Source organism: Lactuca virosa, chromosome 9 (genome assembly GCF_052849685.1).
Source record: "Lactuca virosa cultivar CGN04683 chromosome 9, Lactuca_virosa_CGN04683_v6, whole genome shotgun sequence".
Taxonomy (NCBI): Eukaryota; Viridiplantae; Streptophyta; class Magnoliopsida; order Asterales; family Asteraceae; genus Lactuca; species Lactuca virosa.
Genome location: NC_136434.1, coordinates 18,324,856 through 18,396,944, shown reverse-complemented (window position 1 = coordinate 18,396,944; position 72,089 = coordinate 18,324,856). Strand labels below are relative to the sequence as shown.

The window sequence follows — 72,089 nt, the reverse complement described above, 5'->3', positions numbered from 1 at the left end:
AGATCTGCCTCCTAGTCTTCCATGAAAGTATCACAAAGACAACTAGCATACATACTACTCTACTTAGCTAATGAGCATACAGTGTGCCAGGAGCCACCTCCTGGTCTTTCATGCATATTGCCTAGGGCTAACCCCCGGGTCTTCCTGTCATACATAATAGCATATTGGGTGCCAGGAGCCACCCCCTGGTCTTTCATACATGGTGCCTAGAGCTAACCCCTGAGTCTTCCTACCATACATAAACTAAATGGGTCGGTATTGTGGTCGTAGACCCATACAAACAGTGAGGAGACTCACCTCACAAGGTGACTGTAGAATCCTACGAATAAACCTCTCGTTGTTAGTTGGCAATTCCCCGAACTGCTACTCCTTCGGCTCCCCGAGCTATCAGTACCAGAATAACACTTAGTCCAAATCAATAATCCTCCTTAGGGTAAAATAACCATTTTACCCCTAGTCTACCTTGGTCCATATCTAAGGCCCAAAGCCTAAAACCTTACGAAGAATAACACTTAGTCCAAATCAATAATCCTCCTTTGATCCCCCACCTTGCTATGCTCTTCACTTGCTTGGAAAATGGCTTCACTATTCCAAAATGCTCTCTAATGGCCTCCAAAGGTCCAAGGACACTCAAAGAAGGTTTAGGGTTTCGTGGTGGCTGGCTAAGGATGAGAGGGATGCTGATATCTAGGGCATAATGTTCTTTATATAGTGACATACCCTAAAAATTAGGGTTTAGGGACTCTGAGCGTACGTTGGGCGTACTGCTCAACCTTCCGCGTTCCACTTATCCTACACTACGCCGGGCGTACCCCAACTTACGTTGGGCGTACTCACCTAGTTGCCACCTTGCATGCAGGGGCTGAAATGCAAGCTTTTCCATTCAGGGACCGATTTTGCCAACCACTTCAGAGTACTATAACTTCTTCGTTCTTAGTCCGTTTCCGACGAACTTTATATCCACGAAAAGGTGGCGGGAAACCCTACGCTCTTAGTCACGCCCCCAAGCCTAAAACCTTATGAAGAAACCCGTGACCCATAAAAGACCGAATCTCCCCTACCATTTGGCCTCCGAGACCACAACCGAGTACTTTCAAAACTGGGTGTTACATATCTGTTATGTGTTGGTACTTTGGGGGAACTCACTAAGATTTGTGCTTACAGTTTTTGGTGTATGGTTTCAGGTATTTAAGAGAATAGAGGTGTGGATGTCCCTTCGACGCTTCCAACTAGGATTAACTTGGTGTATAGAGGTGTGGATGTCCCTTCGACTTTATGCTCGATTTGTCTATTGCATGAAGAAAATTTGGAGCATTTTTTTCAGGAGGGTTGTGAAGTGATAGCTAGAATATGAGATGCTATTTTTGTAACTTAACATGGCTATTCCAATGTGTAATTCAAATTTTTATATGTGGTAGTGGATCGACAACCTCAATATGGCTAACAGGAAAAGGATGGCGTCAACAGCTATTATAATGACTACTTTATGAATGATCTGACGTTTCCGAAACTTGATAGTGTTTGGAAATAAAATACAAAAGAAAGATATTTTTGTTGTGTCGATTGTAGATTATTCGTTTAATTGGTTTGTTAATAGAAATAATATTGTAAATATAACTTGGATTTAGTGGTTACAATATCCGTTTGTACTTGCCTATGTAAGTGGCTTTTTACTTTAATCTAGTTACTTGTTAGCGTGGGTGTTAATAGAATTTCAATTGTTAAAAAAACACATCTAATTTAAAAACACTCATTATCTTCGTAAAACAATAAAGTCAATAAATACATAAATATAATAAATATAAATGTAAAAAATTATTACAATGTTGAAATGCTTAATTTTTAATATTCAAATGAAAAATGTTGAGTAAAAAACAAAACACAAGAAATGATTAGCCAACCCAATTGAAATTGTTTTCCTATTTCTAAATCTATTTGCTTTATTTTTAAGCGTATTTTGTTTTTAGCACATTGTTTTCTTTCTAAAAGTAACAAAATCTATCTACTTCAAACTTTAGTGAAATGGATTTTAATTTATTGTTTATAGTATGTCCAACATGGACTGGTTATATCCGTTCGATCAACACGAATAATAAAAATAATTGAGATCAACTATTTTCATATAAAATCAAAATTGTTAGATCTAATCTAACTATCTAATAGAAATATTTATTTTTCATGCTTTTTAAAATATTTATATAAAAGAACTCATGCATTGTCGCTAGATTGAATATTGTTTTTTTTTTCGTAAATTGCATATGGTAAATTAACCCGGTGAATAATGATATTTATATAGATGAAGTGTTCTACAATAATCCATGTTTCTCTTTTAACTTTTAAGTTGAATAAAACCGAAACTAAATAACTTTTTGGTTTAATCCAATAAATCAGTCGGTCTAATCTATAAAATAGAATAAAATAAAATAAAAACATTAAGTATGCTCGTTGGGTAAAGAGAAATGCTCTTATCCCTTTAGTTCTCAATTTCAAATTACTAACACTATGTCATGTAAGTTATTTACTATTTATGTCCCTCCTATCTACAAATGAAAACTCATTACAAAGACAAACAACTATTAAGATTATATAACATTTTTCTACAACGATGAATTTAATCTATATGTTTTTTAGAGAAAAGTTATTGGAGCGTCCTTTTGCTTAAATAAATCTCTTAATTTAATGAGTTAATATTTTTTTTAAAGAAATTGTTGGAAAAAAACTTATTTATTGTTATACTTTTGTAGAAATCATGTACACTTCTACTCTTTTTAAAATTACTTGGTTTTTAAATGTTCTAATATTTTCTAAAATATTTCATAGTTTTCAAATGTTCTAGCTTTTAATAAACCATAACAAAGATTATATACTAAAATTATCAAAATGAACAAGAGTTTTTTTAACATTTTATAAATGCTGAATAAAAATGATAGACCAATATCGTGTTTAGTAATACTATTACTACTACTAATAATAATAATAATAATAATAATAATAATAATAATAACTAGAAAGGTTACCCCCGCTACGCGGGGGCCAGAAGCTTTCAATGTTGTTTCCGAATTGATAAATATGACAGACATAGAAAGTGCAAGGATGAAAAGTCCGGGCTTTGCCCCGGACAAAAAATGTAAAAGTTTTGACTGCAAGGACCAGAAGTGCGAAAATGGCTAAAGAATTAAAGGGGTAGGAATTAGCAACTTTTTAGAAAAGGGATCAAAGTTGTCAAACCGTTAAAGTTTTGTGGCCAAACTTTAAATATTAAAAGGTTCCAAAAAAGTGTAAAAATATTGATTGCCAGGACCAAAAGTGTCAAAATGGATAAAGAATAATGACCAAAGTTGCCAAAAAACATCCAAATTTAATATTCCTAACTTCCAACAATAATACAGGGACCAATTCTGCCAAAAAAATGAGAAGTTGAATGGAACACAAACAAAACAAAAGGACATGAATAAATTAATTAAAGAAGTACAGCGACCGGATATGTAAATTAAGGGACCAAACTTGGACAAAGTATCCCAAATTTACTATTCATTTCTTCCACAACTTTAATATATATATATAATAATAATAATAATAATAATAATAATAATTGTTAAGAAAACAGAAGGTGATCGAGTACAACAACATGTTGACAAACAGCCACATATCTTTATGGGCCATTACCATGGAAATCTTTAAAATTGCACAAACACAATGAAAATGACTCGGTTATTTCATGATTTTTGGGTGTTAATATTTAGAGTAAATTAAATAAACTAGGTTTTGGACCGTCCGCGGATGCTGCGGAAGTCCGGTATATTGAAAAACGCAACACGACATGGATAAGGTTTGTGAGAGAAATTTTGAGACAACTTTCAACATAGTTATTTTTAACCATAGCTCAAAACAATTATGTAATGAAACAAAACGTAAACTTTAATGCGCAAGGTAACTCATTTGTATTTCGTATACATAATATAATTTACAAATATTAACAGTGTCGTAAAAATTTATAACGTTTAAATAAAAACTAATAATAATAAAAATGAAAACTATAAAAAAATTATATAAGAGACTAAAAACGTAATTTCAAAATATAGTAAGAGACCAAAATCACGACTTGTAAAATACCAATAATTTAATTTTAAAATTATGAGGGGTGAAAACTGTTAAATAAATTTTTTTAGGGGAGAAAGTATAAATATGAAAATTTGCTATGACCATATACTAAGATCTCTATTTTCAAAAGACTTTTGTTTTTTTATTGTCTTAAATGTATTAAAATATGTAACTTAAATTTGATTTTAGATATTTTGACTCTAGAAATGAATAGTAAAAAGCTCTTGCATCACCTATTTGGTAATATATATATATATATATATATATATATATATATATATATATATATATATATATATATATATATATATATATATAGATAGATAGAGAGAGAGAGAGAGAGATTTAGGTTCTATGGAAAACAAAAAACCCTAAAAATCATTAAAATGCATAAAAAAAATACTTAGAGATCACAAAACCTTTTTTTGAATTTTTTTATCAAAAAATCGTAACTTTTAGGTCAAAATCGCTGAAAAAAAAAAGTTTGAAATTTTTTTTTTTTACAAAAAAAAAAAAAAAATTGATTTTTTATTTTTTTTACAGCGAAATTGTAAAAAATGCTGCGATTTTTTGATAAAAAAAATTCAAAAAAAAGTTTTGTGATGTCTTGGTATTTTTTTTATGCATTTTTATAATTTTTAGGGTTTTTTTGTTTTCCAAATAACCCTTCCCTATATATATATATATATATATATATATATATATATATATATATATATATATATATATATATATATATATATATTAAAATTTTGTTTTAATGATCTATTTATTATTTATGATTATTATTAAACCAAATACGACTCACCTTTTACTATACACCCTAACCCCACAACATCTAACATCTTCTCACTTCTTTGGTATGTTGCGTCTTCCCAATAGGACAACCACCAACCTCCTGTGTTTTCTCCGTGTAACGCCCTGTTCTGGGCCATTATGTGATTCAGGGTTGTGGGTCGGACTTCGATTTTATAAAAGCTTTGAGGCCTTAAGGAGGCGATGTTTAGATCTTTTGGAAGAAGGCAATGAAGGTTATGAGACCTAAATCCTCTGGATTGTGCTTTGGGCCAAAGGGTAGCGTGAGAAAATGTTGGATTAGTGTCTAAGTCCATAACTATTTTGGTATGTACTTGACCCGATTATGAGCATGGTCCTTTTGGGTTGCCTTCACCATAGCAATATGTAGGATGAATTAAGGAGAGAAAGGTTTAATTATGATTTATTAATTTATTATGAGAATAATATATTAAAGGAGAAATCATATTGTTTAATTAATATTAGTCAAGAATTAATAAAGAATTAATTCTGTGGCTAAAAGAGATTAATTAAACTTAGGGGACTGGAATTGTAATTATAGGATAATTGCAATTGGGCTATGGATCACCTTGGAATAATAGGTTGGACGAATTCTATGGGGAAGCTCATTAGAAATCGTCCAAGGCATGTTCCAGAAGGGGTCCATGGGCTGCTTAGGGCTTAAGCAGTCAAATTAGGGTTTCCTTGTTGGATAACCCTAATAGCCTAAGTATATAAGGAACCCTTGGGCACCAAAAACGTGGCTAAGAATTGGATTAGGGTTTCCAGCCGTTTTTGGTGCCTCCTCTCTCCTCTCTCCTTCATCCAATTGCTTAGTGGTGTTTGTGACTCCATTAGAGGTGCAACACTCGAGGCACTAAGCTTTCTGAAGCCAAGGATTGATTGTTATTGCTATATAACAATCAAAGGTAAGATCTAAACCCTAATTTCAGTTATAGTTTATTAGATCTAGGGTTTATGGCTTTGGATTATCAATTGCATGTTCATTAGACAAACTAGATCCAAAGCTATTAGGGTTTGCATGTACACCATAAAATTGATGTATTGCTCAAAACCCATCAGAAAAGTCATAGGTCAGTTTCTTGCATGAGAAATGGATTTTTGTTTGAGGAGTTCCCAGTCCAAGATATCTAGATATTATTGTAGGACTTTTCGATACATTTCCGTGGATATAAAGAACGTCGAAATCGGAGTTAGAACAAAGAAGTTTTGGCCATTCAAAGTTGGAGGGTTTTTAGGGTGAGCCTAGTACGTTGGGCGTACTAGGCAAGAGATGATCGCGAAGTTGAACCTAGTATGTTGGGCGTACTAGGAGTACGCGGGGTGTACGTAGGCTGATGCCAAACCCTAACTTTTAGGGTATTACCCCTATTTAAAGACATTAACTCACCCTTGGGTCTCCCATAATCAGCCTCCACTCCTTCCAAACCCTAGTATCGATTGTATCCTTTGTGAGTGAAGATATGGAAGCTTGGTGGTAATTTTGGTGGCCTTTTGTTGAAGAAGAAGACTAGTGAAGAAGGAGGGGTTACTTGCAAGCTTTTAGATCCAGAAACTACTCGATTTGGTGCATCTCCTAAAGGTATAAAGTTCATACCTTGATGAGTTTCATTCTAGATCCCCAAAGATGGGGTTTTTCATGAACTTTTGTCTCAAAGCTTGGACCTTTGTGAGTATGGAGTACTCCAGAGCTTATTAGCTGTCCTTTCAAGCATTTTAGGTTTTGTGGATTCATAAAAATGGTTAATTGATGGTCATTTTTGTTGGATTAGTGTAATTCCATAACTATATTTGGTATGTACTTGACCCGGTTGTGCATGGTCCTTTTGGGTTGCCTTCACCAAAGCAACTTGACTGGAGGAATAATATAGAAAAAGGTGATTATGGTTTATTAATATATAATAAGACTAATATATTAAAAGAGAAATCATGTTTGTTTAATTAACATTGGTCAATAATTAATTAAGAATTAGTTTTGTGATCAAAAGAAGTTAATTGAACTTAAAGGGATGAACTGTAATTATGTGATAGTTAAAAAGTTGGGCAAGAAAACCCTAATAGATAGGGTGGACGAATTCTAGGGATAAAGCCTTAAGAATTCGTCCATGATAGGGATTCTAGAATTATCCTTGGGATGCTTGGTGGCTAAGTAATCAGATCAGGATAACCATTGAAACCCTAATTCCTACACCTATATAAAGGACCCCTAGGCATGGGAATTTCGGCCACCTGAACCCTAGAAGTCCTAGAACCGAAATTCTTCTCTCCCATCTCTCTCTTGTTTCCTCCAATTGCTATTGGTGTTTGTGATTCATTAGAGGCACAACACTTGAGGTGCAAAAGTTCTCAAGGATTCAAGATCTTCAATCAACAACAAGGTAAACATCTAGATCTGATTTGTGATGTTAATTTCGATTATATACACTAAATCTAGGGTTATAAAGTCTTGGATGAATTGCATGTATAATAGAGAAACCTAGATCCAAGCATTAGGGTTTGCATGAGCACATATGATGTTCTATTGGCTCAAACCCATCACCTTTCTAGCCATGCAAGATCTTGGTAGTGTTGAGTGTGGATTAAGTTAGAGTTTCAAGGTTTAAACTCTTTCCAGCCATGCAAAGGCTTAAAGTCTTTGACTTTATGGGTTAAGACGTTACTTGGGATCAGATCTGAGAAGTGGACTTAGTGGCTTAACCATTTAAGTCCTTAATGATGAGTTTGGGCTGATGTGGAGTACATTGGGCGTACCCAACTCGTACACATCACGTACTGCCCAAAGGTGGCGTACGCTGGGCATAGATCGAGTATACATGGCGTACTCAGATTGTTGACCATCGTTGACTTTTGTTGACTTTTGGGTTTTGGGCCATTTTGGACTTTTAAGGTGTTTGGTCATATTGGGTCGCTAGTCCTTTTTGACTTTAGGTCATTGTTAGGCTTTGGGCCCATAGTGGGCTTTAGGCACCATTTAGGATTTCAGGCCATCGTAGGCTTTTGGGTGTCTTTGGGCAGGGCCTGATTTGTGGTTTATGACCTGATTATTAATTAGGATATTGTGTGATGATATTTAGTGCAGAGGTTACCCGAATCAGCAGTCTGAGCATTTATCTGGTTGTTTCAGCAGCTTGAGGCGAGTCTTCTCCCGGTGCTCGTGAGTCGAAGGCACCAATGCCGACTCACTAATGTAACATCCCAAAATTCAAGACCAAAAATTTTATTTTTAAATCATTAGTGAAAGCCATAATTATCCACCATTTCATTCATAAACAAAACTGTTATATCAAATCAGAGTATAATCTCAAAACATATTCTTTTTATCAGAGTAAAACATCCCAGGCTAAACAAACTATGGTGTGTGCCATGCGATCACCCCGAGCTCTTCCCTCCGTTACCGGAAGTACCTGAAACCAAAACTGAAAACTGTAAGCACGAAGCTTAGTGAGTTCCCCAACCTACCACATACCACATACACAACCACATACTGGGCCCCAGCCCGCTGCATCGGGACTTGCCCGGCATCGGACTAACTCCGGCATCGGGCCACGCCCGGCATCAGGCCCCGCCTGGCATTGAGCCCCGCTCGGTATACAGATCTGTTCTCTTAGGCCCCGCCTGCCTCTGGGCCCCGCCCGCTAAGCATATAACATAACACATAACAAATAAGCTAAACATACTCTACTATACTCCTGATCTAAGGCCTTGCCTAACTTGGGCCTCGCCCCTGTCCTGCTACTGGTGAGTCATGGAACCCCGTCCACACTCCTGCTAATAGTGAGATACGGGCCCCCACCCACACTCACATCCCTCCTAAATCGGGCCTCGCGCCCTGCTCTGCTACTAATGAGATACGGAATACCGTCCATACTCGGCTAGTGAAGAGGTACGAGACCTCGCCCGAACTCACCTCCCTACCAGGCACATACAAGTATCACAAAGACAACAAGTATAATCTAACAAGAGACATATAAACCTTCCCCGGGCTTGCCCCGGCATCGTACCTTGGTCCGGAACCATACTTTTATAAACATTCCTCGGGCTTACCCCGACATCGGACCTTGGTCCGGAACCTATAAACACTGACACATGCAAAAATCACAACTACCACTGGCATACTAACATTCCTCGGGCCTCGCCCGACACATATCATAAAATGCCTAGGGCTAACCCCCGGGTCTTCCTACTATACACAAACATAATGGGCCGACATTGTGGCCGTAGACCCGTGCACACAATGAGGAGGCTCAACTTGCACTATTGAAACCTCGACTGGAACTCTGATGACGACGAACCTGATCCTGATGGGCCCACTGGTCTTTCACGCAACGTCACCATGCTGAAAACATGCCATAACAACCGTCAGAATACACATCACTACTGAGGGATCACACACGCCCTACAAGTTCCCTGATTTTATCTCAGCCCTTCTTGAATCGAGTACAGATCCTCTGCTTTCAGTAGTATGGGCCCCTACTACCTTCCACATCTATCCGTACTTTCCTCAAGAGTTGCCTCGACTACACCGAGTCCCTTTCACTGCTACTAACACTGCTCCCAGCACTACTCTCATCCTAGGATTGCCCTAGGGTATCCTCTATCTCATTCCGTCCTCAGCTACTGAAGGACTTCTCAATAATGTCAACTAGCTACCTCATGAATATAGCCACATACAACAGAGATCAGATAATCCTTCGAGTAAAAGACTTATCCCTAGAACGGTTAGACTCAAACAAGAGCTGCGCAATAGGTTCAAATATTGTCACTCTGAGATTATCTAGCCTGTGCCACATGTGACTTAGCATATTCACTTAATAGCTAGCTCGCATTACTAAAAGTCCCACAGGCACAAAGCAAGCAACATTCAGACAATGGGAAAAACTAACCACATAATCCAATCAAACTGTTCTATCCCCTACTCAGGAATCTGTACTAGCATGCAATTCATAAAGCTCATATAATCAGGCATAACCTAAACATGCTATCCTACCACTGACTAATCAATACTAGCATGCAGCTCAATAAACACATATAACAGGCACACAAGGCATCCTTCCTAGATCCTTAGCCCTAGTACTAGCATGCTGATCACATAACATAAACATGTATGGGTAATTTGGGAGAACTTACTTGAGCTCGGCTGATTGCATGCACCACACCCTTTTCTCTTTTTCTCAAAATTCTTATCTTTTCTCAAAGTTCCTTTTTATAAAAACGATTTTCTTTGAAATTTTTCATACCAAGTCCTCAGTTTGAGTTCAGACACACCCGAGAGTGTATCCGAATCCCTCAAACCAAGCCTCTGATACCAACTTGTAACATCCCAAAATTCAAGACCAAAAATTTCACTTTTAAATCATTAGTGAAAGCCATAATTATCCACCATTTCATTCATAAACAAAACTGTTATATCAAATCAGAGTATAATCTCAAAACATATTCTTTTTATCAGAGTAAAACATCCCAGGCTAAACAAACTATGGTGTGTGCCATGCGATCACCCCGAGCTCTTCCCTCCGCTACCGGAAGTACCTGAAACCAAAACTGAAAACTGTAAGCACGAAGCTTAGTGAGTTCCCCAACCTACCACATACCACATACATAACCACATACTGGGCCCCCGCCCGCTGCATCGGGACTTGCCCGGCATCAGACTAACTCCGACATCAGGCCCCGCCCGACATCAGGCCCTGCCTGGCATCGAGCCTCGCTCGGTATACAGATCTGTTCTCTTAGGCCCCGCCTGACTCTGGGCCCCGCCCGCTAAGCATATAACATAACACATAACAAATAAGCTAAAAATACTCTAGTATACTCCTGATCTAAGGCCTCGCCTAACTTAGGCCTCGTCCCTGTCCTGCTACTGGTGAGTCATGGAACCCCGTCCACACTCCTGCTGATAGTGAGATATGGGCCGTCGCCCATACTCACCTCCGTCCTAACTCGGGCCTCGCCCCTACTCTTCTACTAATGAGATACGGAACCCCGTCCATACTCGGTTAGTGAAGAGGTATGGGACCTCGCCCGAACTCACCTCCCTACCAGGCACATACAAGTATCACAAAGACAACAAGTATAATCTAACAAGCAACATATAAACCTTCCTCGGGCTTGACCCGGCATCGGACCTTGGTCCGGAACCATACTTTCATAAACATTCCTCAGGCTTACCCCGGCATCGGACCTTGGTCCGGAACCTATAAACACCGACACATGCAAAAATCACAACTACCACTGGCATACTAACATTCCTCGGGCCTCGCCCGACACATATCATAAAATGCCTAGGGCTAACCCCCGGGTCTTCCTACTATACACAAACATAACGGTCCGGCATTGTAGCCGTAGACCCATGCACACAATGAGGAGACTCACCTTGCACTGCTGAAACCTCGACTGGAACTCTGATGACGACGAACCGGCGATTCCCGAACTGCTGATCCTTCGGCTCCTCGAGCTACCGATATCAAAATAACATTTAGATCAATATGCCCTCCAGAATTCAAACTAAATCAACTCTGGTCAACTCCAAAGTCAACGGTCAATGGTCAAAGTCAACACGTCCAAGTTGACCCTACTCGCCGAGTTCTAGAACTCATAAACCTTACAATTCGCGACTCGACTTGCCGAGTCACGCTATGACTCATCGAGTTCTTCAACTTTCGAGTCCTAGTCCTGTCCAACTCACCGAGTCACCTCCTCAACTCAGTGGTTCCACTTACAACCAGAAAATGAGTTAGGGTTCACGGTCCGACTCGCTGAGTCCATGAACAACTCGTCGAGTCCTCCTTGTGACATATCCATTCAGTCGATTCTAATCCATTCCAATGCTTCTAACTCATAGATCTGGATTCCTTAGACTACCATTACACATAAAGTTGCTAACTTTACGTTCATGCATGATGTTATGAAGCTAAAACACCCATTCCAAGCCAAAAATGAAGGCTTAAATCATGTCATCGAGTCATGGCTGAATAAAGGTGGCAACTCCGAGATTCTAAAGCTCAGAAATGTCCAAATCTGAAGTCCTTCCGTCCCCAAGGTTCAAATCTCGGAATGACCTTGGAAAGGACCCAAAAAGTGCAAATAACAAGTCCATAAGAAGATCTAAGTGGATAGAAGCCAAGGTATAAGCTTTATACCTTTAACAAGTTCGAGATGTCCCAAGAACTCTAAATCTTCTGCCCTCCTTTGATGTCTTCACTCTTTGCCTTCCTTCTCCTAGCTTCAAAACACACAATTGCAAGGAAAATGGCTCAAGATTGCACAATGTTAGTTAGGGTTTCGAGAGTAAGGTTGAGAGGTGATAAAACCGCAAGGGAGGCTGAATATGATGCTTAAATAGGGCACCAAGTCCTGATTTTAGGGTTTCCCAAACCCAGACCAGACTCGCCGAGTCGGCCACTTAACCCACTGACATGGAACTCGCTCCGACTCGTCGAGTTCTTCCTTGGACTCGACGAGTTGACTCATTGACTTAGGGCTTTTCCTTTCCCAACTTGGCCTCCTGGATTCTAGGTGTTACAACTAAATTATGTATGTAGGGTGCTAGCTGTCTTTGTGACTCTTGCATGTTTGTATGAGCCTGTGTGGTAGGATAGTTGTATCTGTGATGACCAACTGGGTCTAGCTATTATTATTGTGTTATGTTGTTTATATGTGTCTAAGACTGCTGATAGTCTCCAGGGTTGTTGATAACCCACCAGGCGTGCTGTTAGCCTACTGGGACTACTGATAATCCCCAAGGTTGCTGATAACCCATAGTTTTTTATTTGTGTTGTGTTGTATGTGGTATTTTGGGGAACTCACTAAGCTTTGTGCTTACGATTTATGGTTTGCATGTTTCGGGTTTTCTTATATTAAAGGAGGGGCACGGATTGATTGCATCACATCAATGGGGGACTTATGTAATTGATAACTTTTAATGACACTCTGATAAATGTTTTAAGATGTTACAATTGTGATTTCAATAAATACGTAAAGTTTTAATCAAAAAATTTGGGTTGAATTTTGGGGCGTTACACTCCGACAAGACCACAATAACATCATATGTATTTTATGGTGACACCACCACTAATGTTCCCTTTCTTCCGCTTCATTTTCTTCTTCATTCTAGTTTCTCCCATTTTCCTTCCCCGTTGTCTTCTTCCCTACCAAACCAAACCCATCGACAATCATCATTACCGGTACATTGTGACTTCTTGCTAAACAAACGATTATAAGGACCAACATTACTCAATCTATACAATCATTATCAAGGTTTTATAGGAGAATAATCATCAACATTTTATATTTGTTAAGGAAGAAAAGATGGATGAATATGAACCGGTAGTTTAGATACCAACCATACCTTAGGTTTAGACATAAACAACACTCATTTCTCATGGCGCTCAATCAACAATGCGGTTCTAATGATGGTGGTTGTGTTTATGGTATTAAATGGAGAAATGAGAGATATAAAGAGATTATTAGGGTGCGCGTGGCCTAATTAATTATATTAGAAATACAATAAATATGTAAAAACTACCATAGAAAAGATATTATAAGAGCAAAATAGTGTTTTAACTCATCCTGGGGCAACAATCTAAATAAATTTAAACCACATGACTTGTTCATATGAGAAAAAAAAAGAACAAGACGTGCAATTACCTCAAACCACGTGGACGATTTATGTAATTTACTAAATGTATAATCAACAAGTATATCCTAAAGATAAAAGTAAGAAATTATCCTTTACCAAAGTAGGCGTTAACTCTAAGTTTTGCTAACATTCTTACATTGGTCCCATACTAGATAATCATTAAGAAGTACAAACTAGATTACTCTCATGTATACTATAAAGTATTTTTGAATTGTGACAAGATTAAGGGATTGATAATGATTGCTTCATTTGAAAGAAAATACTATAATTATGGTTTCGATCCTTCAAATTCCTACTCCCTCCTTAGCCTTCGGCCTCAAACCGCCTTTTGAACTCTCAAAACAACCTTATGATACGAATCTCCAATGCATCTTCTATGATTTTTGGGATATATAATTAGGTCAAAGGATAATGCTTTATTTAAGACCTATTTACATTGCGTGTAGCTCAGGAAACCGCGTTGTAATCGAAGTCTTCATCTCGAAGCGTCACGTTCTTAAAATTATTTCTTTACTCATTTTTTTGGTCTTGATCAGCTCCTTTTGCTTCCTTTTTCCCAACAACTCTATAAATCTGCAAAAAAAATCAAATCCAAGCATTATAAGTATATCATATTTTTGCAAATGCATCAAAATACCAAGATATTCCGAGATATATATATATATATATATATATATATATATATATATATATATATATATATATATATATATTACCTCTGGTCGACCAAGTTTAAATTTATATTTTTTGCCTACTCATTTTGTTACGAATTTGATCCGAACATTAACTTTTATTAAGAGTTCTTTGCAAATTTAACTTAATTTACAATTTATTTTACTACAACTTTTTTTTAAAAAAAAATTACAACTTTTGTAAGACTATTTTAGAACTTTCTGCAACCTTTTAAAGTTTTTTTTTCTTAATATTTTAATACAATATTGTAAAAAATCTTAAGAAAAGGTTGTAAAAATTCTAAAAGTGTATTTAAAAAGTTGTATAAAACAAAATTACAAATTAAACTAAATTTGTAACTGTAACATCCATAAAAATCATGCAAATTTTAAACTTTTTAAAACATTTCAAAACCAATGATTATTAGAAAACTTGTTTCCAAAATAGTATAATGTTTGATTATCCTAGAATCAAATCGTGAAAACATAAAGAGGTGTACGATCATGCATTTGCCTTCCCACGATCATCAGAAGTACCTGAAACAAAATCAACAACTGTAAGCCCGAAGCTTAGTATAAACAAAGAGCATGCATAATGAGCCTTCAGCCTAACTGGACCGCCTCGCAGGGCCTTCAGCCTATCTGGACCGCTCCCGAGCCTTCGGCACATCTGGAACGCCTCGCAGGGCCTACATCCTATCAGGACCGCTCGCCGGGACTTCGGCCTGACTGGACCGCCTCGCAGGACCTGCAGTCTATCCGGACCGCCCTGGGTATGTTGGCCTTCAGCACAAAGCAGGACCGCCTCAACCCAACCCCCAATCAAACAATCATGTGCACATAAATATCATACGCTAGCATATATAACAGTCAAACCGATCTAACAGATCACTAATCATAACAACATCCTATAACCAAGATACAGACCTAACCGGTCACTAACATAGCATCATCCTAAATACCAGGATACCGACCTAACCAGCTCACTAAGCATATCACCATCCTAACTACCAGGATGTAAATCAATAAGCATATCATGCAATAACCTGGATACAAATCCGAAAAGAGCCGGCATTGGTGCCTTAGACCCTGTTGATATAATGAGAAGTACTCACCTCACAAGTAGTGCAGAACTGGACTGAAAGTCTCCGACCGCTGTCTTACCGAAAATCCCGAACTATCCAAAATAACGAATACTAAGTCAATAATTGGGATCTCAATATTGCCCAAGGGTCCCGCATAGAGTAATTGTCCATTGTTTCCTTTTCTCTATTTTGGGCCAAGGCCCAATGCCAAATCCATGATCTTAAAAGTCCATATATCCAAAGCCCATTAATGGCCCAATTTTCCCAATTGGGCCCAACTCCCTAATTGGGCCTTATTCTAGGATCCATTACCAAAAATGGCCCAAAACCCAATTAATCAGAATGTCTAGCAATGCCCAAGTCCAACTAGTCCAAAGGCGGCCCAATTCATCAAAAGCCCAACAGGGGGTGTACGTGGGGCGTACTCCTTCTGGTACGCTGGGCGTACTCCGCCTTACGTTGACCACCATCGGGGTGGCTGACTCAGTACGCTGGGCGTACAGAACTTACGCGGGGCGTACGCGAGTTTTACCAAAACTCTAATAAGTGCTTAATGGCTTAAGCACTTAAGCCCAAATTCCAGATCCATCGACCAAATGTGTCTTTGAACCATAAAGTCTCGAACTTTAAGAATTTGGACGTCCAGAAAGTTCTTAATACATGGTCTTAACCCATTAAGACCTTCCTACTATATGCATGGGACATTTTAAGCCATTGGGACATCACTTTTATCACTTAGGACCCTTTCTAGGGTCTGAAAGGACAGATTATTACGTTCAAACCATAACATGCACCAACTTGGGACAAGAAATGGTTTCATAAAGCTACTAAGGCTAGATCTACATCATACACACATAAAGGTTGGAGCTTTTTACCTTCTGGAGCTTCTAGATCACAAAGAAACTTCAGATCTACAAGCTTGTCCTCCTTCTCCAACTTCTTGATGCAACACCTTCTTCTCCAACTACTCAAAGCACACTCTTTTAGCTCACACACTCAAGAAAGAGGTTAGGTTTTGGGGAAACCATCTCAAATCTATGGAGGTTGAGGTGATGGAGGGTTTTGAGCTCATAAAGACGTTTATATAACACTCAAACCCTAAATATTAGGGTTTCCACTTGACGTGAGTACGCTCCGCGTACACAAGTGTACGCCCAGCGTACTAGGGCACGCCTAGTACGCTCAGCGTACCTTATGTACGCTTAGCTTACTCTCTTGATCCCAAAGTTGCAACTTTAGCCCTCACGCTTCTAATGGCTTCATTATTCCAACCCCATGGACAACAAATGACAAAATAATAATAAAAGAGAGGATTCATAATACTTTCAAATCTCGGGATGTTACAGTAACGTCCTAAAAACCATGATAATTTTTTTTATTTTTATAAAACATTTTCACAAAAACCATAAGATGGTCAAGTATTGTTTTCACACAAAACCACAATGATACATAACATAATCTCGTGGGTTGACATTGGTGTCTTCGATCAACGAGTATAGTGAGAAACTCACTTCAACCCTAAAGGCAAGATAAACCACCCACTCGAGCCGACGATATCAAGTCTCCTCTTACTAAACATATACATAATAAAACCCTAATTAACAGCTAAGGTAATAACTAACTCACGAAAGGTCTAGGCTCACAATTAAACCTCCTTTAGGAAAAAGACCATTTTGCCCTTCCAATAATAAGTCCCAACATGGTAGACCAAAAGTCAAATTGGTCAAAAAGTCAACGGTCAACCCTTAGTTGACTTACGCTCAACGTAGCATAACCTACGCCCAGCGTAAAGCTACACCCAATGTATAGAGGCTACACCCAACATAGAGCCCCTGTTTCCAAAAATTTCTATTAAGCTCTTAATACATCAAGCCAAACTCTCAAACTCCCAGATCTGATCTAAATGAATGTCTTAATGGATAAAGTCTATGAATTTACCCTTTTGCATGGCCAAGAAGAGCACAAAACCAAACTCTAAGTCCATATTGACACTTTTTGCTCAAGAACTCATGAATGGATGGATGAGAGTGACCAATCTCTCATTTTTATGACTTAACAACCCTAAAAACGCTTGGAAATGATACTTAAATGGTCTGGAGTAGCTCATACTCATATACTCAAGAATGATTATATCTAACATGAAACATCATCAAGGTAGAAACTTTATACCTTCTGGAGATGGATGAGTGGATGCAAATCACAGATCTACACACCTTAAATGTAACATCCCAAAAATTTCATTTTCAAAGTTACTAAATCCATATCCCAAAACATCATCAGTTTCAAAAGCAAAGTGGACATACGGCGATCATAGTATTTTAACAAAACAAGACATAAAAAAGTATTATCAGAGCATAAGTTCCAAAATCTCTACTGCGGAAAATCATAGTATGATGTGATGCGATCATGTCAGCCCTTTTCCCTTCGCGCTAGAAGTACCTGAAACATAAACGGAAACTGTAAGCGCAAAGCTTAGCGAGTTCCCCCACCATACCACATACAAAAATAAACATACTGCCAAGCATATTCGGGTGCTGGCCTACCCCCTTTGGGCTATTTCAACTGTATACTGTCGGGCATATCTGGGTGCTCGACTTGCCCCTTCGGTCTATTCCAACCGAATACCGGGTCTGTTTCACCCCCTATCACTACTATATAATATCACATATAATTCACAGAATCATCAAGTAATACATGCACAACCGATAATGATCACAAAGACAATCATCAAGCCATATCATAACTAGTGGGCCGACCTTGGTGCCTTCGACCCACAGATTCTACGAAAGGAGACTCATCTCAAACTATGGGTGTCAAATCGTACTCAGCGAATGACTCGTGAACTCCTCCCCCTATTGCACAACATTATGACTCCAAGCTCCAAACCCTAATTCATGTCTTAAGGCAAAAGATTCCCTAATCCTATCCTTATTGGGCCTCTTCCTCCCAAGGCTCAATTTTAAAACAACCCAAGGTGTCCAAGCATAATCAAATAAATTCTAAGGCCCAAATACCATTTATCATAACCCTAGGCCCATAGGCCTTCAACCATTGGTGGGCTTGAGGCCCAACAAGTCAAGGCCCAACAAATCAAGTGTAACATCCTGTTTCGGATCGTCCGTGATTTAGGGTTCGAAGGATGCAACCTGGGCATGAGGAAGCCTCGGGGCTGCGACGAGTTGCTAGAAGCATAAGGCTTCTCGTCACCTTTCCGTGGATATGAGGTTCATTGGAAACAAAGTTATATCAAGGAAACTATGGAAGTTTGAATTTTTGACAAGATAGACCCTTATTTGAGAAAGGTGGCAGCTGAGTACGCTGGGTGTACGTGTGTCTACGCGTAGCGTACTCATGTGCGTGACTTTTAAGCGGAGCCACTTAGTACGTTGGGCGTACCAGAGGGTACGCTGGGCGTACTAGGCACATAATAAAACCCTAAATGAAGGGGTGTCCCTATATAAAGAATAAGATGGCCTCATTTCTGGCCACCATCCTCAGACAATAAACTCTCTCAAAACCCTAATTCCCGTTCTTTGAGCTTGAGTGACCATTGTGAGCTTATAAGTGTTCTTGTGGGATTTTTTTGAGTGAAGAAGGAGCATGGAAGGGAATAGAGTTGGAGTCCAGGCTTTGGATCTGAGTTTTTCTGTGGTTGGAGCATCATTTGAAGGTATAAAGCTCAAAGCTTTCCCATCCTTTTTATTTGTGCATGATATGGTCCATTTTAGGGTTTTTGGTCCCAAAGCTTGAAGCTTTGTGAGTTGTTGCACTCCAGAGCCTAATATTTGTCCTTTTAAGTGTTCCTAGTGGAGAGGATCCTTAAAAATGAGGCCTTGGACGTGAGAATCAACCCATGCATGAGATATGTGCATTTGAGATGAGAAAATGAGAGTTTTGGGTGTTTGTGACTTTACTAGCCGTGCAAAGGCTTAAAGTCACAAACTTTATGGAGTAAGAGCCTCTAGGGAGTCCAGATCTGTGATATGAGCTAAGGTTTTAACGGGTTAAGACAAAGAAAGTGAAAAAAGCCATAATGGACGTGCATGCTTGCGTACGCTGAGTGTACCAAGGGAGGTACGTCCCGCGTAACCTCACTATGTTCTTTTGGGCTAAGTCTCCTATTGGGCCTTAAGTGTTGGGCCAGGAGTTTGGGCTTGTTGCACTAGAGTTTTGGACCATAGGAATATATATATATATATATATATATATATATATATATATATATATATATATATATATATATATATATATATATATATATATATATATATATATATATATGTGCCTTGGGCCCTTGAGTTGGGCTTGTCACTTGGACTTGAGATTTGGGCCTCAGGAGAGGCCATTCATTATTGGGCCTTGGTGGGCCCAATGAGTTTTAGGTTATCGATGGGCTAGTTAGTGGACTACCTTTAGACCTAAAGAGTGAGGGTTTGGACTTAGATCTTAATTGGGTAATTGTGGATTTTGGTCCAGTGTGAGAGGCCGGTCTACAGCAGCAGCATCTTTAGGAGCTGTTCATCACACGAGGTGAGTCTTCTCGCTATACTTACCTAGAGTGGTAACCTTTGTGGGACCAGAGGGTCTTATGTGCTTATTTGAGTTATGTGATATTATGCATTTTGTATGTGTGATCTATATGCTATATTCTGTGTTTTACTGAGACAGGACCGGAGCGTCCAACCCGAGTTGTGGGACCGGAGGGTTCCCACTGAGATAGGACCCGAGGGTCCAAACCGAGTTGTGAGACCGGAGGGTCTTCACTGAGATACCGGACTGGAGGGTCCACCCGAGTTGTGGGACTGGAGGGTCCCACTGAGACACATTGACCGGAGGGTCTTATTGAGTTATAGCCATGAGAGGCTAGTGAGATATGTGTGGTATTTGGGGGAACTCACTAAGCTTCGTGCTTACCGTGTTATGTGATATGTGTTTCAGGTTCTTCTCAGGATCGCGGGAAGGCGCCGTGTTGATTGTACACACCAGAGAAAGAGTTATGTTTTGAGGATCCTGGATTATTAATCAAACAATTATGGAGTTGCGATTTTTGTGAAATGTGTTGTGAGAATTATGTGATTTTAAAATGAAATAAATTGTTTGAAATTTTACGGTGTTACAAGTTGGTATCAGAGCCTTGGTTTGAGGGATTCGGATGTACCTTCGGGTGTGTCTGGACTCAAACTGAGGATTTGAGAAAAATTTTCAAAAGAAATGATTTTTCTAAAATGAGAAAGAGTTTTAAGAGAAAAAGAGTTGGAGCAGTGTGTACAATTAGCCAGAGCCCGAGCGGTGTTTTCCCTTATTTGTATTATGAGATATTTATGAGATATTAGTGATGCATGCTAGAGAGTAGGCTAGGTATTTCATATTCTAGGGTTAGAGCTTCCTGATTTGTGATGCCTTAGCCTAGGAGATGCTTTTGATCAGTGTTATCTATTATTTACTCTGAGTATGTGTTGAGTTCTGAGTCGAGAGATAATATAGGAGAGATACCTAGATGTGCATTTTAGGAATCTACCGGGAGTGTAGTGAGATACCGCGAGAGGTAGAGTTGCTTGAGTTCGGTGATACCTTTTGATTGTGAGTAGAGCAAGTGGAGTTGTAACCTAGAGTGGTTTTACGTGTTGGTGGAGATTATTCGGTGCCCAAATGCTTCTTGCTTTGTGCTTTGTGGAACTCTTGATGATGGGAGTCAGCTACCGAGTGAATATGACGATATTCAGGAGGTAGATGGATGACATCATGAGGAGTTATTCAACAGTTGATGGAAGAGAAGTGTGAGAACCTAAGAAGAGCCTAGGGAGTGACTTTAGTCAGAAGAGTATGCTGATAGAGGAGAGTATTCACTGGATAGCGACAAGATATATCAGGATTTATGATCGAGAAGGTTGAGCAGCTACTTAGGAAAATCTGGGACGATCTGTGTGGAAAGTATGGGTAGATGAGGCAGGTAGTATGGGCCCGTACTACTAAAAGCATAGGACCCGTACTCAAAACAAGGAGAATTCTAGAGGTTCTAAGTAGCAGATTGAGAGGTGATAACATGGTTCGAGTACCATGATTCGTATCAGATTGAGAGGTGATAACATAGTTCGAGTACCATGATTCGTAGCAGATTGAGAGGTGATAACATGGTTCGAGTACCATGATTCGTAGCAGATTGAGAGGTGATAACATGGTTCGAGTACCATGATTCGTAGCAGATTGAGAGGTGATAACATGGTTCGAGTACCATGATTCGTAGCAGATTGAGAGTTGATAACATGGTTCGAGTACCATGATTCGTAGTAGATTGAGAGGTGATAACATGGTTCGAGTACCATGATTCGTGGCGGTTAGTGCTTCAGAGTTTACTAGTTATCCCGTTATGATTGATTAGACTGAGAACATATATGATAGAGTGTGGGGCCAGAGGGCCATGTCGAATGAGTTTCAATGGAGCACACCTTGAGAGGGAAATCGAGTTAGTTTCCGAGAGATTTTATTGGTGAGATACTAGTTGGGGTCGCAAGACTCAGGGATGAGTAGAGATGATGCTTATTGGAGGATCGCGGTCTGAGTTCAGCAATCGACCGATAGATGAGACGTCACCTTCTGTGACAAGAGTTGCACTGTCCCCGTTTCCTGGGAGAAGCAAAAGAGATAACGAGCTTCCGGTTTCAGAGTTTGGAGGTAAACCCCGTGGGGTAGCATAGGGTTGCAATCTTTTCACCAGAGTATTTGGGCAGTATGTTTGCCGCGAGGTATTTCTTATACCATGAGAGAGTCATTAGCGGGATTAAGATGGAAGAGAACAAGGAGGTGCCTTATTGAGGGAATCATACTTTTAGCAGCAGTTCTAGGTGATTAAGAGGAGTATATCGGGGCGGTGGCCCTCGTTGTCTACGTTGTGTATCGATTGCGAGAGTGAGGTGTCTTGCCTTTATGATGATTCCCGCGATGGGAGGCTGGTCGAGGGATCAGAGACGAGGTGCATGATAGTGCATTGTTTTCAGATTGAGAGTCAGGACTAATTTGGAACGGTTGGGGGTATCCGACGGTATATCGGTCTGAGGCTTCGAAATGACTAGGGGCAGTCACGTAGGGAGGATTCCGAGGTTTTTGTCTGAGTTACGGGATGTTTGGAGTTTCTTGGTCCACAGGGAAGATCATTGAGTGACTACGTGGTACGTTCCAAGAGTCAAGTGTGATGTATCTGGAAACAGCCTATGGAGTAGACTGTTAGTATACCAATTGGTGATAGGTTCAAACCCTGAGTGGGGGAGAGCTGGGTATTTCATTGAGAGGATCAACGATTTGTTCAAGGGCGGTTAGAGCACTGGTTATGGAGATATGCGGTGCGGACACACGAATACTTGGGTTATTGGTGGATGAGGCAAGGTGCAGAGCGGGATGATGCATGTTATACGTGTTCTTGACAGTAACGATTCCTTCGTGCTTCAAGTTGTGAGTTGGAGTATTCCGAGGATTACGATTTGTGCGGGTGGAGGATCAGTGGTCGAGGTAAGACATTATGAGATTTTGAGAGGGTGTGCTGCGGGATCCGATTATGATGCCGTGAGTGTAAGATCCGTGGATGAGACAAGGCATCGTGAGGTTCTGTGATGGTGTACCGGGGTATCTGAGTATGACGCCCTAAACTTTTGGGATTATTTGAGACTTGAGTTTGTGAGATGGCAAGTGGAGTACCGAGTGGCTATTGTTCCAGTGGGAACCCTTCAGCAAATTGTCGTCAGACGAAGCTTCCCAAATGTGAATTTTAATAGGAGAAAGTGTCTTGTTATGGAAAGTGTCGTCAGAAGTAGAGATGCATAATATGGGTGTGTGTGTGTACCTATCCATCGTTGGACCACAGAGCATGAGCAAGCGCACTTAATGGGGTGATGACTTGAGGATGAGAATGTGGGGTGATAAGAGAGTGAACAGATCCGAGTGAGAGTAATCACTTAGGACTGTCAGGGGAGACCGTGGAGAGAGCCCATGGAGAGTCAGAGAGAGAATATCGTATGATTACGGGGAGCCGTAACATACTTGAGTCAGAAAGAGTATCGTATGATTACAGGGAGCCGTAACATACTTGAGTCAGATAGAGAGTATCGTATGATTACGGGGAGCCATAAAATACATGAGTCAGAGAGAGAGAGTATTGTATGATTACGTGGAGCCATAACATACTTGAGTCAAAGAGAGAGTATCGTATGATTACGGGGAGCCGTAACAAACATGAGATAGAGAGAGAGTATCGAAGGACTGCGGGGAGCCGTAGCATTCATGAGGCGATGGGAGAGTGCCATAGGTCTACGGGGAGCCGTAACACTTGTTAGTCACTGAGAGAGAGTGTTGTATAACTGCGGGGAGCCGCAACCTTACTAGTCAGGGTGTGACGCAGAGTGGCTTGTAGGCCTGGGTAGCCTTACCAGAGGAGTCTATGAGAACCTGGTGGCCGAACCAAGGACGAGACTGGGGTCTCGGCAGTGGTCGGAACACATTGTGTTTTGAGTTAGAGAGGGACTGTCGCGAGTTGGAGGAATCGAGGTGTAATGCATACGTATAATCGTGGAACATGGGTCATGAGTTGAGTGTTAGATTGGAACGAGTGGTTCCAATTCTGTGACGGACCGGACTCTGATGGGTGAGTTTGGTTCTATCTGTGTAGAGATCGAGCAGGTTGGGAATTCGGGTGGAACTCATTCTGTGAGGGATGTGCTTCCGTCTGGTGTTTTAGACTTGAGTAGGCCAGTTCGTTGGTTTGAGAAGGACCACAAGATGCTTGGAACTAGCGAGTAGTAGACGATATGGGTCGGAGGTGAGGCGGCTTCTGAAGGGGATTGTAGAGTTTGCTTGAGGTAATGCGAACTTCGTGACTTCGCGGGTCACATGATGGGTTGAGATAGCTATTGAGAAAAGGAATTATAAAGTTGACCGTTGGATGGGCAATAAGTAGCCCTTGGAGGTCCAACTGTTGGTCGAGAGTTGACCTGGTGTCCAGTGTTAGAAGGAAAAATTTGAGAAGAAATGGGGCTTATGATTATGGGTGTCAGAGGATTGTTTCGAGCTGGCACGACCGTTTCCTTGTGTCAGAGGACCGAGTTTTGAGGATCATTCCTTCAGAAGATTTCTGATGGCTGTTCAGACGGAGGGTCCTTAGTGGAATATGACCTTTCCGTTCCTTTTCAGTTACGACCGGGATCGATTAGAGAGTCAGAATTGGTAGATTGTTCTTAGAGTCTGTTATTCGATGAGCGATTAACATGATGATATCTTGCAAGGGTGGTCTGGCAGGGGGATAGACCACTAGAGTTTTCAAGTTCTGGAGAGACAGATCGTGTACCACAGCGGCAGAAGGGTCTGTCCTTCTTCGGGGTCGGGAGTTCCTGTTGGGTTCAGGTGTCTTTGGAAGAGAATGTTGTATGATATGAGGTCCTTTCGATGGTGCTTCTTGGGTTATTGGATTCGATCTATGTGTTGATAAGGAGCGATTTCGAGGGCGAAATCTAATTCAAGTGGGGGAGAATTATAACATCCTGTTTCTGATCGTCCGTAATTTAGGGTTCATAGGATGCAACCCGGGCATGAGGAAGCCTCGGGGCTGCGACGACTTGCTAGAAGCGTAGGGCTTCTTGTCACTTTTCCGTGGATATGAGGTTCATTGGAAACGAAGTTATATCAAGGAAACTATGGAAGTTTGAAGTTTTGACAAGATAGGCACTTATTTGAGAAAGGTGGCAGCTGAGTACGCTGGGTGTACGTGTGTGTACGCTTAGCGTACTCATGTGCGTGACTTTTAAGCGGAGCCACCTAGTACGATGGGCGTATTAGAGGGTACACTGGGCGTACTAGGCACATAATGAAACCCTAAATGAGGGGGTGTCCCTATATAAAGAATAAGATGGCCTCATTCCTGGCCACCATCATCACACAGTAAACTCTCTCAAAACCCTAATTCCCGTTCTTTGAGCTTGAGCGACCATTGTGAGCTTATAAGTGTTCTTGTGGGATTTTTTTTGAGTGAAGAAGGAGCATGGAAGGGAATAGAGATGGAGTCCAGGCTTTGGATCTGAGCTTTTCTGTGGTTGGAGCATCATTTGAAGGTATAAAGCTCAAAGCTTTCCCATCCTTTTTATTTGTGCATGATATGGTCCATTTTAGGGTTTTTGGTCCCAAAGCTTGAAGCTTTATGAGTTGTTGCACCCCAGAGCCTAATATCTGTCCTTTTAAGTGTTCCTAGTGGAGAGGATCCATAAAAATGAGGCCTTGGACGTGAGAATCAACCCATGCATGAGATATGTTCATTTGAGGTGAGAAAATGAGAGTTTTGGGTGTTTGTGACTTTACCAGCCATGCAAAGGCTTAAAGTCACAGACTTTATGGAGTAAGAGCCTCTAGGGAGTCCAGATCTGTGATATGAGCTAAGGTCTTAATGGGTTAAGACCGAGAAAGTGAGAAAATCCATACTGGACGTACGCCGAGCGTAATCCTAGTACGCCCCACATACTGGGTTGGTGCCCCCGATCAGATTTCATGCATGCTTGCGTACATTGAGCGTACCAAGGGACGTATGCCCCGCGTAACGTCACTATGGACTTTTGGGCTAAGTCTCATTTTGGGCCTTAAGTGTTGATCCATGAGTTTGGGCTTGTTGCAATAGAGTTTTGGACCAGACGAATATATATATATATATATATATATATATATATATATATATATATATATATATATATATATATATATATATATATATATATATATATGTGTGTGTGTGTGTGTGCCTTGGGCCCTTGAGTTGGGCTTATCACTTGGACTTGAGAGTTGGGCCTCGGGAGAGCCCATTCATTATTGGGCCTTAGTGGGCCCAATGAGTTTTAGGTTATCGATGGGCTAGTTAGTGGACTACCTTTAGACCTAAAGAGTGAGGGTTTGGACTTAGATCTTAATTGGGTAATTGTGGATTTTGGTCCAGTGTTAGAGGCCGGTGTACAGCAGCAACATCTATAGGAGTTGTTCATCATCTGAGGTTAGTCTTCTCACTATACTTACCTAGAGTGGTAACTTTTGTGGGACCGGAGGGTCTTATGTGCTTATTTGAGTTATGTGATATTATGCATTTTGTCTGTGTGATATATATGCTATATTTTGTGTTTTACTGAGACAAGACCGGAGGGTCCAACCTGAGTTGTGGGACCGGAGGGTTCCCACTGAGATAGGACTGGAGGGTCCAAACTGAGTTGTGAGACCGGAGGGTCTTCACTGAGATACCGGACTGCAGGATCCACCCGAGTTGTGGGACTGGAGGGTCCCACTGAGACACATTGACCGGAGGGTCTTATTGAGCTATAGCCATGAGAGGGTAATGAGATATGTGTGGTATTTAGGGGAACTCACTAAGCTTCGTGCTTACCGTGTTATGTGATATGTGTTTCAGGTTCTTTTCAGGATCGCGGGAAGGCACCGGCTTGATTGTACACACCAGAGAAAGAGTTATGTTTTGAGGATCCTGGATTATTAATCAAACAATTATGGAGTTGCGATTTTTGTGAAATGTGTTATGAGAATTATGTGATTTTAAAATGAAATAAATTGTTTGAAAATTTCCGCTTTTTTGGTGTGTGTGATTTAATTAATTAATTATAATAGGGCGACACAGGAATGATATGTTGCAATAATAAGAAGGGGTATGATGGTCTTTTTTGGAAATCAATGGGATCGGAAGGCGGGTGAGACAGAATGGGCACCAATCATCAGATCTTAAGAAAACACAACCAGAGCTTAGGTAAAACCGCTGTTCTTCCTTGTGTTTGTAGGTGTTTTCGTTGATTTCCCTTTTCTTTCTTTTTTCAACCTGACAGTTTATATATATTTACATATATTGCAGGGATACATTCAATGTTGCTGAAAATTTAAGAAGATAATTAGAGTTTTTACAGAAAGTATGGTGACTTTTTCATACACTGACAGATTCTATTTGTATGTTCGAAGCATTTTATCTTTAAGCATGTGATAAGTTGCTTTCTATTTGCAGGGTGCTGATCCATTAGACTTGAAAGTTGGAACTGCAACATCAGTTAGCTTGCAGTCCACCTCGCCGACAGATCAATATCCTGACAAGTTTGTGACAAGGTTTATCTCTATCCTTTAATGAGGCAATGGTTATTTTACTTATTTTCTGTAATATCATCATCATGATTGATAAACTTACTCTTTTCTTTCATGCTACCATACTAAAGTGAAAGGCAGTTTTGCAATAACCACTTCACCTCATGGAGATTCTGTTAAAAGCTGTCAAATATTGATCTTATGAAAAACTTTTGATTACTTATTTTTATTCCAAAATTGCCCCTGCATCAACTTCCTTACTCTTATGACACTTTATGATTTTCCATCCTCCCCTATGTTGGTTGTGGGGGTATTTTGGTCATTTTATTTTGTGGTGATTAAATTATTAAATCTTTTATTGCTGTTTAGCTTTCAATCCTGATTTTTAGATGGATGTGCAAGGTTTATGTTATTTATAACATCACCTAGATCAAGATCCCCGTTCTTCTAAGTATACGCAAGTTGTTGAATTTCATTAATAGTAAAAAACTGTTTACCGTTGTTGCAGTATGTCTACACAACTATACCTATTTTCATTTGTTTATTTAGGTTTTATTTAATAAAAAATCTGATTTATATTTTCTTATTAATTAATAAAGGCTGTTGCTTTCTACTAAACACACAGTTTTATAGTAATCTTTCGTCAGTACTCCCTGTTTCTCTGTTTGACTTTTCACATACTTTATTAGCTATCTTTGACTATGGTTCTCTAAAATAGCCTCTGTCTTTAGTTCATTAAAAATCTTTAACTATTAATCAAATACCTAAAATACCCCTCAATATAATTCCTTTCGTTCCATCCTTTTTCTTGATTTTAAGTTTGATTATATGGAATGTTTTCTATGTAAATTGAGATGAAGTACTGCTGCTATACACCAAAATTTCGGTTTTTCTTTTTGAAGTCGAAACGTAATCATTAGAAGTATTGTGAATTTTTTCAATTGGTGAATATTCGCTTACTATTACTATTCGTTATTTGTCTACAGAAGCTTAGTTATAGATTTTATCACTTGCTTCCTTTTATCAGAACTTGCATTGCCTTTCTTTACAGGATGGTTCAATCCCACAGCTCCTACATTTGGCTTCCCTAACTGCAATCTTGAGAGCCAATGCATCCAGCTTGGCAGTCAGTTGGACATGTGGTACTGGTTTCTTGACTATGCATTTTTTTAGTTTTCCATGTTAAGATTTTAAAATCCATTAATTGGGTTTTTGTTGTTTTAGATAAAGTTAACTGCACAAGAAGACGTAGCACTTGACCTTCGTGTAAGCCAGGTATTATCAATATCATCATGAATCCTTATAACTTATGATTCTTTTTTTCTACCTGAGCACCACTTATTAGGGTGATTATTATCTTTGCACGTGACAAGGGCAAATATGTCTTTTTACAAAAAAAATGTTGACTTTTTTTTATCTGAAAATTTTTAGGTTCAATATCATATGCATCCATGTCTTTCAGAGTTCCCTTAGAATAATTTTTACGAAAGTACCCTAAGTTACCATAAACGAAAGGCAATCAACAGGCATTGATTTTCCATGGCCTGTCCCAAATTGCCCCATGTTTTTTTATGTCCAAGTATGCGTGACAAGGGCAAAATGGTCTTAATTTTCTTTTATGTATCGAGTTTAATAATTTGATTTATATTGTAGATGGGACAAGAAGAAATAACTGCTATTGGGACATCCTATGTTTATAGAACAGAGGTTGCAAATGCTAAAAAAATAGTGACTACTTTTTTAAAAAGTGGGGTTGTTCCAAGTCAGGTATATATATTTTTATAAAAAAAACTAACACTAATAGGCTATAATTAATTTATTATTATAATTAAATACTATGCAGATAGGGGTTATAACACCATACGAAGGCCAGCGTGCGTATATTGTTAATTATATGTCAAGAAATGGTGCACTTAGGCAGCAGCTTTAGAAGGACATTGAGGTAATTTCACATCTTTCTTTTCTCATTTTTTTCATAAATTCATATATTTTATGAGCTACATCATGTTTGTTCAGGTTGCAAGTGTGGATTCATTCCAAGGGAGGGAAAAAGATTACATTATATTGTCATGTGTCAGAAGTAACGAACATCAGTTCGGTTAATAATACATTTTGCAAGAAAATACAACATACTTTACTCTTTGTATCAATATAGACAATGTAATTTATTTTTCACCCATAATAGCAACATTTTTTTAACATTTTTTCCCAATAATAACAAATATCTAACCTACAATAGCAACATACTTACATTTTATTCAAAGCATCAATATAGACAATCTGACAAGGACGACTCATCATCTATGACATCCTTGAATTTTTGACCAATATGTATGATATCCTTGAATATTTCCAACACACCATCAAATTCGACCTCAACTCGTGAACTTCTTATGAACTTATCCCCATTAGCCAACAAGGACTACACTTGGTAAATTGTCTTCATAGGTGGAGTCAGTTTCCAGTCCCCACAATTCTTTTTAAGTATCTGAGAGTAGTTACTTTTGAGTAGACGAATAAGAAAATAAAACTTTTCTAACCTGAACCCATGAGTAACTTGAGGGCAGAAATTAAAGGACAATGTGCTCCTTGTTCAGGTATGCAACAAGTCTCCTGACTAGCCCAAAACAGATGAATTTCAAGATGATCATGCTTCACAGGAACATAAAAACTCTTTATTAGAGCTATTCCATCCCCACCATACTTGTTTGTGGAGCTGGAATACTGTGTTGTTGTGTCCCTGTTGTCAGGAAAGTGTTATGGAAGACAAAATAATCCTGGGAAGATCCACAGAGTAGGATCAGTTGTACCATCTCTTTTGAAACCTTTTAATTGATAATTGATTCCCAAATCACATAGGGCCAAGTTACAAACTGGCCATGATCGTTGAGAAGATAGATGCCCTCCCTAACTACATGGTTTTTCTCCTGGTGTAATCGTCTATTTTTCATATGACCTACCACAAGGTTGATACTTGTGTGTGATAAGGCCCACATGATTAAGAACACAAGAGCTGATACAACTCAGGACTTAAAGCAAGTGAAAAGTCAGAGGCAAATAGCATTAACGTGGTCACCTCTTCAAAATAACCTCATGGAGTATTATTGTGTAAGTACTTCTACTTCCATTGATTTGTTTATTATAGCATCCTATTACAAAATAAATCTTTGATCAATGTTCACAAAGGGCTTCAAAGATCTTATCATCATGGTTTGTATTCATTACAGATAGAGGATTTACCTCCAAAAACTGTTTTTATAATTGTTGTGAAGCTTTCTCCTATGCAAAGGGTACTCTACAAAAAATTCCTTGATGTTCATGGACTCACAGAAGAGAAGACTTCTCAAGAAAAAAACAGGAAGAGTTTTTTTGCCAGTTATCAGGCATTGGCTCAGGTATTCTTTTTAACTTAATGGACTTAAAAGCAACATGAATTATTCTATTAAGTTATTGGATAAATAATGTACATTTATTGTCTACATGTTTTACTCTGTGGCTTTTTGTTTTTTTTTTCAATAATTGTAATATGGTTTCCACTTGCTAGATATGGAATCATCCTGGAATATTGCAACTAATGAAAGATAAAAACTTTAGGAACGTGAAAATGTTGTTGAAAATTTTCTTGAAGACAGTTCTAGTGATGAGAACTTGGACTATACCATGACCAATGGAGGTAAAGTTTCGTTTTCTTTTCCGTGTGCTAGAGTATCCGTTTGGAGGATGTATATCAAATCCATATGGAAAATTCTTATCTATTTGATCTAATCCATGTTACCTTTCAAATGTAGCACCCTATTATTCAAACATCAAATCAGGTAATTCATATTGTATGGGGGTATTCTTGTCATTGTGATTGTCATTGTTGATATCATGTAATTCATATTGTAGTGTATTTATTCCAAATCCCACATTCTTTGGATGGAGAAAAAGGTAATTTCGTCTTTTACAACTAACATTCCATGTTTGATTCTTCTAATAATTATATTAGCATATTAATTTTTTGACTTTTATTTGATCAGGTCATAAGAATTATCGGAGCAGGGGTTCATTAGTCTTAAAGAATTATGAAAGGTGTGACAACCCGAAATTTTCATTTGTACAAACTCTAAAGTCAAGCACTTCAATTAATAGTCAAATCCATCTCTATTGATTTTAGCCGGTTTAAAGTCCGTTTGGGTGTTTTTATTTTAAAATTCGTCAAACGAACAAATGAAAGGAAGTATCTTTTAGGAGTGATGTGTAACAAATAAACAAATAACACCTTAGTTAGGTGTTTACGGCCAAACATGAGGAGTTTGGGCCGTAAACTCCCCTTTTACCATGAACTCATGGTTAAGGCATGAGTTTACTCCTCATTTTACCCACTTCTCACTTCCAAGCTCAAGAACACCCAACTTTCTCTCTCAAGTATCATAACATACTTCTTCCAATCTTCCAAAAATGTAAGTGTTTCTTCTCTTGATTTGTTGTTATAACACTTCATCTAGTAGTTATACATGATTTCATCCATGAAATCTTGTCTTTTTCATAGATCTTCAAGTGTTCTTCAAAACACCAAGAACACCAAGAATACACACTAGTGTTCTTGGACCTTAAACACTCTTACAAGCTTCCTATAAGTAAGTACACTCCTCCTAACTAGTTATTTATTTATAATACTTGTTAAACCATTGAAGAACACCAAAAATCCCCAAGAACACATGGGTTTACGGTCAAGGCATCTCCTTGAACCGTAAACACCATCAAGTGGAGCATAAGTGCCACCATTACCTTCTAGGGCTTGGATATTGGACTAGAACCTTGCATGCATGAGCTAAAGACCTTAAACCACGAAATGGTAGGAGTTACCATGGGTTTACGGCCGTAAACTCATGGGTTTACGACTGTAAACTCCATGGGAGTTGGTCCCAAAAACCGTAAACTCCAATGAAGGGCCATTTTGAGCCCTAGTCCCTTCCTAAGCCTTGGATACAAGTATAGATCACTTCCTTGTGAGGTATAAGACCTTAAAACTCAAAATGGTACTAATTACCATGAGTTTACGGCCGTAAACTCATGGGGGAAATGACCATGGGCCGTAAACTCATGTGTTGTTACCATATGGGAAGTAAACTCCAATGTGAGGCCATACTCTCTTTAGATGCAACCCTTTAGTACTCCTAGCACTTGAATCAAAGTATTATCCATGTATTAGGGTGTCTTTACTTGGTAAATTGGTTGTTAAATGACTACTTGGATACATATATGTATCATTACATGTTAAATAGGATCCGAGTGTGTGTTCAAGTCCTCACTTGACACTTAGCATCCTATCAGGCACTTCCATCCAAATCACTCACTACAGGTGAGTTCATACCCCTTAATCAACCTTTGAAATGATTTTAAATGCTTTTATGGGGGGGGGGGGGAATACAAGTTGAAATATTCTAGTTATTGCTTTAATCACATGTGATTAATGACTAGAACAAATAGAAAGATTTACTACTACTTTCAAGTTACTATCCAATTTATGGTTTTCAAGCGTTTCAAAACCCTTTTATTAAACTTTTAAATACTAAAACTGTTTCCAAAACTCTTTTAAACTTGCATTGTTTTCAAACTCATATCTACACTAATATATTTATATAAGTCAGACTTGAAGGACTTAGGACTGATAGCTCACCTTATTTCCTGTTCCTTGTTTGGTTGTGGACTTAGGGCATCCTGTTATTTGTCCGAATGTCGTTGAATTCTTAGTTATATATCATATATATATGTGTTGGATATAAAAGCTTTCACTTCAGTACCGTACCTTTGCGTAACAAAGGCATCCAAACAACCTTACTATTTAACTATAATAGGTATAGTTAAGGGATTACTACTCACTCTTACTATTACAACGACCCATACAAGAGTCAGTACATTTATGAGTCATTACATAAGTACTACATTGCGAAACAATACATGCTATACACTATACAAGAGAACATACTATACAATATACAAAGGAACATACTATATACTAGAAAGGAGAAAACATCACTACACTATGAACTACTATACAAACATTCGAATACTATAACAGAATGTGACATACTACTTCTCGATACGACACTTCATCGTGGTATCACTTTGTAACCAGAGTCTCCTGGAGGGAGAGCGGGCATTGTGTGTATAGATCTATACGGGACAGACACTCCCACATCCTGACTGCTAGCTACAGTCCCAGCCGAAAGGCCAAGGGGTGACAGAATGCTACCTCACTATATATGACCTGGAGGGTCATCAGTTATTCAGCCGTCGATCAGCATGGTTACATACGAGTTCACATTCAAACCTTTAATTAACCAATTAAGAATTAAAGGCAAAAATAGACTTTTCGAGGCGTATTGTTCATTTAATACCACCTGGAGTCTACATGTTACTGTTGGGTTTTGAGCATTCTAACACTCCTATGGTGTACATGCAACCCTAAATACCTTGGATCTATATTTTCTCTAATATACATGCAAATGCTAATATTCCAAGGTATTACCCTATCTAGCATACAATCATAGATACTTGGGTAATAATATAGATAGAATACATACCTTTTGTAGTGTAGCTGGACTCCATGGGGCTTGAGTGCCTAGTGCCTCAAATGTGACACCTCAAATGGCTCACACAACATCAAATGCTCTTGGAATAACTTAGAGATAAATCCACACTTCAAGAAATCGGCTAGCCCTTCTTTTACACACACTAGTGGCCGATTTTGGTGAATAATATGATGCTTATATAGTATGTTACAATTAGGGTTACACCATGTAAACCTTAATTGTCATGACCTTTCATTTCCATGACCCATGGGTTAAGTAACCTCCATGGAGCATCCATGGAGCAACCTATGGGTTTAACCCAACTTGATTATCCATGGAGCTTTGGCCCACTATATAAGTTATGGATGATGTACACAATCAACCCATATATTTAGTTAGTCTTCTTTTGATCACATAATTAATTCTAAATTAATTCTTGATCAATACTAATTAAATATTATTATTCTTATTATTAATATATTAGAACTTATAATATATTAATAACCATAAGTGTCTTATTTCTCTCATTTAGTCTATCCAAGTGCATGATGCCATGCAACCCAAATAGACCATGCTTGGTCGGGTCAAGTACATACCAAATATAGTTATGGACTTAGACACTAATCCAACAGTCTCCCACTTGGATAAGTCTAAAACTATTATTTCGTATGACTTCAAGAACCAACTGGCAATCGTAGCTCTAAAAAGCCGCTGTCGAACTCTGACCTTGTCAATGACTTGTCCATTAGATAAGGGATCATATATTCCTCCATTATAGATATCATATGGACTGAGACATGGATTATAAATCATTCTCTCTATCCATCTGTTGTTTCCCGATTTCTGATTCATGATGACTGACTGATTGAACAAATCAAATCAGTCCTGGCTTGGCCAAGCACTCACATGTGTCATCACTAAATCATCGAGGGGCCCACAGATATCGCTTTTATCCCGAAGGTAAAAGGAATGGATAAACTTCGACTCATATGGCTTGTTCTACTACTTGTTGAATCATACACAAATGCACGTTTTATAACATCGAGTTACCAATGCGTTTTCGTGCAATCAATGTACTATCAACTCATAGTAACAACTCATATCTCTAGGTTTGAAGAATATACGATATTATCGTCTCATGATCACTCGTGATAAAATCCATGAAGTGATTCAAATGAGCGCGGGTTGAATCCAATACTCAGAACTTATGAGCACTCATGAGTGTTGTAGCACCACTTTGTCCACCAACTTGGACCTCTACAAGCCAACCCATGACAGTCTTGATTCATATCTACTTCCAACATATGACCGACTGTGGATGGTTTGAATAACTTAGTCATTCAGGAAGAATAACCTAGTTTATTCTGGAAGTCAAAACATGCAAAATGAAACACAAGAATAAATGAATCTAATATGGTATCAAACTATGAATATAAATAAAACACTTTTTATTTATCACCATACTGATTACTCATTATTCATTGTTTCGGTTTTATCAACTTTATATTTGAATTTAGAAAACACTAGTTGTCCCATGCTCCAAGCATGTACACTATGTTTTCTAAACAATAGCTTTGCAATGCACTCTATGTTTGTCTATGATCCTTACTTTGTGAAATAGATCGATTGAACGTACTTTCAATGATTCTTTTTTCACACTCCCAAATCCTTATCGAAAAATGTAAGAATTCCAAATTCCTAACATTTACCAAAATCTGTTTAGATTTTAAACTTATATGCACAAACCCTCTTGTAATGAATATGTACAAAGTCACAAAGACTTGTCATCAGTCATTACAGGTTATTCCAATGGAGATCAATTCCATGGAGACGAAGTATCAAAGCACATTGCTTTGAATATCCTTCTTGCATTAAGTTTTCTAATCTTACACATATAACTTCCACCTATGGAGACAACTCCATATTCCTATTTTGACTACTACTTCTGAACAAGAGTTGTCTCTTTTCCAGAATATGTCAATATGGTCCTTCCAATATTAACAGTATACTTCCAACTGTCCTTAAGCAACCAATTTTTGGTAAAACCTTAGATTGTCCTCGACAATTGCTTAATCACTTTAGTCATATCCAATTGTAGACATTTTTCCCCTTAATGCCCCAAGGCATTTGGAAATATTCAGAAAGGATAAATATTATAGCACATGTAATCGATCTTGTACCCAAAGTAAATGGGACACGATTCATGATGTTTCACATAAAGACATGATTCTAGACCAGTCTTTTGCTACAATAATTTTATTTGCCATCTTCTCAAAATTTGACTATGAAGAGGGATGTCGTAATCATAATTGAATATTGAGAACGCAATATATAGAATTTCCTTAAGTTGAACCAATCCAAAATGAAATTCATATATATATTCTTGACTAAAACGATTAAAATCTCAATCTAAGCCTTTTAGAATTGAAATGAAGTATAATTTCCTCTCCCTTAATTATAGCAAAACAACTTTTTCAACCCCTGCAACCTCACGAATTGAAACTTTTGTTTTCTATAATTAACATTGCTAACTTGCAATACTTATCATAATTATCATGCTCCCACTAACATGATGATTATCAGCATAATACTTATGCTCCCACTAGCTTTGACATGTATTCAGAAATTAGTGGACTTCTAGAAATCAATACTTTATTGACTTTCTTACCAAAGTTCAAATTTCTGATACTAGATTGTTTTGATAAGACTTTAACAAAATCATACACCTTATTGTAAATAGCTCACTGGAGTGTCTAAACAATTTAAGAACTATGAAAAGGGATGCCGTAATCATAGTCTCAATTGGTTAGACCTTTGCTATTTCTCATAAGTCCATGTTAGTGTGCTCTACTAACGACTTTGAGAATGCAAAGATTACTATCTACTTAAAAATCTACTTAGTGAAAGTGTTTCCTCACCATCATTTTCATGAATCGGAGAGAAACCTTATGACACTTAGATTTTTATGGTGTATGAGTTCCTACCCATATGAATTTGTCAAAACCATAATCACAAGACAAGGTTAGTGACAAATCCAAACTCATATGGATTGAACTTGTGCAATCTTAAGTTCTTGCCACCTGGCAGCACAAGGGCCTGCCATAGCTTCCAAGTAGTTGTGCAACCAATTGAGAACTCTCAGAACTACTATGCAAAGTCAACTTGAATAGGCACATAAATGTCAACATGATAGGTTATACACCTCAAGTCGTGTGCTAGTGAAGTATTCTAGGTTTTATTCTTGATTAGGTCTTGAAACTTTCAAGAGCTTTAGGACTCCCACTGTCCTTTTGACATATAAGACTCACTTGCCAAATATACAAGAGATAGTGCGGATTCTTTATCAAGATAAACACTTCACACACTTGGTCTAAGTTGGTCTTTGTTTAACCCAAAAGATCACAACTTACCAATTTCAAATGTGCAAGAGTAGGACACTTTTACTCTTACATTTGACAAGTGTTTTGAACCTTTCTTTAAGATATGTCACTCAACTTACAGTCTTGGAGTATGACTCTAAGACTTGTTTTGAAACGAAGTATGACTCATCTTCTTGATTTAACCATTTCAACAATTCATGACTCCCCTTCTTAGTCATAAGAATGCACTAAGATGTCCTTAGAAGACCAATTGTGATGTGGTTCTTTAATCATTAAGATGATCACAAAACACTATACTAAAGTACTCACCCATCTTTTCAGATTTGAGAAACTTTAATCTTTCTGCCTAATTTGATTCTTCTCATTCGTTCTGCCATACATCGAGACTTTTCCAATGCTTCAGAATTATACTTAAACTTATAAGTATAACCATATTTACTAAAATTTAGTAAATCATGACGAATAGTCTTAACGAGCTTTGTGGTGGACATGACCAATGCACAAGAATGTGTACTCGATCCCTTTAGTCCTTTACTTGACTCACATATACATGTGAACAAGGAGTTAGTCTTAGTTTTCCAAAGCTGAAAGTTCTCATTCATCATACTATACAACTTGCATGATTTCCAAGTTTCTATCCAACTGAAACCTTGGGTGATGAGAATCATTCCTTATTTGGTAAATTATGACACTACCACAAACGTAAGAATCAAGTCCATTTTTCCAATATTGCTATCAATGGAATCTATAAACAACCATTTTTCACAAATGCCACTGTAAGGATATTTAAAATAAATATAAAATTAAAACCTTTTATTTTATTTCAAAACTTTGCGGAAAAAACTTATCCTTACAGTGCAAATGCATATGAAAAACTTGTTGTTATCTATTCCTAAGCAATTTATCATAACTCCTTAGTAACAACTTCAAAAATTCTGACCACCAAACCATGTGATCGAAATCCATCTTCGTGATCAGAATCAGCATGTACTTCCTTTAAGTTTCTTCACTTTTTCTTTGATTCTTAAAACATCAATATGTGACCCAGTCACATCATGTAATGAGAATCTCATAATAGAAACTTAACAGAGTTAGATAATGGACTTTTACCTGAAGAAGAGTCAAACTTCTTGACTTGATCACCCTTATGATCTTTCAGGTAAATAGGCAGCTTCGCAATCAATGCCCCTTCCTTTGGAAAGGTAAACATATGGACTCTTTGGTAATGGGACTATCTCAGACTTAGCCTTTCTCTTTACCATTTGGTCAATCTAGTTGACTATGGTCAAACCCTTTCTTTGGGATGAGAAGGCTTTTCTAGATATCCGATGTTACCATTGTCAATGTACATTGGGAAGTTGATCTCCTAATCAAATTGCTTTACTAGTCCTCAAATCATTGCTGACCAAGCAAATAGATAAGATCATTAAGGTTCATGTCATAGTCTGTTTCATAGTAGTCCCAAAGGAACTCACTAAGTGACTTAGAAAGTGATTGAACATCCAACCTTCTTAAGACTTTGACACCCAACTCTCCCGGCTTGTCAATATGTGACTTCATCTCCAAGATGCGATCACACATAGACCTTGCTTGCCAATAGGGATTGAGTGACCTTAAACTTTTCAAGAACTTGTGGGTTAGGGAGAATAACTGGAGGAGGTGAAAGAAGTAAAGTTCCAAGAGATTTGGGAAGATCATAGATGTATGAACTTAGACATCTTTTGGGAGATATTCAAGATAGTTGATCTAAAGTCCTTAATATGACACCCAATATGAAATATTAAGGCTAGGACCCAACAAACTATTTTATAACTTAGAAGAGGGATGCCGTAATCCAAGCTATAAAATATTTGAAGGTAGGTGAATGACGATTCACCAATTTCCACCAAGATAAACGAAATGTATTATTAGGTTTTAATTGGATTTGAAACTCCTAGATCTTTTGAGATTCATTGAACTTTTCAATGGCATGTTTCAATCTCGAGTGTGCCCTTCAGGTTTTGTGACTGGGATGCCGAGGATCACAAAACAAGGTGTGAAGTAACCATGCAAATTACTTGGTACCCTTAAGTGTTTACCCCTCAATCGATGTGCCGGTTAACCACACACGCTCCATCGATACTATGATAAACATTAAGTTACCCTTTGCCTACCTTGTTAAGTCCAGGTTAGTGTGCCGGTTAACCACACACGCTCCACTAATGGCTTAAACAAAGTGCAAAGTGTAATTTCATGGATTAGCACCTTATTCACATTTTCCTAAGTAACTAAGATTGGGAATTTATAAGTGTTTAGTTACTTAGTATTTATCATTAATACTTTTAATGAAGGGAGAATTATAGTCTTTGTCCTACCCGTTCGGCTAACGACCCTCCACCAGTCAAGGAAGCGGTGGGTGAGAGTGGACACCCATTAAACTGCCATTTTATAGGCAGTAACCTTATACCTCCCTTATAGACCGGCTTGGTGAATGAGGCCTACTAATGGTGAGACTGACTTTACTCTTATACATATATATAAATATTATTAACTTATAATATTATAAAGTATAAGGGTTGAATTTTAACTTTTAAAATTCTAAGGGCTAACTTGGAATTAAAGTTTTCATAAGTGAAAACTTTTCAAATTCCAAAACTTGAGGGCAAGTTTTGAAACTATTCAAAACTAATTAATTCCATAACTTATGTGTTTAAAGTAGTTTTAATTAAAAGACTCTTCAAGTTCCATAACTTGAGGACAAGTTATGGAAGACTTTAAACTAATAAAAGAATGTAACTTTTCTTTATTTTGTAACTTATGGAATTAATTAAGGTTACATATTTTATTACTTAATGAAGTGACTCTTGAACCTCCATAACTTGAGGACAAGTTATGGAGTCATAAAACCATTCAATGAAGACAAGACTCTTCATTTTGTAACCTTTGCCAACTTTTATGAGTTTTAAGAAACTTTAATGTGACTTTTCATGTAACTTGAGGACAAGTTACACAAACACATTTTAGAATCCACTCTTAGATTAAAATGGATCAACAACACATAATCAATCAAACTTTTCTATTAATCTAAGCAACTCATATGAACAAGATAATTGGAATCAAACTTTTCCATGTAATTAGCATAACACTTAAACTAATACAAAACATGAATCTATTGACAATTATCTTTGAAATTGGATTAGCATGAACATTACCACATCAAAAACAAGTTTATAAGTTCAAAAACAACTTATGGTAATGTTCCTAGTCCAATTCCAGCCAAAACAGTCGAAGATATGCTGTCTGGGACACAAACTCGTCGAGTTCTTATAGGAAACTCGTCGAGTTCATGCCTTAACACATGAACTCGTTGAGTTTATGGCCAGAACTCGTCGAGTTTTCTGTCTGGACAGATTCTCATCCTTGAAAAATAAGTTGCATCAAGTATAATTGAAAACAACCTGTCTCTGATACCACTGTTGGGTTTTGAGCATTCTAACACTCCTATGGTGTACATGCAACCCTAAATACCTTGGATCTATGTTTTCTCTAATATACATGCAAATGCTAATATTCCAAGGTATTACCCTATCTAGCATACAATCATAGATACTTGGGTAATAATATAGATAGAATACATACCTTTTGTAGTGTAGCTGGACTCCATGGGGCTTGAGTGCCTAGTGCCTCAAATGTGACACCTCAAATGGCTCACACAACATCAAATGCTCTTGGAATAACTTAGAGAGAAATCCACACTTCAAGAAATCGGCTAGCCCTTCTTTTACACACACTAGTGGCCGATTTTGGTGAATAATATGATGCTTATATAGTATGTTACAATTAGGGTTACACCATGTAAACCCTAATTGTCATGACCTTTCATTTCCATGACCCATGGGTTAAGTAACCTCCATGGAGCATCCATGGAGCAACCTATGGGTTTAACCCAACTTGATTATCCATGGAGCTTTGGCCCACTATATAAGTTATGGATGATTTACACAATCAACCCATATATTTAATTAGTCTTCTTTTGATCACATAATTAATTCTAAATTAATTCTTGATCAATACTAATTAAATATTATTATTCTTATTATCAATGTATTACAATTTTTTAACATGATGTTATTGGATGAAATTGATTGTTTTAGTATATATTTTTTTTACATATTTTTGTATTATGCGTAAATGAGTATCGTAAAGACGCGTCGTAAATGCATATTGTAAATGGTTACTGAAGTTTATGACACGCAAATGCGTGTCATCTTCATTTATGACAGGGCTTCCTTGATACGCATTGCGTGTCATAAACACGCGCGTCGTAAGGTTACGACACGCAAATACGTCTCGTCTTCCTTTATGACAGGGCCTTCCTTGATACGCATTGCGTGTCATAACTGTGCGTCGTAAATGCGTGTCATAAATGCGCGTCGTAAATGTGCGTCGTAAATAGAAGACGCGCAAAAGCGTGTCGTCTCTCGTTATCACAGGGCCTTCCTTGACACGCATTTGCGCGTCGTCTGAGCGTTTTACGACACGCATTGCGAGTCGTAAAAGGCTGTTTTTCTAGTAGTGTCAATAACAGTTACAATATAACATTATGCCATATACATATCAATATGACAGAAGTAAAGAAGGACAAAGAACAAGAAAGACAAATGAGTATCATATGAAAGGCTTTCCATATCAACGAATAATCTGATTCAAAGATTTGTAATCAATGAGACATAACAATTTCAATACTTGATATACATCAATAAGACTTCAGCCCAAGTGGCACAGAAAATATAATTTCAGAATATCATTTTGTTAGAATACACAGGCTTTCAGCCCTATCTTAGCATTCTATCAATGCCAAAGTGATGCTTATGTCATAGACTTCATGGCCAAAGGCTACATACCTGTACCCAAGTGATGCTTATGTCATACACTTCGTGGTCAAAGGTATAGCTAATTATCATAATAACATGGGAAAGAACATTGAACATATAACACATAACATACACATAACATACAATTATCCCTGGAGCCAGCCACGTCCCCCTCTTCTTTGGGCAGCACTTCGGCTCTAAATATGACTTTCTGTGATGAAACCGGGAATTTTAGTTGAAAACCGGCCTTACTCGGGCAGAGTTTCGGCTAGAAAATATGATTTTCTCAGGAACTTCGGAGTGTCGGGACTTGCTTCAGGTGTCGGGGATGATACGGGGGCTTCGGGGGGTTAAAAGTGGCTACAGAGGGTTTTTAGAGTGAAGGAGATTGAAAAATGGAAACCAAAATACGGGCAGCCTCGCATCCCTTATATAGTAGTCCGAAGCTGCTGACTACGATGGGCGTAAGTCCTCGGTACGCTGGGCGTACTGCGAGGCGGTCCACTACGCGGGGCGTACCTGCGAGGTGTCGTCTGATCGGAACCCGAGCCTCGGACGTGTCAAGAGGAATGATACGTGTTTGCATGCAAAGAAGAGGGGGCGTGGCTGGCTCCAGGTCGCATACGTGCGAAGTACGTTGGGCGTACGAAGCGAAGTACGCTGGGCGTACCTCCTCGGACAAGTCTCGAATTTTTATTTATTTTTATTTAAAAACTTCAAAAATTCATATATTTTGCATACGAGATCCATTTTTGACGTTCTTTATATCCACGCGTAGTTGAGATTATACTCTAAAACTTTCGTTTAGACTCCGTCGGCTAATTTTGATTTCATTTTTAATATAATATTTTTAACTGGCCGGGACAGGAAAAGTCCGTTAAAAATTCATAACTTCTTCATCCGATGTCCGTTTTCGTCTGTCTTTTTACCGTTGTACTTCAATTGACGAGACCTTCGATTCTTGTTTAGGTTGCGTCGGCTAAAGATCACTCGATCTTTATTTCGAGTTTTTAGCTGTCTACTGCTATTCCGAAATTTAGAAAAAATCATAACTTCCTCATACGAAGTCAGATTTGGACGTTCTTTTTATGAAAATTCCCGGTTTAAAGAATACTACGACTTTCATTTAGATCATAAGGGCTAAAAAGTAGTTTATCAAAAACTCACTTTTTACGTCATACGTCGTGCCGGTTCTGTCGCGAAACTTCAAATAGTCATAACTTCTTCGTTATAACTCGGATTTCAATGAGGTTTTCGCCTAAATGTTTCTAACGAGATTCTTTACAACTTTCAATAATAAAATTTTACTTATTTCAAATTTTATATTTTCGTTAAATTTCAATATTTGACATTAGATTGGAATCTCATAAGACTTCCAATATTTTCCGAGTGATTCTAAACATAGTTTTACTTCATTTCTAGTAAAAACTATCTGTTAGAACTCAACGCTCAAAATCACATAATATTTCATAATATTATTCATTTTTAAAAGTTACAAAACACGATAACTGAACGTGTATGTTGCATAAACCATCAAGATCCGATTTTTATGGCTCCTAACACTTCCAAGAGCCTAGAAGGACAGCTCATATGGACTGAAGCTCCTTTAACTCAAAGAACCTCAACTATAGGACCAAAATATTTTTGGATTAGTGTCTAAGCTCGTAACTATATGTGGTAAGTACTTGACCCGGTTGTGCATGGTCCTTTTGGGTTGCCTTCGCCAAAGCAACTTGACTGGAGAAATAATAGAGAAAAAGGGTATTATGGTTTATTAATATATTATATGAATAATATATTAAAAGAGAAATCATATTTATTTAGTTAGCATTGGTCGAGAATTAATTAAGAATTAATTTTGTGATCAAAAGAAGTTAATTGAACTAGGGGGACTGAACTGTAATTATGTGATAGTTGCAAAGTAGGGCAAATGATGCCCTATATGATATGGTGGACGAATTCAAGGGGATAAGGCCTTAGAATTCGTCCATGATAAGGTTTCTAGGGTTATCCTTTGGGCTGCTTGGTGGCTAAGCAACCAGATAAGGATAAGGAGTGGAACCCTAATTCGTACACCTATATAAAGACCCCTTGGCATAAGAAATTCAGCCACTTGATACCTAGGGTTCCTAGAGCCGAATTTCATACCTCCCCCCCTCTCTCTCTTGCCTCTCCATTTGCTCTTGGTGTTTGTGAGCCATTAGAGGTACTACACTTGTGGTACTTGCTTTCAAAGACAAGAAGATTCAAGATACAAGTTGTTATTACAACATAACAACAAGAGGTATGTATTCCATTCTCCTTTATGATTTTCGAAATTACGTAAGGGCATGTTAGGTTTCTTTTGTGTTCATAATGTTGTATAACTAATAGTGAAAACATAGATCCGTATCTAGGGTTGCATGCACACATAGGATTGTTTGTATAAAACCCATCAAATATAACATAAATCACCCCAAAACTAGATCTAAGCATGCAATGGCCAATGTTTAAGATTTATACCTCAAATAGGTCAGAAATGATGTCAAACTTCTGGATCTACAAGCTATCTTTGTTGGATTAGGTGTCTAAGCCCATAACTATTATTGGTATGTACTTGACCCGAGAGTAGCATGGTCCATTTGGGTTGCATGACATCGGAACAATTTGGATAGACTTTTGTGAGAAGAGGATATTTATGATTTATTAATATATTATAAGTTCTAATATATTAATATTATTTAATTAGTATTGATCAAGAATTAGTTTGGAATTAATTTTGCGATCAAAAGAGACTAATTAAATAAATGGGGATTGATTTTGTAAATCATTCATTCTTATAAAGTGGGCTTATGATCCATAGTTCTTCATGTTGGGCTAAACCCATGTGGTGACCCATGGATACTCCATGGAGGTTAAAACCCATGGATCATGAGGAATATGGAAAGTCATGAGTTACATGGTGTAACCCTAATGTGCACACTATATAAGAAGCCTCATAGCTCATGAAATGGACTAGTGATAGACACATGAGGGCTAGCCGATTTTTGAGTGTAAATGATCTTCTCTCAAGTTATTCCAATTGTTGGTGGTGTTGTGTGAACCATTTGAGGTGCAACACTTGGGGCACTAAGCTCTTTAAAGGTACAAGGAATCAAGCTACAACAAAAGGTATGTCATTCAATTATATTTCATATTGTATATACTCCATAATATGCTAGTTAGGATGATACCTTGGATAATTGATATTCGCATGTATAATAGAGAAAACATAGATCCAAGGTATATAGGGTTGCATGTACACCATAGGAGTGTTAGAATGCTCAAAACCCAACAATCTTCATGTCCTTGCTTCTTCTTCAAAACCACCAAATAACACCAAAAATGCAAAAGGTAAGCTCAAAATGCATGCAAGAGGTTTAGGGTTCGGTTCTAACACTCTAAGGGCAATGGAGGCTGAGAGAATGAGGGTTAGGAGGAACATAAGTTCTTTAACTAGGGTGAAAACCCTTAACTTTAGGGTTTGCTTTTGGCCAAACTACGCCCAGCATACACATGGGTACGCCCAACGTACGTAGGGACTTTCCCGCTCCGCGCCTCACCATATGTACATCGTGCGTACACTATGTACGCCCAACGTACAGCCCTCTCCATAATATATATATATATATATATATATATATATATATATATATATATACACACACACACAAACACACACACACACACATATATATATATATATATATATATATATATATATATATATATATATATATATATATATATATATATATATATATATATAGGGCTAGGTTATAATGTGAATGGACAACTATTGTGCAGGCGTGTGGACAACGCTATTCTATGAGAATTACTAAAAGAATAAGTTGTTTGCTAATGTGAATACGTTCAACCTTACACAACTATCGTCATTTTCAATCATTCTCATTAATTCTTATTCATTTTTGTTCTCACGCATCGTTTTTTACTCATTTCCATTCTTACAGAATACGACTCAATAAACATTCTGACAGAATGAGAATAATAATAATAAAAAATCTATAATAACCTTATAGACGATTTAATTAGTGAGAATGCGTGATAATGACAATAGTTATGTATGATTGAACATATTCACATTACCAAACAACATATTTTTTGTGTCATTCTCACAGAATAACACCGTCCACACGTCCGCACAATAGATGACAATCCACATTTGAACCTAGCGCTCTCTCTCTCTCTCTCTCTCTCTCTCTCTTTCTCTTTTTTTTTTCTCTCTCTCTCTCTCTATATATATATATATATATATATATATATATATATATATATATTGAATAAGCTGCATAAGAAAGTACCTGACAATTTGGGCGTTACATTGAAGCTTCTCACTTGATTCTACAACACTTTTTCCTTAAAATAGCACACAAAACTCTCTACAAGCTCCAAAATTCACAAATGGTGGCTAGGGTTTCAAAGGAATGATATGAGGTGATGGAGGCTGATCATGGGAATGATCCCAAGAAGTTAGAGCCCTTAAATATGGCTCAAAACCTTAGGGTTAGGGTTTTGGTCTGCAGCGGCAACGCCCTGCGTAGCATAACCTACGCCCAATGTAGGTCATTGAACCCGCTTCTAGAATTCAACTCGTACGCCCAACGTAGCTTTCATCCGCCCAACGTAGGGCAAAATTCCCAATTTCTAATTTAAACTTGAAACAACCATAACTTCTTCGTTTAAACTCTGAATAAGTTAAACATATATATATATATATATATATATATATATATATATATATATATATATATATATTACTTTAAGTCGAACAAGTCTAAATTTATATTTTTTGCCTAGATTTTAAATTTTGTTACAAATATGATATGGACATTAACTTTTATTAAGAATTCATTGCATATTTAGTTTAGTTTATAATTTATTTTACTACAACTTTTTTAAAAAAAAATTACAACCTTTCGAAGACTATTTTAGAACTTTTTACAACCTTTTAAAGATTTTTTTCTTAATGTTTTAATACAACATTTAAAAAAAAATCTTTAAAAAAGGTTGTAAAAATTCTAAAGTGTATTTAAAAAGTTGTATAAAACAAATGTACAAATTAAACTAAATTTGAGATGAATTCGTAATAAAATTTAATTTTCAGATTAAATTCGTAACAAAAATTTAAATTTGAGCTAAAAGTGTAAAACTGAAAAGAAGGGTGACATATTAAATCTAAGATAAGAGGTAAATATACGAAAGACATGTATTTGTTACATTTTTAAAATATAAAATATCTTTGTATAACAAGATTGACATTTAATCATAACAATTAGAAAAGTCAACATTCCACTAGTTGAAGTTACGAAGCAGGTGCAATTGAGGTCCATTATTCATTTCCCTTTGACAAATGTTTTAATTGGCAATAATGCCATGATGTGCTATTGAAAAGCAATTAAGAAATTAAATGTTCATTGAATTATAGTGCAGATGGTCATTTCTGGTATAGGTGTTTCATATATTGTATATGGGTAACGTTTTTAAATTGGTAAATTTTGGAAGGTTAGACCTTCATAATAAGTTAATAACTCATGTGTCATAAGTCATAATGCTGACAGTTGTAGTCTTGTAGAGTTGTAGAGATGGTCAAAATGTTCTGAATGAGATTGAGAACTACTGGACTGCCAAACCTTTCAGGGCATAAATTATTAGGAGAGGCCCATTTAGTGATTTAGGAATGCTGGGGTTGGGTGGGGAAGGATTTAATTGGAAAATAAGATTAAAAAATTTATTTATTTTTGAGGTTTTTTTTTGTTAAGAAAAGTGAAAACAAGTGAAGGAAAATTTAGTAATTTATACTCTAAATCCAAGAGTTTTTGGGACTTTGTGGAGATGATGTGAAACTTGTGGCTCAATTTCAAGAATTTAGTGTTATTTTTACAAGGTGAAATCCTCCGTTTATTGTGTTTATACCCAAAATCAAAGATCCGTTTTTTTAAAAGTTCATAGGGCTATTAGCCTTATCGGGTGTCAATATAAAGTTATTGTCAAAAAACTTGGTGAATCGTCTTTTGGAGGTTATCAATGATGCGGGCATTGAACAATCGACGTGTATTAGACATCCTTTAATATTTAACGAGATTGTGAGGTCGTATAAATTATATTGGAGTTAATGGATGGTGTTCGATATTGATTTCGAGAAAGCATATGTTTTTTTATTATTTTTTTATATAAGGATTTTCTTAGTAAGTGGAAAGGGTGGGTTATGACACCTCTTAATTCTTTTATTGATTCTCTATTGATTAATGACTCTCCTACGAAAGAGTTTACAATCGAGAGGGGCTAACAACAAGCTGACCACTTATTGCCTTTTTATTTGTTATTGTCATGGAAGAACTTTCTGTCGCTCTTAATGAAGCCATTTCCAAAAAATTGTGCCCGAGGATGGGGGCTCTTCAATGTTGGCGATAATAGCTTAGAGGTTTCTCATGTCACTTAGTCTGTGGTCTCTTGAAATCGTGAGAGCCATAAGCTGTAGTTTTTGGATGCTTGTTTATGGCGTTCGGGAGAAAAATCAACTTACAAAAAGTAAGTTGATCGGTGTGAGAGGTTTTTTCAAGAGATGGAAGACTGTGTGAGTATTATTGGTTGTTCGGGAATGAAGTTTCCTTTTATATACTTTGGTTTACTGGTTGGTTCAATTGTTCAAACATGAGTCGTATTGAAAGTTGGAATGGAGTTATTGAAAAATCCATTACAAAATTATTCACATGGAAATCCAAGGCTCTATCAATTGATACATTGATGGAAGACTATCATTGTTAAAGTCGATTTCGAAAAGTTAGGAATTTACCATATCTTTTTGTTTAAAGTCCTTGAAACGATTTTAGAAACAATGGAAGCCTTGAGAAACCATTTTTATTGCTTGGGTAGTTGGGTTTCACAGAAGAAAGTTATGGATAATAAGAAACTTGGTGGTATAAAGGCTTTTTATGGTCAAGACCCAACAGGATTGCTTGGCTTTTTTACGGTCTTCACTTTGGGTTTGGAGATTTCTTATTGACGGAAGTTCACTTTGGGTTCAAGCCATAAAGGCTTTTTACGGTCTAAGAGGATTGCTTGGCCACCAATTCGATTAGTTACTCCTATATGTTGTTGGTTGGGAGTTGTTTCTTTGAAGCAAAGATTTTGAAGAATTTTTGCATCATAGGAGAATAAGTCATGCTTGTTGTGTGACCGACTCAATTGTGTTGATTGGTCTTATCTTTTGCACATAAATCCTATATGGGATGTCGAACATGATCAATTGGGATGATTTACAATCTCTGTTGCATTTATTTGTTGTCTTAGATCAACGAGATAGGTGGATTTGGAGTTTAGATATCTCTTATCTTTATTTGATGTCTTCTGCCAAAGTTTTTTAGATGATACCACCTTGGGGACGGGGAGCAACACCACAAGATAGAACAATTTCATTCCTATTAAACTCAATGTTATGACTTGGAGGATGAGTTTAAATCGAATGCCTACGAACATTAATTTGGTGGATAAGGGGGTTGGCTTGCTTTGCAATGTAGTAATTTGGTTGTAATGTAGTAAATGGTGGGATGTGACTATTCCTAGTTATAACTAGGTTGAAGATATGATCAAGTGGCGGACTCTTGTAATTTCAATATTACCAACGCAAGTGTTTTGATGTGATTATTATTATGGTCATATGAACTCTTTGGAACTTTCACAACATTACTATTTATGAGCGGCAAAACATAGTTTGAGTTATTTTATACTTGTTACTTGATCTTAGTTTTGGTATGTTGATATGAGCTGAAAATGTGATATAAATTGGGTCAATTGGTTGTACAACAATCTCTTTATTATAATCTGTTCAAACTACAATCTCTTTCTTATAATTTCTTTAAATTGGTATCTTACTAGTATTTATTTTAATAACATCTTGTCGTTCCAAAAAAATTATATTATGAATTGAACAAGAAATATCAACCAAATTTCACAATTTTGTTATATGTCAATTACTAGAAAAAAAATTAATTTTGTTTCTATTAATTTTTTTTTTGGAAGCCGTCTAATTGCATTCTCCTAAATAATATTGCGTTCTCCTAAATAATATGTATATACCAAGTTTCTGTCAGACCCGTTCCAGAGGGTGGGCGATAGGGGCGACCGTCCAATGCCCATCTTTTAAAGGGGCCAATTTTTTTACAAACTTTATTAATATAATGTTAGACACGGTCCATTTTGAAAATATTATTAGTGATTTTGCATCTCAAAAAGTTAGAAGAATTATTTTTCTATTAATTTTTTTTTTCTGGAAGCCGTCTAATTGCGTTCTCCTAAATAATATTGCGTTCTCCTAAATAATATGTATATACCAAGTTTCTGTCAGGCCCGTTCCAAAGGGTGGGCGATAGGGGCGACCGTCCAATGCCCATATTTTAAAGGGGCCAACTTTTTTACAAACTTTATTAATATAATGTTAGACACGATCCATTTTGAAGATATTATTAGTGATTTTGCATCTCAAAAAGTTAGAAGAATTATTTTTCTTTAAATATATGAGTTTTTATAATCGAAAATGTTATATTTAGAAACTAGTATAAATAATTTTTTTTTTCAATTATTAAGTTAATATAAAAGCAGTTGATGAAATTTGTATATTTTAAGAGTCTTTTTTCCTTTTTCGTCCTTGACCCAAAATATGTTTGGAACGGCCTTGGTTCCTGTCTAGTGAGGTTTTATGGAGGCCCATTTAATATGAGGCTTTACTCTCTTTTGTTGCTCCTGAAATTAAAATAACGAGAGACTTTAATTAGTTAAAAGATTAATGTAAGTTTTTGTGTTTGATATAGGGATTTTGTTTATGTATAGAAATTATTGGAAGATTTTGTTTAATATAGGGATTTTGTTTATGTATTGAAATTATTGGAGGATTTTGTAAAATTGTTGGGTTAATGTCATGAAAGAGTAACCAGCCTTCTAAAATGTTTAAAAAAACATTCTTCAACTAAAAAAAAGGTCACAAGGTAACAAACTAATGTGTTCCTTTTTAAATATCATTGTTATCAGGAATATCCCATTTCACAGGTAAAAATATCATTGTTATCGACAATCGTATCGTGTTTTTGTCTGACACGACACGATAATGTTTTATGTAACACGAACACGACACAACACGATGTCGTGTTTTCTTTAACTAACATGGAAACGAACCGATTAAAAAATGTCAAACACGACATTACACAAAAAGATAACGTTAAATAACAATAAGTTTAATTAATTAATAATTAATTATACATAACACGACAAACACGAAAAACAAATGTTAAATTGTGTCAATTTCGTGTCGAATTTTGAACACGAATATAACACGACACGACGTGTTTTTGATCATTAACATGAACAGGAATTCAAATTTGAGTTTCATCTCAATTTTGTCGTGTCGTGTTATCAATTATCAACCCTAGTATTTGCTGATGTGTTTTAAAGACCGACAATGGCCCTTTATGTGTGACGAGACAAGAACATGGTGATCCAAATAGTAGTGTTGAAGTTGTTTACTAAATCTGTAACAAAAGAACAGATAGCCAAACAAGGCAATAGGAGGCGGATAGTAGGCTCATTGAAAACAACCAATACCTGATTAAACCGACGGACCCGTTTTCAATTTGGGTAGTTTGGGTCGGATAATTCGGGTTTCGGGTAATTGGTTAACCCGATATTTAATTAGTTCGGGTACCAGGTAGGTATAAAAAAATCCGGATATACCCGATTTTTTTAGAAAAAAAACTAATAACCAAGGTAATACATTAGCTATAATAACTATTAAAAGTAGATATAAACTATGTTTGGTCTTGACTCTTGAGTAGATAATATCTACGGTCCTTTATAGATGATATTGAGCTTTGGTCAACATTTTTAGTTGCTATGAAATATATTGAGATTGCGTTAACAATTACTTAGAAGTTAGGAGATAATAGACAAGCCGAAAGGAACCCTTTACTACAATGTTTTAAAAACCGGTTCAAACCAGTCGGATCGGGAATCGGAGACGGAAGCGGTTCAACAATGATTGGTTGTATGCCAACTTCTACACCGGATCGAACCGGACGATTTCTTCAAAAACCGGGTTGAACCAGCGTGATAAAAATCACACCGATAAAAACATGTTTGAATCAGTTTATTTTACTTGAATAGTTGGATTTCACTTAGCCCGTTAAAAACAACCCATTTCCAAAGAAAATTGAACAGCTCGGCCGATATGGTTATCAAGAGTGCATACAACTCGAAGGCCGACGACGCACACTACTACGAGCGGTTGAACCGGCCACTATATTAGTTCAACTAAAAAACCAGTTTTTAAAACATTGTTATCCTGTTAAATTTGAAAAGAGCTGATGTTTCTTTTTGTTAATTAAAATATATTTACATAACTAGTCCTTATAACTTAGATAACATGCTAAATACTTTTTATTTATAATTTTTAGCAATTTTTTTGGGTAATACTCGAACGCAAAACCTAATACCTGAATTACCAACAACCGAATCCTAGAATTTAATACGGTTCGGTTATCGGTTATTTTTTTTATTTGAAAAAACCCAAACTACCTGAAACCCGAAAGTTATACCTGATCAACACCCCTACTAGATAGTGTTTGAATCTTGAGGGTGAGATTATGATGCCACATAATCTAGAAATATTTAATCAATGCCATGACATAGTAGATGATGATGCGATCACAACACTAACAATTTCACATATAAACAAATACCCAAATTTCTTCGTGTTTCTTGGGTGATGGAAAAAAGATCAGAGCTAATTGGAAGATCCAAATATATATCAAATATTTCGTTGATAGGAGCTAATATTATATCTTTCAATAGTATTATTATATATTTTCATTGATAGTAGCTAATAGGGAAAAAAATCTTTCAAGAGTAATAATATATTTTCACCATGCTTATCTGGCTTTTTACCTACCTACGCAACGGGTTATTCCTGGTGGGTGGTCTATTAAAAAAGTTAATATTAGTTAGTTACTTTATAATGACGATTTTTTAGTTGGGAGGGTGTTTTTTAAACATTTTAGAAAGTTGGTCACCCTTTTATGTTAAATTGGGCAATGCAACAGATTTCACAAGGTCTTGCTCTATTCTATGCACAAACCAAACATTGAAAACATTGAATTGTTCACCTCAAATCGGGGTCGGGGTTAAGAGTTTTACTATTATGCCCTCATATGGAAATTAACCTGGTCCTAATCCTATATGTATTTAAGTTATCAAAATGTGACAGAGACCAAAATAGTCGAACTTTGCTTCCCAGAAATTGAAGTTTATGGATAAGAAATGGAGAAAAGGAAGGAGTAGATGGGTTGTACATTCATTATCAAAAATTTCTTCGTTCCAATTGGCATGCAAAACGGTCAACTGCAGCCATTGCACGAGATGCAGCACCAATGGAGCCTTCATATCTACCATTGCATTAAAAAATTAAAAATAAAAAATTGCAGTAAAAAAAATAAAATAAAATAGAATACAGAAAAGTTGTTGGTTTTCTTACAAGGCAACAAAGAGAAAAGATGGCGTCTTGTAGACTATAGCTCCTTCACCCGCAGGCTTTGAAGTGTTCATGCACCTTCCACAAAACCAACTCTCGTGTATTGATGTAACCACATCTGCCACCAAAACCAGTAGTTGTAAAATTTCTCTTCTATCAAGAAGAATCTATAACGTTTAACAACTTACATTGATTTGATTCAATAAAGAAGCTTTCACTCTGGTAATTGCCTCGTTTGATGAAGTTCACAAACTCGCCTACTTCAATGGGGTCTGCTTCTATACCTTCCTCCTCTGCACTACAAAAAGCATCAACATCTATCTATCTTCAAATCACCATTGGCATTCATAAAAGACATATGGATGCTTCAGAACTTTCCTTACATTGTAGACAGCAGGCGAGAAGGTCCAGTTGGGTCATAATTGATTAGGAGAGCAGCCTTTAATGGTTCACCTGTAACTTACAAATCAACATAAGCATTGTGAAAAGAACAGCAAGAAATTAGATACCCAAGTGAAATGTTATTGCATTTGCAATTTTGCATACCATCAAAACCAACATTGTTACATGCCCATTTTTCCCAGTTTCTATTCACAAAACCCCAATCCATGATTGCTTGCAAATACTAGTAACACACAAACCTGAAAAGGGAACACAGCTTTGAATATTAGCTAAACATATCCATCTCTTTGAATGTGAAGTGAAACAACTGAAACCATGTTATCTCCTTATCTTGAACTTAAACAAAAGCCTCATTCACTTTCAGACCAAGAAGGTAGTAAAAAAAAAAAAAGGGTATACTTTCATGATGAGTACAACAGTCTGTCTGAATTGCCCTCAACCCATAAAATGATTTACATTTCTCTAAGCAAATTATGGAATGGGAGACCAACCAATCAAGTAATCCATCAGTCAATCATAAAATTACATAAATTGCAAGACGAAATAATACCATCTCTATTCTATTCTAGTTAATCGAAAATTTCATCCCTGCCAAGTACCAAGCATAATTAGGGTTTTAAATTCGAATACACTAATTTGAACAACTCCTAGTTTTTTATAGATATATTGAGGTTAGATATATTGAGAAGCTTACCGTTGGACTGTAAAAGCAGATTCCGGTAAACAAAACCTCCAGCGATGCAAGCTGATTCAATGTCTTGCAGAGAGAGCCGATAGTTTCTTCAATTTAGGTTTTTCTTTTACGTGACAAAAAAAAAATTAAAAAAATAAAAATAAAAAGACTAGGAAGGGTAACAAAACATCGTTCTACGTATTTTTCGTGCTCGGGTAATACACGCGCGTAGATTCAATTACTTGAAGAGTTTCTGAAAAGTGAGAGCTAAAATATTTGCACGTTATATTGTTTAAAAAACACAATTGTCACATTAAGTCCCTTTGTTTAAACACCGACATAGATTGTTTAAAGAAGGTAATAAAGTTTTATTTTATTCAAAAATTACTATTATTTTTTTTTTCTACTTTGATCCTAAGACCTTTTAATAATTTGGACCTTTCTCTCTATTGTTAGGATTAAGGACTTCCATAAAAGCTCACAAACACAATTATCTAAACGATCAGATATTCAAAATATTAAAAAAGAACATACAAATTTAAAGTTGTTCGCTTGGTTTAAGTAATCAAACTAAGTCCACGACATCAACGACATAAGTCGACCATAAACATACAAACTTTCTTTCCAAGAAACTAGATGAACAAAGGGTGTAGCTGCTTAGAACCGAAGTTGATGCCTTACTCCTCTTCTGCTATGCAACTTCAATCTACAACGTTCTACAACCTTTATCCTCAAGAGTCTACACACTAAAGCCTTATCCTGGTTGAAAAGCAAGCTTGAATGGATAGCGATACCCATAATCAAAACATATCATGCTTACATTCAAGACCATTTTTTTTTTCTAGAGTTTTCCGTAGTACCGGAAGCTAATACATTTTTCTCCAAATTCATAGAACCAGTATCGGACCGACCAGATATGCTTAATAGGCATCGGTCTCGGTACACATTGGCGATCCTACAGTGGGGGCAGTTGCCCCCACAACAAAAAAAAAATTTAATTAAAAAATAGGTTTTTTTTCAAAAAAAATATTATATTTTAACCTTCTAAAATTATATATTTTGACTCTCCAAAAATATTTGCCCCCCCCCCCATAAAAAGTTATAAAAAAAATTGTCCCATTTTTGGAAAATTCTTGGGTCTGCCCCTATCGGTACGATACGGGGCCCATTTGAGATCGAGTATTTGTCCTATGTGCTCAAACCTAGAATATATCATACCATTCGATAAGCTAATAATTTTTTTTATTAAACAACATGGTTTTACTTACAAAATCATTTCAATCTGGTGTCAAGTGAGGTTGAAACTCTTACACTTAATCATATCATTCTAATGATAAAGTTAGAAAAGAAACTGAATGGTTAATTCCATGGAAAAAAAACATTTGTTTAGTCTAATGAAACGAACCATTTTAAGGAATGTTATTCCTTACAATTTGTAAGTCTGAGCCGAACCGAGACAATGAACGGCAAATAACAACCTTTTTTGTTTCATCCTCTCCGGGCATCTAGACGGAGAAAGAAGGGACGAGTGTATCCGGGCAATGATCCGATCCATATTTTATCTGTATATTCCAGCAGAGCATATCGATATCGGGATCCCTCCAAGCCGGCTCTGGGACAGCATCAAAAGTCTTTCGTTCCTCCTTGCAATGAGCAGGGACCAGGGAAGATGTATGAGGCTGGTAAGGTAAGTACATCGATTTATCTCTAGCAGCCAGACTTAGGTCATTAAACCCTTATTCCGGTGTCCTTGGATGAGAATCTTTCTATACTATACGCATGCCTTTGGCACAACACACACCCACTCAGAAGAGCACACCACCATGGGATATCATTTCTTACTTTTTTTCACATTTCAATGTGACTTTTAATAACATACATCTTTTAAAAAAGCTTACACTTTTAATTTATTTTAAAAAAAATAACTTAAAAATAACTATTTATTAAAATATTTATAGTTTTAATGAATTTTATTATGTTAATTTTTTACTACTATAAATAACAAATTCAAAAAACGTCACTGATTAATATCTGAAGTGGAAATAAACTCAATAATATATATCTCTTTTTCAAAGTGTTAATAAATAGTTAAATACTACATCTAGATATATAATACTACGAAATAATATAAACACCTTGACAATAATCCATTCAATTACATCCACTCAGACCCTTATATATCTTGACATAATTTCCCATCAATAATCCATTCAATTAAGAATTCAAAACTTTTCTTGTATGGATTTCAAAGGTTTTTTTGGCAACTTTCATTCGAGATTAAATGATTCAGTAGTCGTTATTTTTGACATTTTTTACAAATAGTTAGATTTACGCCTTGTTCCCGAGTTTTTTTTGTAAATTCATTAAAGGAAAGGGAAGGAAAATTTTGACGGAAAGAAAGGGAGGTGAAGGAAAATATTCATTATTCCGTATTCCCGAGTTCGAAGGAAATGAAAAGAAATGAAAGAAAAATTTTAAGTTTTTGTGTTCCCGAGTTAGGAGGAAAAAGAAAATAAAACTAAAAATTTTCCTTCCCCTCACTTTCTTCCCAAATCCGTCCAATTTGGGAGGAAAATTTGGAAGGAAAATATGACTCCAAAATCTTTCCCCTCCCCTCACTTTCCTTCCATTAATGAAACTCGGGAACACGATTTTCCTTCGACACCTCTCACTCTCCCTCCGTATCCTCCCATTTCTCTCCTTAAGTGGAACTCGGGAACAAGGCGTTAGATGCCAGTTGGCTAACTGTGATTCAAGAATAAATGATAAGTTGTCATTATTTCTGATGTTATCAACTGTTTGATGAAGTATTGAGTTTGCTTATAATTGTAGGCGATTAGTGGACGATGATCCCAAACAACTCATGGAAATCGAGAAAAACTTTGAAGCCCTATGAAGAAACTATTGGTCCTCATACACTAAACCTCTTTATAGTGTTGGAGAGGCAAAAATATGATGGACATGAGAGTTTTTGTGTTCATATACACAATACACATTTGTTGCTTCTCTTTATGCATCCATGTGTGTTCTATTAGTCTACATGTCCTTTGGGGAACCAAACCTAGTAAGATAGACTGATGCTTCTTATTTTAGTAGATTCGTCGTTTAGCTGACTTCATTGTTCGTTATTGCTATTAAATTTTAGAAATTTAATGTGGGGGCACGAACGAGCATTGTTATATTTAGTGAAATTATTTTTGAAACTTTCTTACTTTAAGTTAGTCTTCATGTATTTATAATGTTGGTTTTTGACGAGACAAATTATAAATTAGATGTCCTATACCATACATGCAATTTCAATGTCTTGATATGTATATTGTACTTACAATAACAAGATATGTAGAGTTTTCGGTTCGAGCTCTTGACAAGCAGGCGTTTAATATTATATAATCTCAAAATTATAAGTAAGTTAATTCAAGTATTTCTTTTCACTACCAACATTATAAATACAAGAAGACTGAGTTTTCAAAGTAAAAATAAGGTATATGTTAAAAGCAAGAAATAACAACATACTTTCATTTATTTGTTATAACATCGGATTTTCATAAGTCATTTATATTACATCATTGCACATTAACTTTTTTTATATTAAAACATTGTATTTTAAAATTTTCGTGAAATTATAGTGTTGTACATAAAAAACAATCTTACTAAAATATCCAAAAAAATATGGCCATAATTCATTTCTTCGAGGAGCTAATTCACATCCATATGTTTTTTGGAAGGGAAAATACCAATTATTAGTATTTTATATTTTGTCAATTTTTTTATACATTACTGACCATTAAACTTTTTTTTTTTTTTTTTTGTGTTCAAATTATACCCTTAAGACCGATTGTAGTAGCTTAATGCTCAATTGACATATACGTGGCATATGTGACATAAAATTGGGAAAAATGACTTAAAAGGATAATCGATTGTCATTTTTGTTCACATGTGATCCCTTTTTGTACACCATTGACCATTAAACTCACATTTCGTGTTCAAATTAAACCCTTATGATCGACAATAATTTGTGAGGGTTTGGCTGTAACGGTTGTATTCTGAGAGATGAAGAGATGAAACCAACAATACTGGTTATTGTAAGCGATACATGTATAATTTGAATACAAAATGAGAGATTAATGATTAGTCGTGTACAAAAAAGGATCAAATGTGAAAAAGGTGACAGTCGGTTATCCTCTTAAGTAATTTTCTCAATCTCATATATCACATAGATGTCACATATATGTCAAGTTGTCGATTAAACGTTAACTTACTATAACCAGTCATAAGAATATAATTAAAATACAAAATAAAAATTTAATGGTCAATAATGTATAAAAAATACAAAATATAAACAATATTGACAATTGATTACAGGTCACTTTTCATTTGTAAATTTTTTTTCCTCTTCATTTATTCCAACATGAAAGAAATGACATTTTCGTCTCTTTAAAACTCAAGAACATATAAAGAATATTTGTTATAATTTATAGCTCTTTCAATTTAAAAACATGACGAAAAACTTATTAAATTTTGCTTTCTTTCAAATTCGAGAGCATTTATTATAAATCCGACAATTTTTCTTTCAAACTTAAGGATGCAGGCTGCAGCTTTAGCGTTACTACATTGCAACCAATGGGAAATTGGATGTGACTTTGTGAGAGCTGTGAGGAAGTTGAGAGACCATCATGTTTATTGGATATGTAACTTAATTGTAAGAACGGTGTCATCTGTTGAGATGGCCGAGTTGGTCTAAGGCGCCAGATTAAGGTTCTGGTCCGAAAGGGCGTGGGTTCAAATCCCGCTCTCAACAATTCTTTTTTGAAAGTTAAATTTTAATTTTAAAAATATGTGTTTCCTATTAAATGTTTTTTAAACTTATCATCAAATAATAAAGCCACCTATATAAAACTGACTTTGGTGATAAGAATAATTAGGTAATTTAGGTTACGTGTCTAATTATAATCGATTCTTGAAAATTATATTACAAAAAATAAATACACACAAGGGTAGCTAGACTAAAAAGGAAATGATGTGGGATAACATTATCCTTATAACGGATATGGATGTCCATGTGGCAATACTTAACTGGGTAGAGCATTGAGTCTACTTCCAATCACTGATATCCTCCAAGAAAAAGATCCCCCAAAATTAACTAAAAAGCCACTGAATTTCAATTAGTTAAAATTGTTCATCATCACCAAAACAACTCGAGAAACGAAGAAAAAGAAAAAAAGAAGCAGTATTCAATTCAATATTCATACCTGTTTAGAGAAAGAAAATGTCAAGCTGCAACATGGCATCTGCTGCTACTGGATTCGTGGTGGCACCAAATGTAACCTCCAACACAACCATGGCCAAGTGCACCATGGTTAAGTTTTCATCCAACTCCAAGAACACCAAGTCTTCCAGACTGGTGGTTGTAAAGGCTGCCGAGGAGGCGGCGGCGGCGGCACCACCGGCTGCCACTACTGAAGCTGCACCAAAGCCACCTCCGATTGGTCCCAAGAGAGGGGCCAAGGTAATTAATTATTCCACAACAACAAAATTAACCTAACTTTTTTTCTTTCCTACAAATATTAAACCTGTGTTAACTATTATCCAAAACAATTTCAGGTGAGAATCCTCCGGAAGGAGTCCTACTGGTTTAAAGGTGTAGGCTCAGTTGTGACCGTTGATCAGGTAAAGCTTTTTTTTTCTTTGTTTTCATTTTTTTGTGCAAAAGTGGTTGTTGATGTTGAATTATTGATAGAGTGTAATTAATGTGATGTGCAGGATCCAAAGAGTCGCTATCCAGTTGTTGTGAGGTTCAACAAAGTGAATTATGCAAATGTTTCCACAAACAACTATGCATTGGATGAGATCAAGGAAGTTTAGATGAGCTTCTTGTGCATGTGTCATTCTACAATTCCTTTTATTTCAGTCTTTTTTTGCCAATGAATTTGTAAAAATAGTTTCTCAGTTCCTCGAGTGCCTAAATTTGATCAAATATATTGTTTGCTATCCCTTTGCTTCGATCATAAAATATCATCATGCATATATATAGTTATACATACCACTTAATTATGGGTTACTAGACTTCTATATAATATTTATTTCAATGAACATATGATAAAGAAAGATATATTGTTATGTGAATCGTTAGTATGATAAAAGTAGTTTCAATATAAGAAAGGTTGTTCTAGAAAATTCATATGGTATACTACTATATACGCTATACAAAAACCACATTCTGAGAAATTAGTTGATATCTCTCTTTTAATTGACAAAGCTGTTGTGTACATATATATATATATATATATATATATATATATATATATATATATATATATATATATTCATCTTGTTATCTGCTCTGGCTCTCCAAAGACTTGAATTTCTGCAAAATAAACACCATCAAATGAATGAATGAGAGTTCTACTTGAAATCAACTTTGACTATGATGATTGATAAGATGAATCACCCATTTGTTGGTTTCAGTGAAGTAAATCGGAGCAACAAATGGAGATAATTAAATAGTATTGGAATAGATGGTCTAATGAATGAAAGTAAAATAGTAATTTAATCGAAACAATGAACATTTTTCAAAAAAAAAAAAAAACGTGTCATTAAAAGTTACATAAACAAAAATGAATTAGACTGCAATTGTTCATTCCATTCCACGATGGAAAGGTAAAAAAAACACCCCATGGCTAAGGAATGAAAATTAAACAAAGTGGAAGAGCCACATTGTCCATTCCATTTTGGAACCATAAAAAAATGGAAAGAACCATTCCATTCCTTTCTAGATTTCATCATACTACCAATCCTAAAACTGCCTAAGAAAAAATGCATTAAGTTGAGGGCATTGCTGAAGATGAGTCAAACCTTGATAAATTTGAAAAGTAATAAATGAATTTTCAAAGAACTCTTCCATCCATTCCATCAAGAAGTCCAGACCACATTCCTTTTACTGGAGGTAACTGTGCTACAAAAGCATTCCAAGGTGGGTACCCCACACCACTCCCACGAACACGACCATCCATTCGTAGAGATAAATACCTTCAAATTCACCAATTTTATAAATTCTTCTTGTCATTTGTGAATGTGAAAAAACAACGATACCTTGTGCATGCAATATTCATAAATAATTAATAAGAAAAAGAAAAGGCTTACACAGGAGATTCAGGTGATACATTGGCCAGTTTTTTCTGATCATCTAGCCACCTGGAGTATGCAAAAATGTTTAGCATATGAGAAAAAAAAAAAAAAAAAAAAAAAGTTAGTGACCACAATTTGTACCATTAGTTAAGTTAAGGCACTTACTCGGACCATTCTGGTGTAAGAAGAGGTACAAGCTGCCAGAGTCTTCTTCTTTTGTTTGTTAACTCCTTCATTTCTTCAGTCTCATCAAACTCAAAAGTAGGTACATTTCCATCTGTTGAAAGAGGCACCACAAGCACACCTCTTTCTATGAGTTGTTCAGTAAATGTTTCACTAAGTTTGAAGGCCTCTGTAATGAAAGATGAAGGTCCAGCAAGGATCACAAGACGTGCAAATCCTCTAAGTTCACTAACAGTAATTGTCTTCTTTTCATCTACACGCAGTTTAAGGTTTGAGAGGTTTTCTTCTCTTGAGAGCCTGGCCATTTGGGCATTCTTGATTTTGTTCTCTCTGTAATATAGGAATGCAAAGAGAGATGCAGCTCCTATGTCTATGCCTAGGCCTTTGGCAATATCAATCACTGAATCTGCTCTTGAAGGATTAGCCAGAGCACCAATGAGTTGTGTGGTGGCTATCAGTCCACCAAGAGAAGCTTGTGCAATGAAAGCGATATAGAAAAACATCCTCACTGATCTGAAAGGAGTAAGAACTTCACTCCTGATCCTGGCTGTTGAACTGAAGACCAAACAAACCAAGAATTTGATTTTGATTGATTAATGTTTACAAGAAATCAAGAATTCAGTTATTCAGGGAGGGCTTAATTTCTTTTACTTCACAAACTTATAGTAACTGAATCTGGATACTGTCGAAACTAATATCTTAAAATCGAACACAAAAATAAGTCGTAAACATTTCACTAAGTTTGAAGGTCCAGCAAGGATCACAAGACGTGCAATTCGTACAGAGCAATTCGATCCATCTCATCATATAAGTGTGAGTGTGTGTGGAAGAGCGAATTACCTGATTTCGGTGGAGGACGACGGCTTAGATACAGAGCAAGTGACCAATAGAGGAGCTTTCTTTCTGCTCCTGATTGTAGCAGTATCACGGCTGCTGGTGGTGGTGAAGACGGAGGCCAATTTGTGGCCGTCGATGTGGAAGGTAAAACCGAAGCATTTGGAAGTTTGATGTAGATTAGTACAAGCGGCAGTGACGATAGCGAGCTGCGCCATCGCAGACATGTCGTCGGCTCACTCAACAGTCGCCGGAGAACCAGCAGTCGGCGGCAGCTAAAGTTGTAGTAGTATCACCATGGTGTTGGGTGGTTGTTTGTTTTGTTTTCTCATCATTTTCATTTACTATTTTAGTTTCTTTTATTTTTGGATGATTAATACAGCGCCACGTCTAGCCTCTGAGAGTCTCAGATCAATGCAAAATATGAATTAAAGTTTTTTTTTTCTTCATCATTTTTTTTTTGAAATTTAATATAGACAAAATTACATAAATGGTCCCCATGCTTTACCAAAAATCACAATTTCAATTCCAGCTAATTTTTTTTATGAATACGGTCCCTTTGGTTTCTAAAACTTGCATAGTTGGTCCCGAGCCAAATAAAATGACTTTTTTGCCCATTTTAATTTCATTTATTTTTTTCTTATTTAACTATATATATATATATATATATATATATATATATATATATATAAGAATTCCTCCTTACCCCACCCCAACCGTATCATTTGAATAAAACACTCGATTAATTCCATAAAAAAAAAGTCAAAATCATTGACTACTTCAAATTCTTTATACTTGTTTCAGTTTATTATTCTTTGGCTTTAAATTACCAAATCATGAACTCTAAATACAACTGGATACTCTAATATACTAACAGATTCTTCACTAACAGAGCTTTTAATCTCTTCATCTACTTCTATATTCAATTTGAAAAACAAAACAACTCTAAATAACCAAGATCACTACCATCAACATATGTTTCTTGTTTCACAACCTGCATTTGAATTACAAACAAATAGGTGATGTATAAGTTCTTTAATCGCCTACCTTTCTTTAGCACCTATCTTCAAGGATTTAGCCAATAAATATTTGTTGTTGTCCAGAAGCCACTTGGAAAACTCTATTATCTCACGGGAGTATCCTATCATGTATAAAGCGCACACCAGACTGTTCATCTCCGTTCACGGGTTCAACACTCCTTCACCCTCAACATCACCATCAGGTTATCACCTTGACACCACCGAGAACACCACCATCTCAATTCCAGTCCATCTGCTCCAATAACAGAGGATACACCATCATAAACAAATCGTTCATCATCGCCATTGTAACACCTCGTTTTCACTCTTTAGTATGATTCAATATAACCCATTGTTTATAAAATTCGAAGTAGAAATGTAGTACTTATTAGCCTTGGTGATCTAATAAAAGTCGTAGTAATCGTAATTGTGAGAACGTGCATGTGAAGAACGCCTAAATCTGACTTCGTATGAAGAAGTTATGATTTTTCAAAGTTCTGGCACAACAGTGTGACACAATAATCGAAATTCAAATCGGTTGATTGCTAGCCGAAACAATCTGAACGAGAGTTAAACATCTCGTGAATATGAACCCGTCGATATAAGGACAATCAATAACGGATGTCATATGAAGGAGTTATGATTTTATACAGATTTTAACAGTCTAAGCTCTTTAAAAATATAACTTTAAAAATAAAGTGAGCATTAGCCGATAGAGTCTAAATAAAAGTTATAGTACTCGTCGATAGCTACACATGGAAACCATCTGAAGAAGCAGCATAGCACGAGTGCACGACACGCATGGTCAAAAATCAGTTATAAATAGAGGGTCAAGCCTCATTCCTTCCCTCACACCTTTCCAACTTCTCTCTATGGTTCTCTGTCAAAAATGTAAACAACAAATCTATTCACAACATCAACAGATCTTTTATTAAATGAAAATAAGATCCAGTTGGTTTTCAAGATACTTACAACTGAAAACTCACTACATAAGTACTCACTCTCAGATGTATATAAAGAAACCAACAGATTTAAGATTTTACAGAACAAAATCAACAAGAATAGAACAACCCTAAACAGACCAAACCCTAATCTGAAGAAGAAGACCAAACCCTAATCTGAAGAAGAAGATGATGAGAGAACTGAGAGACTCGTGTGTGATAAAGAAATAATGAACTGAAAAAATAAAATTAACTCTAGCTAACATGACGACACAAATATATGGTTGAATAATTTTCACAGATAGTCCTTAGACTATTCATTATGACTCTGGTAACCTTGATCTTTCTCCATATTTGCTCCAGTACCCTCCAGGTTTAATATGCACGACACAAACTGCTACAAGTATAAAACTTCATACAACAATCGACTTTAGAGTAATTACTAGTTGCTCCTTAATCTTTATCCAACATTAAAACAGCTACATTCTGCACCAAACTTACAAAGTTAGAAAACCAAATTTATTAATACCAAGTTTATGATTGGAAATTGTTAAGAAATAATTATATTTCTCAACACCCTCCCTTAATCCTAAACTTGGAAAGAAAAGATAAAAGACTCCAGAGAACAGACTTGAACAGCCAAGTCTGTAAAGTTAGTCATTTATTCAACCACTTGTTCAGCACAACCAATCCTTTAGAACAAAACCAAAGTCCTTTCCTGGAAAACCAAAAAATTAAAGATTATACTGATACATCATTGATAAGATTACATAGATAAGCAACACCCTCCCTTAATCTTACCAATGAAACAATATAATTTGACAAAATTTTACTAAGAATATCACATTTAAAAAACAAATAATAAGCATATTTAAATCTTTATGCTCAAGTCAGACAGAAGAATTTTTTTTAAAAAAAATTGGCAAAACAAAGAGCTTTATAAAAAACAGAGTTTTCAAAAAAACAGATTTATCTAAAAAATATTAATATCCCACCAATAATAAAAAAAACTCTTCAGAACAAATCCAACAATTGCAAATTCTGCAACTGACCAATCGTCAACAGCAAAGACAAAATCCTTTTTTAAACTTGATTACATCAACAAATAGCTTAACATCAATGCAACACTTCCAAAAACAAAAAAGAATTACCAACAAGGAAAAATTCTAAGCATGAAATTCACAATCCCAAAAATGGATAAAAAAACATATACCCTCCTAACATAAGTTGAAATAACTAATAAAACATCTTGTTTTAAAGAAGCCTTCAACATCCTAAGGAGGAATTCAACACAAAGCAATGGACTATTAAATTTTTGATTGAATATAAAAGAAACACAAAATTCTACAACAAAAAAAACACATAACCCCGATAAAGCCATGAGACCACTTTGAGAATTATTGAGAATGACAACAATCCCACAGCCAAAAAATATGAGGCTACACAAACCTCAAAATTGTTCAGAAACTGAAAATTTACCAACTCTGAAATATAACTCGAATATCACCAAATAATAAAACAAAAGTTTACTCGTGATCGAGACAACAGACAAAACAGCAAATCAAAGAACCATAGAAATATATCCATTAACAAGGATCTGAATCACAAGCCTAAATAGACCAACATCATGATAAAAAAATAATGAACATTTCTTGTTACACAAGTGTTTGCATATTATATAGAACTAAAAATTCAGTTCATGCCAAACACAACAAGTTAGATCGAAAACTATATCTAAAACAGAAATAACAATAATCCAAAAAAAAATTTGCTAGTTTTCAGAAAACAAAAAGTCGAAACAAAGACCTCAAGAAAACCACACAAAATAAATCTATTAATGGATTAAAAAAACGATATTACATTCCTAACAATCTAGGAATAACAAATACCAAAGATAAAAAAACACTCACAATCATAAAGTGAGATTGATCTCATAGAAATCAAGAAAACAAATATAGTCTAACCTAAAACTTAGGTCGTACCATACAAACCAGATTTAAAATGAACTCATGCACAAACATGAACTCGTTTTAAAAAGAACAATTGATGTCCAACATAAAGTTTTATTGCACACCATAACCTCCAACATAAATGCACACTCTTTTGCTTATGACATAGATAAGTCATAAAGAGATACAAAAATATGTATTAAAAACTTATGGTAAAATATATAGTTATGCATTTCCCAATACACACAGCCAAAACATCTTAGAAAGAAGTTGACTCTATATTCAAGAACAAAAGAACCTAACACAAGATTACACTTGCACAAATATGACAAAAAAATAGATTTCAGATACACCTACTCAATCTTAAGTCACTAATGAATCTTACACTGATCTTCATATATATAAAGTTTACATTTTTAGAAAAATAGACCAATATCTCAACCTTCAGACAACCAAATACCATCCAAAAAAATATTTTGCAACCATTATTTATAAAGAAAAAACAAGTTTTTTAAAAAAAAAACTAAAATCAAACAACTTATTTTTTTCAAAATGAGTTTTGTTTTTTATTTGAGAAACATCATATAACGTTAGGATATAAAACCCATGTATTAACTTGTTTAACACCAAAAATAAAACAGTAGATGTCAGTCTTAAAAGACAAGTTGACAATCAATCAGAAAATAAGTTTTATCAGCAACAAACTATATACTTTCCTATTTTTCGCAATTATTAAAGCAACCTAAAATTAACAACCTGATGTTTCAGAACCCCAACAAAGTTAACATAAAAGACATGCAAGAAAAAAAACAAGATCATGTAGATCAACTAAATATAAAACTTTACTATAAAAACTCACTGATATGTTAACTTGAATCACGAACACACGTGAAAAATCTAGACACAATAATTATATCAGAAAAGTGATCATGATCTCAACACAACCAAAAATCAGTAGAAAACAAACTACTACCAGTCAGAAAACATTACCCATACAAATCAAGAACCCAAAAGAGACTAAAGTTAGGAGAACTAAAGATCACACAAACTACCGGTATATGCAAGCATGCAATCAGTAAAACAGAAAAGAGCCAATTTATGTCTTGAAGAAGGTAAAAAAATAAAAATAAAAAAACTTGCTCAACAAATAGAATCAACAGAGAATCTAACTAGATTGTCAGTAGATTTAAAAACATTTTTTATTAAAAAAAGATCAATACTGAACCAATATATCACTTATGACTTCCATTTAGCAAAACTAGACATTTTGTACTAGAAAACATATTCAACCTAATTACATTGTAATTGGAACCGAAGTTTAAACATTTTATAGACCCATACCAGCAATCACACATAGATAAAATAACACTGAATACTCAAAATTCAAAGACAAGTTGTACAACATGCTGAGATTGTTAAACTATGTAGCACTAAAAAATTGTAGCACAATATAAACAAGCAAAATCATATGCATGTAAAAACCATAGGATAATCCAAGTTAACAACAGATTGCATACAAAGAGGTCCTTGTTATAGGCCAAGAAGAAGTTTAACACAACTTGTTAAACGCCTTGCTACAACAAAGGAGAGATATAGAAAACTTACAGTAAGCAAGAGACAACCAGGCACACACCTGCTGGTTGGGAACTTGCTGCTTCTTACCAAAACAATGTTAGTATGTAAACAAGAGAACCGAACCCAAACAAAATATAACCAAATAGATTTTCAGGTCTAAGAGAGAAAATGTAATCAAAAAAGAACAAATGATGCACTGTACAAAACCATTGATTATGTTAAAAAAAACTCTTAAAAGAAAAACCAGTATATACAGGCTCTCGATTTACGGTACAAACTCAGTGACTAAAACACAACGAGATCACAAAATGTAACCTACTATGGTTCAGATCAAAGAATTCATAACGAAAAATGGCACAAGAACAATACAAACCAAATAGATCTAGAGAGGAATCAGAGAATCAACTGATGAATATCATTTTGTGAGTAAGAACCTGATCTGAATCAGAAGAAAACTCAAATATACAAAACCTACTATAGAAGATCCAAGATTCGAATCAGTTTAGAACCAATAGACATACTAATCAGACAGTCTCGGATAAAAGAGAAAAAAACGACACAAAGATTCAGAAGTTTATTAAGTACATTCAACAAAAAATCGATTCAGAAAATAACTTATACCGATAAACTCATCAGATGTTGAGTCTATTAAACATAAATCAAGGAAAAAATGAACATGGCCTTCGTTAGAAGTAAGGAGAATCGGAAAAATACCACCAGCTTTAAGGATTAGATATGGCCAGACAAGAACCAAGTCAATCTTCAACGATTATCGAAAGAAACCAATGAGTACAGGATCTGAATCTTAGATATGACATCAGAAGAACGAATCGAAGTTCCAATTTGGAATAAGAGCAACACAGGGTCTCATCTTGAATAATACTTGCGGAAACATATTGGTCAAGAACGATCAAACCTGAACAGAAGTAAAAAGCCGAACAAGAGGAACGGATCCAAAGATTCACCCACCGAGCAGGAGGAACACATTTCATCAGCGAAAGGAAACTTCTGATCAACCACTGAAGGTCTAGAGACTCAGTAAACCGACGAACATGAAGAACATATATGAAGATTTATCCATTGAAGAAGATGAACAAGACACCCCTGTCAACCAACACGTCATCGATCGTATAACGACGAACCAAAGGCGGAAAGTTCGTCGGAGCTCACACAGCATCGTGTAGCTCTGATACCATGTCAAAAATGTAAACAACAAATCTATTCCCAACATCAACATATCTTTTATTAAATGAAAATAAGATCCAGTTGGTTTTCAAGATACTTACAACTGAAAACTCACTACATAAGTACTCACTCTCAGATGTATATAAAGAAACCAACAGATTTAAGATTTTACAGAACAAAATCAACAAGAATAAAACAACCCTAAACAGACCAAACCCTAATCTGAAGAAGAAGACCAAACCCTAACTGAAGAAGAAGATGATGAGAGAACTAAGAGACTCGTGTGTGATAAAGAAATAATGAACTGAAAAAATAAAATTAACTCTAGCTAACATGACGACACAAATATATGGTTGAACAATTTTCACAGATAGTCCTTAGACTATTCATTATGACTCTGGTAACCTTGATCTTTCTCCATATTTGCTCCAGTACCCTCCAGGTTTAATATGCACGACACAAACTGCTACAAGTATAAAACTTCATACAACAATCGACTTTAGAGTAATTACTAGTTGCTCCTTAATCTTTATCCAACATTAAAACAGCTACATTCTGCACCAAACTTACAAAGTTAGAAAACCAAATTTATTAATACCAAGTTTATGATTGGAAATTGTTAAGAAATAATTATATTTCTCAACATTCTCTGAGATTTTAGCTCAAATTTCTCTTGGATTTTAGAAGTTTTTAGCAGAGCCATGAGTCACCAAATATATAAAAGTGTTCAAGTCAAATTCTGCCTGCAAACTATCCGGACTTTTGTCATAATTCTCTAGAAGTTAAGCTATACTTATTACGTTTAAGTGTAACTTATATTTATATTCATAGTCATTGTTATGAATGTATAAATAAAATTTATCAGTGATTCCAATCATAATATTGATTGATATATACTTACGAGAGAGGTGTCTAGAGTGGGCATGTTGGCTTGATTGTTGTCATATGGATTAATAAGTTATAGTATTATAGGTTAATACTTCTTAGACGCGTTACCCGCCAGTTGGATCGCCAAGATAGATGTTAATCGTCTGAGAAACTGTCCAAGTGAGTTACCTCATTATACTATGTATTACAATATATATCCATGTATGATTAGGATATAATAGCTAGTAGAGTAACGCGTTACCTCACTATACTATGTATTACAATATATATCCATATATGATTAGGATATAATAGCTAGTAGAGTAACGCTGATAGTATAGTCTCTACGTGCCTATGTATTACAATATTACAACATATCAGTATCTACTTATTAATCAATCTCAAAAGAAAGCAAATGGGAATTAAATGGTGTCACTAGCATATTCATATAAATAATCAAACAAACATAACAATCAAGGCCAACTATATAGATAACATAATCTGAAGGTAATCATATTTGTATTTAATCCATCCTAGTTCGATTAACTAACATCCTTCAAATGATATTGGTATGTTATCCACCGATTCCTAAATTAATTAATTCCATGCTAATTTCATTAATCCTAGGATTCTAAGTTGTCTATCATCAATGATAGCTCCCATTGACTTAGTCTATTATGTCGTAGTATGAAGACTCAATTGGTAAGATCAATCCCAGGTTAGTGGCAACTTCTCAAATTGTCCAAGTTATTGGATCAATCATAAATATTAATCCCAACTCTATTATGTTTAACCTAGGGTATCTCCACTAGTCACAACTGCCTATGCTCCTGGCTTAGTTTTCCAGCTTGGGCAATTAATAAAAAATGTGATCTAAGATACATAATCTTAACCTAATCATAAATCATGCACCCAACTACATAAACATAACAAAATCAATATCAATACACATGGATCTTTAATTGAGCAAACATAATAAATTGATTAACTCTCAATATCAAATATCAATTAATCAAACAAACTAGGGTTTCACAAATAACAAATAATCATAAAGGGTTTAATTTCAAATCTCAATAAGAACATGTAGGACATCAAACAATTGACTAATTATAGAACGAAAAGTAAAAAGTTTGATAACCTAATGATTTCTTCTCTTGATCTCCAGATTTATGCTTCTATATCATCCTATCGGTTGATATAGCCTTCTAGACTCTCAAAACGACCTCTCTAGGTCGTTTTCTTCAATATTCTTCTTATTTTCCGATGTATTACATGTGTTGGACGAAAACCAGCTCTATTTATAGCCTTTAGTGACCTACATATTTCTCAGCGTGACAAACAAATCGCGGCGCGATTTAGGTAAAAAGTCGTGTTACTTCTAAGCCAATAAAAGGTCACGAAAATTTCTGAATTTAATTTGTTGATTTGGAACCAACGTTGGGTGTAGAAAGCTACGCGGGATGTAGAGGGTTACGCGGGGGCGTAGATGGTTTTTTCCAGCTATTTTCGAATCTTCTGTAATCTAGCTCATTATCAACCATTTTTAGCTTCTTTTTCCCTGAAGCACCAATTTTACCTGCATTATACA

At 36.1% G+C, this 72,089-nt stretch overlaps 3 protein-coding genes and 1 non-coding gene across 7 annotated transcripts; 2 read left to right on the top strand and 2 right to left on the bottom strand.

Annotated features, from left to right (window-relative positions):
• Nucleotides 1–53,321: 53,321 nt before the first annotated feature.
• LOC145138482 (Profilin family protein) lies at nucleotides 53,322–55,061 on the bottom strand. Of its 2 annotated transcripts, none has more exons than XM_079072569.1 (6): nucleotides 54,845–55,061; nucleotides 54,295–54,389; nucleotides 54,132–54,207; nucleotides 53,937–54,046; nucleotides 53,752–53,866; nucleotides 53,322–53,662 (listed from the first exon to the last, which is right to left on the bottom strand). In XM_079072569.1, the coding sequence occupies exons 2-6, from the start codon at nucleotides 54,356–54,358 to the stop codon at nucleotides 53,578–53,580; spliced, it is 450 nt and encodes a 149-aa protein (XP_078928695.1). In that variant the 5' UTR covers nucleotides 54,359–54,389; nucleotides 54,845–55,061; the 3' UTR covers nucleotides 53,322–53,577. The 2 variants fall into 2 exon arrangements, with proteins under 2 accessions (XP_078928695.1, XP_078928696.1); XM_079072570.1 differs by having other exon boundaries at nucleotides 54,132–54,201; nucleotides 54,845–55,056.
• Nucleotides 55,062–59,540: 4,479 nt separating this feature from the next.
• TRNAL-AAG (transfer RNA leucine (anticodon AAG)) lies at nucleotides 59,541–59,621 on the top strand. Its single transcript has one exon. It is a non-coding gene; the product is annotated as a tRNA-Leu (tRNA).
• A 374-nt stretch (nucleotides 59,622–59,995) lies between these two features.
• On the bottom strand, nucleotides 59,996–63,314 carry LOC145136426 (LOW PSII ACCUMULATION-like protein). 3 transcript variants are annotated; one of them, XR_013720449.1, is made up of 6 exons: nucleotides 62,972–63,314; nucleotides 62,114–62,686; nucleotides 61,964–62,014; nucleotides 61,676–61,849; nucleotides 61,147–61,187; nucleotides 59,996–61,110 (listed from the first exon to the last, which is right to left on the bottom strand). XR_013720449.1 is itself a non-coding variant. In XM_079070547.1 (4 exons), exons 1-4 carry the CDS (start codon nucleotides 63,190–63,192, stop codon nucleotides 61,708–61,710), a joined length of 987 nt encoding a protein of 328 aa, XP_078926673.1. In that variant the 5' UTR covers nucleotides 63,193–63,314; the 3' UTR covers nucleotides 61,399–61,707. The 3 variants fall into 3 exon arrangements, 1 of the variants encoding a protein (XP_078926673.1); XR_013720447.1 differs by having other exon boundaries at nucleotides 59,996–61,098; XM_079070547.1 differs by lacking the exons at nucleotides 59,996–61,110; nucleotides 61,147–61,187 and having other exon boundaries at nucleotides 61,399–61,849.
• Nucleotides 60,090–60,811, top strand: LOC145136427 (photosystem I reaction center subunit IV A, chloroplastic-like). The gene is made up of 3 exons (XM_079070548.1): nucleotides 60,090–60,329; nucleotides 60,425–60,490; nucleotides 60,584–60,811. Exons 1-3 carry the CDS (start codon nucleotides 60,090–60,092, stop codon nucleotides 60,683–60,685), a joined length of 408 nt encoding a protein of 135 aa, XP_078926674.1. The 3' UTR covers nucleotides 60,686–60,811.
• Nucleotides 63,315–72,089: the final 8,775 nt, after the last annotated feature.

What these genes read in the sequence shown, in the direction of transcription:
- LOC145136426 (XM_079070547.1), bottom strand. Translation starts at nt 63,192, where the DNA reads ATGTCTGCGATGGCGCAGCTCGCTATCGTCACTGCCGCTTGTACTAAT. An exon ending in CTTACACCAGAATGGTCCGA is followed by an intron (nt 62,015 to 62,113) that starts GTAAGTGCCTTA and finishes TGCATACTCCAG; the next exon opens with GTGGCTAGATGATCAGAAAA. An exon ending in GTATCACCTGAATCTCCTGT is followed by an intron (nt 61,850 to 61,963) that starts GTAAGCCTTTTC and finishes GTGAATTTGAAG; the next exon opens with GTATTTATCTCTACGAATGG.
- LOC145136427 (XM_079070548.1), top strand. Translation starts at nt 60,090, where the DNA reads ATGTCAAGCTGCAACATGGCATCTGCTGCTACTGGATTCGTGGTGGCA. An exon ending in GTCCCAAGAGAGGGGCCAAG is followed by an intron (nt 60,330 to 60,424) that starts GTAATTAATTAT and finishes AAACAATTTCAG; the next exon opens with GTGAGAATCCTCCGGAAGGA. An exon ending in CAGTTGTGACCGTTGATCAG is followed by an intron (nt 60,491 to 60,583) that starts GTAAAGCTTTTT and finishes TGTGATGTGCAG; the next exon opens with GATCCAAAGAGTCGCTATCC.
- LOC145138482 (XM_079072569.1), bottom strand. Translation starts at nt 54,358, where the DNA reads ATGGATTGGGGTTTTGTGAATAGAAACTGGGAAAAATGGGCATGTAAC. An exon ending in CTTTATTGAATCAAATCAAT is followed by an intron (nt 53,867 to 53,936) that starts GTAAGTTGTTAA and finishes TTTTGGTGGCAG; the next exon opens with ATGTGGTTACATCAATACAC. An exon ending in TCTTTTCTCTTTGTTGCCTT is followed by an intron (nt 53,663 to 53,751) that starts GTAAGAAAACCA and finishes ATGCAATGGTAG; the next exon opens with ATATGAAGGCTCCATTGGTG.